The 72,089-nt window shown below is 38.2% G+C and overlaps 1 protein-coding gene across 4 annotated transcripts; it reads right to left on the bottom strand.

The window, feature by feature from the left end:
• Positions 1-25,585: 25,585 nt before the first annotated feature.
• On the bottom strand, positions 25,586-64,458 carry arhgap5 (Rho GTPase activating protein 5). 4 transcript variants are annotated; one of them, XM_042338030.1, is made up of 7 exons: positions 63,972-64,458; positions 58,266-62,176; positions 57,315-57,462; positions 35,672-35,749; positions 32,948-33,079; positions 31,336-31,441; positions 25,586-25,649 (listed from the first exon to the last, which is right to left on the bottom strand). In XM_042338030.1, the coding sequence occupies exons 2-7, from the start codon at positions 61,989-61,991 to the stop codon at positions 25,601-25,603; spliced, it is 4,239 nt and encodes a 1,412-aa protein (XP_042193964.1). In that variant the 5' UTR covers positions 61,992-62,176; positions 63,972-64,458; the 3' UTR covers positions 25,586-25,600. The 4 variants fall into 4 exon arrangements, with proteins under 4 accessions (XP_042193964.1, XP_042193962.1, XP_042193963.1 ...); XM_042338028.1 differs by lacking the exon at positions 25,586-25,649 and adding an exon at positions 25,774-27,881; XM_042338029.1 differs by lacking the exon at positions 25,586-25,649 and adding an exon at positions 25,774-27,881 and having other exon boundaries at positions 64,102-64,458.
• Positions 64,459-72,089: the final 7,631 nt, after the last annotated feature.

The following is a 72,089-nucleotide window of genomic DNA, read 5'->3' as shown; positions in this document are numbered from 1 at the left end:
AAAATGGACACTCATGACATACAGTAAACTTGTGTGTTTGCAGCAAGTGATGTAATTAATGGTAAGTTTCTGATGTTGCCTTGAGGGAAGGGGAAAATCCCACATATGACCTGTGCAACAGACATTTGCCTATGAAGCATGAGCCAGGAATAGCCTTAGATAATCTGCCTCATTTTCCTCTCTCAGCGAAGACTTTTTCTTCTCAAACAGAATTTCTATTTGTGGTCGGAGTATTCTGAATCTGGATAATTGTCAAATGCATCAACGTGTCAGGTAAACATCTGTCATGAAAATTAAAACAAAGAACTGTTTAAGATTGAGACATTATTGTAACCCAACTGTCCGAGACGACTGGTAAGTTCTGTAGAATAACTGGGGCACAGACAAGAGATAGAAAAGGTGAACGTGAGTTTCATGCTGCAGGTGAGAGCAGCACTCATTAGAATAGATTGCTCGTGTAATGTAAATATCCAAACTATGGTAAACTTCAGATGGTAATTGGGAATCAAAGCTCGTGAAGGGCCGCCTGTAATTGAAGGGACCAAAGAGAAATGAGACAAAGGACTTCTAGAAAAGAAAGCTGGTATAAACGGAAGAATTCTTCACTATTTCGGGCAGACTTTTTTTTCTTTTTACACAGTAAACTCTTACCGACTGTGTTTGATCAAAATATCACTGTGTTGCTTATAATTATGAGACTGTTTCAGTTTCAAAGGTTCCAATCAGCTGAGCGCTATATATAGAGGGAATTAAAAGCTGTTCAAAACAACAGCTACATAGCAGGCAAGTGAAATCAAACAGGAGCTGGCTCCAAACAAAGTAACATTACCCAAATAGGCCAAAAATGTAGTTGAATAGTTTACGTAGTGACAACATGCCTTTTCTTCACAATCTAGTCTTTAGCAAGACTGTCTCTAAGGCTGCATCAACTTACTTTCATTAAGCTTAAATTGTTTTACAATTAAAACATCTTGTAGGTATGTGCTATGATGGTGCAGTCCACAATTTTTTTTACATAGATATCAATTGTGTGTACATTTGCGAAGCCATTGAAATTGAGCTGCAATTACTGTATCAAACATACTTTCTATTTATACCAGTGGAATTTAAAAGTGTTTAGAGAGCTCAAAGCACAACGTCAGAGTTCAACAATGAACAGATTAGCATTTGAAGGAGCGACAGGAATTAGACAGTTAAACTGCATACTTTAAAGAAAATTTAAAGACATACAGTATAACTGTGCGTTATGTTACAGAAAATGATTCTGTGTACCTCAGTGTCCACTAAAAGGGGTTATTGACGACCAGGTATTCCACATTGTTTATTTGGGCTCATCCTGCTACCATTTATCTCACAATTTATTTAGCCAAAAATCTCGTTCAATCAAGATTTGTTCAAGCAGGCCAATGCTGCAAAGACTACAGGAATTCTTTTGTCCTTCCTTAAAAAATCATGTTGTATGAAAAATACTTATTAGTAAGCAGACTACTTTGTAAATATTTGATTTACTGCACAGCTCAACCTTTACCTAATACCATATCATCAGAGCTTTTCAGTGAGACTAATAATAGGATTAATTCCACCTGATTTGGAATAAGCACATTCTCTGTACTGCAGTCCCTCAATCTCCAGCTTTTACATATACAGCTTTCCATTCACTTTCAATTCAACTGCTCAATAGATACAAAAAGCAATCTACCACAGACGCAGTACATTAACCTGTTTGTAGTCTTATTGAAACACTAACACGAGGGAGATTGCTGTACAGGATGTGTACGGTACTGACCTTTACAACCTGCTGACCTGTCTCATCATTGGATCCCGGAAACTGCAGATATATCTCCAACAATGCAGATAAAAAACACACAGACCCTTCTGCTGCCTGTCTGAGCATTCACTTTGCATGTTCACTGTCAACACAGAACATAACAGGAGCACCGACACAATCTGCCGTTAAAGAGCAATCAAAATCACAAATTCATCAAACATTGCAAGACGTAGAAGAAAGCCACACCTACTGTGTACAGTGTTTTAAGCAAGCTGAATGATGCCCATCCTTTCGAGCACTGTTAGAGGTGTTATTTTGTAATCCGCAGTATAAAATCCTGGGAATTTACAATCCTATAACATTCCAACTCTGGCCTTCCAAATCTGCTCTCATTTTTCTTATGAACACAATTGTATGCGGAGGAAAAAAAATTCATCTGCAAATGGAAAAAGGTGGCTACTCCTCTTCCCCTGTGAGGAGATCTGCATCAGCATTCTGTGCCTGTGAGTGATGCCAGCCTGAGGAAGGTTAGACTCCTCCTCCCTCTTCATGCTCTCATCCCTTCCACCTTGCCCTTGTGGGCCTGTCTGTGTGTTTCTGTCTACACAAATCCGTCACATTCAGTGCTTAATTAATCTGTTATAAAAAGAACACAAATACAAAATGTGACATGGAAATGTACCAGAATAGAATAGACGTACAGTACAGCATGCAATAACATGATTACTAATAGTTCAAAATGGAATAGTCATTTTCTAGATAGTGTTCTTTAAACAGAATATTCAGTCTTATAACAACTCTAATGAGAATGTAGGCAATTGTAAACAGATGGCCTTATTGCATTCTTCATCATTGAAATTATTTTTTTTACCTAATTGGTGACGCGGTCCCTAAATTACTGATAATAACCATCCTTCCTCTTGTCATTTTCCTTTAATCTGTCAATTTTATCCAAATCGTCACAGATGCGACAGTCTCATTGCAGGAAGTTCTCTCAATAATCAGCTGATCTTCTTTACCAGCGCGCTTCTGACAGTCCAGTGCAGTGAAACACAGATCCCTTAAGCCACAGTAAATCTCACAGTGCCCCAGCTTTCCCCAGTGCTGTCGTATGAGTGATTGCTAATCGGATCTAATCCTTTCTGACTGGAAGGAGCAGAAATTTGGTGGAATCACACTCAGTATCATGCAGACAAATGTCCACCAACACAGGCTAGGTTTGTTTTGAAAAACCCAGTAAGAATATGGTCGACAACAATAGGATGAAATCTTCTAAAAGCTTTCATTTGTACAAAATGTCAGCTGCAACTTCAATTGCCACAAGGGCTCGGAAATTTCCCAGTACATTGAAGACAAGGAATCTAGCCATCAGGAGCCCTTCTAAAAATAAAGCCAATGCAAAGGATTTTGATCCGCTTCAAAGTGCTCTTTTATCTATCTCATTTTGGTTTGGATAACTTTAAGCATGGTGATGGGTTTCTGCATGTGTCAGACACCCGGCTGACCCCCAAAAATAAAGATTTTTTTAAAAATGTATTCTTCCCACAAGAAAGCAGATAACCTTGCCAGAAGAATGAGCCTGATGGAGTAAATGGTGTGAAGAAGCTAAAACAAACACAAGTGGAGATGGAGTCATTTAGCCAGAGGTTACAACACTCTTCTTCTTTATTGCTCTCTCCCATTGAGCATCACCTTACAAAGCACAATAATATAATTGGGAAGTGGTGGGTACAGCTCTTGAACTGAAACTTTCTTACCCACTTTGTCAGTTCTAGAGTTTCCCAATAAAATGGAAAATTGACAATATGCACAGAGATTTCCCAGAAGACAAACTGTCCTCCTGACAGCTGACCTGAAACTCATGCTCCTAATCTAATCGGATTCCACCTTTATGTTTCGGGGCCAAATCTCTGAAGTTATTGAATTGGTCAGACGCAAATGCTTATTCAAACCCTGTGCTGTTCCTACTGTAAAGAAAAGTAGGAAGAGATACATAGATTTGAGCAAATCAGTCTGCAGTGGCACAAGGCTTTATATATGATGAGTTTATCCTCAAGGTATTATTTCCTGCTTATCTGCTCAAATTGGAATAATTCATACAACAGCTCCACAGACATCTTGTGTTTCCTGATTTGCAAATTTCAATCCATGATGCAGCTTGAGCATCTGGAGGCAAAGCTCCCAGTACAGTATTCAAAGTTCAGCAACATACATCTATTTTAAAATCAGCAAATCTGGGAGTTCATATTTTAATTGGAGTTCATCTAATTATAATTTTTGATGCACCGCCTCTTGTAACTATCAGGATCCAATTTGCTGATAGGATATTTCTTAATAGGATTCTTTAACAAAAAATACTGCAAATGAGATCTAAACAGATAATCGCTGCAACACAGGTCCCATTTCTGAACCATTCATATCGCTATCTTAATTCTTTAAACACCTCCAGATAGAACTTTTCAGCTTGAAATCATCTATTCATAGCTTCATGACTGACAGCTTCCCTCCAACTCTCGAACGTGACAGGTACAACAGTAATCTTCTTGTTAGAATGGTTATTAGTCTTTTAACAATCACTTTTGCCCTTCCATCTAGAAATCATACTCCATACTCCCTAAATCCTTTCACCTCATCCCTCTCTAAAAGTTAATAAAAACCGCTTCTTCGACCCTGCCTCTGGTCACCTCCCTCCTCAGTAAAGCTCTTTTGAGATTTTAGCTTGTGTAAAAGGTGCTATATAAATTCAAACTGTTGTTAATACATGGAACTATTAGAATACATTATTCCTACATTCAAAGGTTGCAGTAAAAACACAAAATCGCACATTTATGTTATCTCGGCCTTTAACAAACAAAAGACTTTTCCCAACTGTGACTAAAAAAGCTTGTCGGGCAACTGCTCAGAGCATCAATTTTAACCTACATTAGGTGAAGTGACATTCAGGGTGGATTCGGTCAACTGTTTATGTGATAGTTGACTGCTCGCTATTGCTTGATGTTCATTGGGAATAATTGCCTAATCTTCTCCAACCCAGCAGTACCAGAAGTACACAAGCCCAGCCAGATGGTCCAATTACCGGCATGATAGCAGTAGAAATCATACTCCAATTGCACTTGGAGTAATGGAGTGGCTGCAGTTGGTTGATATTGGAAATTAGTGCAAGATTTATAGAAATCGCACTACTGCTGACCTTGGACTTCTCAACTTGTCACTTAGGAACAGAACAGGGAAACAAGTACAGTGACATCAAATCACTATGTTGTCCTTTATGCCACTGCTACCTTTAGACATTTAAAATCCCAGTTATATCTGTACCCAATGAAAATCCCAGGGATCCCAGGTAAACACACATTGGGATCTCATGCTCAGGAACATGAGGGGTTATATCAAACTAATCCCAACACCACAATAGGTACATTTCTTTACACTATGATAATACCAGCATTACTTTTGTATTATAAAGTGCTGACAACAATATAAATGAGCATTTATATATTCATATCTTACAAGTCAGGACTGATTCACCTTTCATCTCCCCGACAATCTATTCAGCCTTCTCACTCCCAATTGGAGTGTTGCAAAATCAAAGGTGCTGGTTTTCAGATGAAATATTGCTTGCTCATGTGGATATCAATTATCCCATGACATGAGTTGGAAAGGGAAGTTATATTCTCCCAGTGACTTGCCCAATAAGTCTCTTGATGAATTGACATCATCTCATGACTATTTGCAGGACCTTGCTGATACAAATGACTGTTTATTCGCTATGGTCGAGATATTCACTAATTGTGATAACAGTTACCTATGTGGTACTCTGAAATGTTTTAATGTCAAAAGAGTATAAAAATGTAAGTTCCGTCTTTCTTCATAACAACAGCCATTGATATTCCTTCAAACATGGCCAGTTCAATATACTTTATGTAGTTGAATGTATTTAATTATCTGACTGTGGAAAATGCCTCAACTACATTCAATCTTTAACTACTCCACATTTGTAGTTTCAAGCTTCATTGATTATCTTGATTACTGGCTTTAGTTCATTAATTATTCAATGTATTCATGTATTACAGATGTGAAGCTTATGTCCCTTTTCTTGGAATAAACTATTTAATTTGACCCCACAGAGAGTCTGGGGTGGTCATTTACCATTACCACATGGAACTCATCAAAGCTCTTCTGGCACTGACTGTGCAGTCTTCAGTGGAAACAAGCCAATATCACCCAGAGATCTATATATACTACAGATACAGGTCATTTGGCTCAACTAGTCTGTGTCAATGTTAAAACTCCACATGACTCTCCACCCACTCCTTACTTTCTCCCACACCCTTCTGTTCAACAGAAGGAGAAAGAAAGAAAAGTTATCTAAAGGGCAAGGTTTATTTCTGATTTTAAACATCTTCTGGGACAAATTAAGGTGCTTTCAGGCTTAGATTTTTTTTAAAGTCAACACCCAAACATGATGAATAACAGTATGAATCAGTGGAAAACAGAGGGATATCTGCTGTGCCACTCAGCCCAAGTCTAGGTTGTACAAGTACTATATGAACATCACTGAATGTCCCAGGTAAAGTTAGCAATGCAGACAATGCTACATCATCTGCTGCTCAATCTCCTGTAATTTTTAAAAAGCAAAACTCATATCTTTTTCTCATTTAATAATTAGCCAAAGCAGAATCTGTATTTATATTGTACAAAAATCCAAAGAACAAAACCTGTCACAGCTGCCAACACAGACTGCTTTGTAAACTTGCTATATATATAGGTCTTTAGGTTAAATTCCCATCAGACTGCTTATGACTACAGTATACTGAAATGTCTCACAGTGAATTCCTCATGAATATTCAATGCTACTTCCGTATCAGTATGGATGATTTTGTTCTTGAGTAGATCAGCAATTTTACTATGCTGCACGTGTCCATTTCAATCTTTCCCGTGCACGTTTCTACTGTGAGGTCGGTGTATCAGGGTGTTTCCTGTAACCGTTGCTACATGTTTTGCCTCAGCTTTACATTTAAGAGCAATGAAAATCTGTCAAACTGATTCTCTGCATTGTTGCTCTTCAAGTAGACATAAACTGACCAATAAAGCTTCTCCAATCTTCCAATCCCATATGATGTTATTCTCTCATTTTGGTTGTTATTTAATAGACCCAGATTGATTTTCTGAAGCACATGTGAATTATTGGACAATTATCACTGAAACGAATTGAATGCATCTGGTTAATTAGACTTTGGGCCCAATGTCTGGCCTCAGATCTACTGCCACATAAGCTTGTCTTATGCCAGACTTTCATCCGGAATGGAAGCAAACGCATGTTTGCCATATCAATATGTAAATTATGGAAGCCTGATGCACGCAGCACAGGTGGGAGCACGTTCTCCTGTCACCCTGCAGAATGAACGGTGAGCACAAGTTTTGGAATGGGCCACAAGCCTGTTTTGTTGTCTGCCTCCGCTTCACTGCAGCATAAAATCAAAGCGATTTCAGCGTTGTGGCTGTGCTTTTAGAAAAGTGAACATCTACAGTCCAGCACTTTTGTTGCGAGCTTGTGTAAACAAGACATCTTGCCAACTATACTATTGAAGAAACTCTTCCCAGAAGTATTTCAGAACACCAATAAGAAACAAGAGTTTAAATTAAATTCACAAGACTGCTCTCTGATGACCAGGAGACCAGCTCTGCAGCATTAGATTATCAGTAAATATACAGCTAACCTGCCCAACAAAATCTATTTCATTTTCTTATGCACCATATTTTTAATCATGCCAGTTTATTCTGGATTTACTGACATTATCCCCGTGAAAGAATAGAATAAAATGGGTCTTTAATTGATCTGAAATAAACACCTTACTGTACCTCCTTACACCCATCAACACAATTTGAAAATAAAATGGTTCAGCTGGAAATTGTTCAGGGGCAGGCAATGTGATGCTACAAGAATTGTGATGCACTTCGTTTCTGACGATTCAAGCTTGCCAGGGTAGATGGTACTTATGCTAATCAGTCCTTTCAAAACAGCACACAACTGCAAAAAAAAGCAATCGTATTGCACCTAATTAATACTCCCCATACATCAGTCATGAAAAGGTCTAAAAATAGGCTCTTTGTCTTTCTTGTATTTCTGGCAAAGATTTGAGCTGAAGCGCTGTTTCACATCATCCTGGGCTGGATTTAAAGGCATGTTTTGATTCTCTCTCCCCTGTAAACTGTAAGTATTGTAATGTCTTGTGTAGTGTGAAAATCATGTTCAATTTATGCATCCTTGTATATAAATTGGTGTCACTGTGTTGCTGATTCACGAAGCTGCAGTTTATCCTGTGGAATGAACCAAAAGGCAAGGGATATTTATGGCCATAACTTGGCTGACTGCTCCGACATTCCCACACAGTCTAACAATTTTCAACTCTATGGGTGGTTGGATTTTAAACTAATTCTGGAACAGTTTTCAATAAAATGTCATACTTGCAGATTTTACGGATGCAACCTTGAAACTCCCCCAAAAAAATATTCAGCACTCACACAGGGGTTAATTAATTACAGCTAACTAACAACAAAGAGCAAGCCAGGGAATCTCTTGGAAAAGTAAATGTCACCAACAAGACAACTGCATGATTCGACCCATGAATTCTTACCCATAATGATGATAATCCTGGCATTTTCTATAGAGCTTTTCACGTCTTCTAGACATCTCAAAGCGCTTCACACAATATTCTGTAAAGTGAATTGACTGTATATTTGTAGGCGAAATACGGCAGCCAATTGCGCACAGCAGTCGTGGATTGAAATGACCAATTTATTATTGTTTCTTTTCTTAAGGGATTATTATCAGGCACGTGGAGTAAGGAAACTTGCCCAAGGTTTCACCCTGCAAGAGAACCTTGGGCGCTGGGCTCCTAAGGTTGGGCTCGCCCAAGAAGCTAACTATTCTTTTTGCTGAGGAATACGTGGAACTTTTTTTAAAGGTGTTTGGGTGGCTACATTCAAATGCTGCATTTGTAAATCCTGTAATTAGATCTTGTTTTTTTTCTTAAGGAATTATTATCAGGCGTGTGGAGTAAGGAAACTTGCCCAAGGTTTCGCCCTGCCAGGAATCGAACCCAGGTCCCTCGTTTGCTAGGTGAGTGCTCTAACCACTGAGCTACAGGACTCCTTTCCAGACAGCCATTTGTGAGTGGCACTGTTGGGTGCTGTGATGAGTGAATCCTTGATTTCCTTATGCAACCGGAAGACTGGCCAGGTCAGATCACTGTCTTCATCTCCGAGTAATAATAAACTAATCCTTTCATTTGATATAGCACCTTATCACGTCTTCAAGATGTCTCAAAGCGCTTCACAGAATGTACAGTAAAGTGAATTGACTGTGTATTTTGTGGGCAAAACGCAGCAGCCAATTACGCACAGCAGTGTCCCACAAACAGTCATGGAGTGAGTGACCAAGTTATTATTATTATTTTATTTTTTGAAGGGATCCGCCAATTGACTAACAACCGGGTTCCTACTTACTGCTAGGTAAACAGAGCAAAACTACCTGAAGCAACAAACTGATGAATTATAGTGGCTGAAGAATGAGGAACAGCAAGGCGGGGGACTGGGGAGGAAGATCCTGTTCCATCCATCAGTAAATAGGAGAGATGTCTGGAGAGATCTAAATAGGGAATAAAACCTCCAAATAAAACTCATCTGGAATTTCTGATCATTAATGATTTTAACTCATCTTTCCATTCTCGCCTTGGTTTGTCTCTGCAGGTCAACACACATCTTATCTGAAGAATGTAGTCTTCTCTCGGATATGATATCATGAGAATCTCTGCAACAATACTGGGAATAAACAGTTTTTCCAGTGACAGGAAATGACATTGCAATCAAAGGGTGGGGCATATTGGTTCAGTCCAGATAAAAAAAAAATAACCTTGAGCTGTTGAAAGCTATTGAAAATCTATATAGCATCTTTCAGGGAGGATATTGTCTCTGAGCACAGCACAGTGGCAGGGTTGGATGTTTCAGCGCCTTGGGACGTCCTCCCGATGTGAAAGGCGCTATACAATTGTAATCTTTTTGTTGTTGTGACATAAAATTACTGTACCAAGACTGTATAGCACCGAACCAGGCCATTTGGCCCAACTAGCCTCAGAGGGACCAGTCCGAAGGAAAGAGGAAAGGATTACAGGTGGCATGTCTAAAAGGTATAGTCAACCTTTGGTTAGACATCCATTTATTCCGAGAATCATTTTTTGGAATTATTCAGAATACTGACAGTCAGAAGTGAATCCACATTTAAGATCCTCGTTTGAACCAAAATAAAATGTTTCTCTGAATTAAGATATTCACAGATTTATTTTCATGTTCTTTGACTAATATCTTCATCATAACACAGATTCTTTGTTGAGTGACTGGCCTCACCCTCTTTCAATCAAAATAATGATAATAATAATCCTTGCATTTGATATACTGCTTTTCACGTCTTCTAGACGTCTCAAAGTACTTTACAGAATAAACATGATCAATATTGGTGACAAAGCAAATGACATCTTCCAGACTCTGTGCTACAACTGCTGAATTCACTGTTCTCATAAACATGCTCCCCAGTGAGTGCCAACACTAGGAGAGAGACTCAGCTCTCAGTAAACATGCCTTTAGCTATTCAGTGGAAGACCGTGGCCTTTCAGAAAAAGCAAATCAAAGGGCTGACAAAGAAAAAGATGGGAGGCAAAAGCTTTTCTCACCACCTCATAATAAAGCATTTCCCAGGCACAGGACATCCCAGATCTCATTTGAGTCCTCTGCTTCTGCCTTATGTAGTCGTTGCTTTCACCTCTATCTAAACAGTGGCTTTTGCTGCAAAGGTTAGTAAAGTCATCAGGCAGAGAGAAACAGTCATACAGAATCGGAGGCTCCAGAATTAATCTTAGGTTACATTTGATTAATCAATCACACTATTATTTAGTCTGGAATCGACTGCATTTCTGACTGAACCATGCATTAATTCCGGTCTTTTTCCTGAATTTGTTTCATAACTGTGGCCATGTCCTGAGTTGGGCACAACCCACAGAAAACAAGCTTCACATGAATTGTAGGAACAGAAGCCTGGACCCACCCTTCTGTTGAATCATGGCTGATGTGTAACTCAATGCTATTTACCTACCTTTTCTCTATATCCTCTGATAACCTTACTATTTATCTATTGTATTTATATGTAGGGATTTATACTGACCTAATATCTGTTATAAATGAATAAAATGAAAGCTACACCGTAAAATCATCACGCAAGTGTGGCAGTGAAAGTTTACTATAAATGTACAAAAAAGGGCATTTCACATAAATTTAAAGTATCTAAATGTCTATAATTAGATTGCTGAAAACATGAAATAATTCTGATTCAACAAGCAATTTTCTTTTTAACAAGATGTATTAATTGTCATGAAACTCTGTAGGTTTCTCAATATCTCGCCTCAGCCTTGGCCCATCCCAAATGTGGCTGGTGAAGAAAACAACTTGATAAATGACCCAGTCCCAATCCAAGCACAGCATCGGGTCCCCAGTGGCCAACAAGCATGTTGTATTTGCCCAGTTGATGCAGGATGTTACCTCAGCTGCCTTTTCAGACATCTTACCCTTCCCAGCAAAGCCTTCCAGCCCCACCCCCAACCACTGTCTGGGGCTGTGGCCAGCTACCCTCAAATTACTAATGCTTATGAATTATTAACATCCAATTAAAATCGTAAGTAATGCATGCCTGTCAGCATAGAGAATCCATTTTAACCTTAAATGCTTTTTTTTGAAAAAATAAACAAGTTACATAATATATATATATATATGTATTTACACACACACACACAATATATAGGTGTAAAAATATACACATGCACGCTATAGCCTCAAGTGGATAACAAATGTGTGATGAAACTGATTGGAAATGTTACGATGGCAAACGAAGGAAGGATGAAAGAGCAAATAATTAGAGCTCTTAAGGTTCCTCTCCTGCCTTTGCCAGATGAGACTCACAGGCCAGGCTGTAATATTTCACTCATTTACTCTAATCCATTTACAAGCACCATCATACAAGACAATGAATTTCTTATTCTGCACAAACCAGGCAGATTTAATTTCAAGCCTAAGAGATCTCCCTTCAATCTCATATTAAATATTTATCCATTATGAGGTCCTGCTCACTATGACACAGCTCTCTATAACATTGCTCATTTATAAATGTTCTATCAACCAACCACCATCTTATTGTTACAAGACTGTTATTATGCATTTCTTATTTACTAAATAAAGTCCTGGAGGAAATATTACAATTTCTGTAAATGTAATCTGCTGATGAATATTGATGCCAGATAAACATTTCATTATTTTAACAGACTGTGACTTACAACTAAAATTGATCTAGCAATTACTCTGCACAATATTGCAATGGAAAGGCAGCTTGAGGCCAGGGCAGAATTGGAACTGTGCTGCTGGCTGCAAGATAATTGTACAGCTATTGACAACACTTGCATAAAATACTAGGCCTTTCGTCGGGTTTATGGTGTGTGGAAAGCTGTCATCTCGAGCACTGCTCCACCGACTGAACAATACACAATGGACTGCAAGGAAAAATTACAGCCACAATAATCTGTAAAAAGAAAAGGAAGCTTTGTACAATATCATTAATTGAAATCGTACCATCCGAGAACCAGCTTACGTGTATTTCCCATACTGTCTGGAGTCACTGCTTCAGATTACTAGGCCTTCATCTTATTCCAGTCTGCCCAGCACAGTATATTTATGCGGCAATGCCTCTCACAAGATATGAATAATGTCGAACACAAAGAAAGAAATCTGTGGAGGTGTCACCACAAACATTTTACAGTACGAAGCTACAGCCAAAGACAATCACACAAATTGTTATGAAATTTCTTTTAGATAGGATCAAGAAAAACTCACCATCTCTCTTTATGCCATGTTGCACAGATTTGTTCAGCACCTCTGTGGGATGCATTGGGAGGTGCCTGGTTTGACCTGCTGCATGCTGCGATGACATCAGTCAGATGATACAGCTCATTATGGGAAAGGCTGCTGTTGCCATAGAAATCAAGATGTGATGTGAATTCCTACTACAGGGCCAATTGGAGCTCAGAAGAAGGTGGTCCCCTTAGTTTACTGGAAGCTGTAGGTTTCTGTAATAAAGCAGAGCAGAGCGGGATCAGCTTCATACATAGTGCAATTCATCTATCAAGAATATTTCATTTGCAGCTCAGAGCATTTGCATAAGCAGAACACTGAAACCACAGTGCAGGCAGTCTGCCTCCTCAAAAGCACTGGAGAAAGACACCAACAGAAAAGGAAAACCTTTTTTTTTGCAAAGAAAAAGTCCGGTTAATTTAAAGATGTGTCAAACCCTGAACTCAAAAAGTCTTTTGCAGCAGAAATTCTCAGATTTCTTTTTTAAAATCGAGTCTGTTCACCGAGAGAGGAACACAATGATTTCTGGGTGGGCTGACTGAAACACTGGACTGTTTTTCCATTTTAAAAATGAGATTTTAGGACTTATGAATTTCTACAATAAAAGGAAAAGGTAACAACACCAAGCACAGAAATACTGGTTAAAGGGCATTACAGCAATTATTTTGGCGTTGGCTTCACATTTGCATTTTTGATGGAGAGAATCATCATTTATTTTTCTTTCATTCAATTGTTATTAAATTTATATCTGGTTTTACCTGTTATGTCTTAATACCCTACTTTATGGTTGCAAATCTGTTGAACATTGAAACATGCCTGTTGCAGGAAAAGTTGACTCATTCAATAACAACAAACAACTTGCATTCATATACTCCCCTTCACACAGGGTAGATTCTCAGAGCCTAAACTGTGATGGAGCTTGATAACAAGCCAGGGAGTGAGGGAAGGTAACCATAGGCACAGTTGAAGAGGAAGATTTTTAGGTGTGATTCAAGGATGGACAAGGAGGGGGCAAGATGGAGGGGGTGAGGCAGACAGTTCCAGAGTCTCGGGCGTTGTGGCTAAAAACTGATGGTGAAGCGGACGTAGAACCGGGAGGAGCAGGAGGCTGCAGCCAGCTGAGCAAACAACAACAACAACAAAATTACATTTATAGAGCGCCTTTCACATTGGGAGGACGTCCCACAGAGCTGAACAGTCAGATGTCGGGGCCCGAGCATGGGGGAGGGGTGGTGTAGGGGTGAGGGAAGGCAGAGAGGTGGGAGGGATACCAAAGGCACGGTCGAAGAGAAGGGTCTTGAGACCAGCCTTGAAGGATGTAAGGGAGGAAGCAAGGCGATGGGACCGTGGGATGGAGTTCCAGAGTGTGGGGGCAGAGAGGCTGAAACTCCGGCCACCGATGGTAGGGCGGGAGACATGGAGCAGGCCGGAGCCTGATGAACAGAGGTAGCGGGCAGGTTGGTAGGGAGTCAGCAGGTCAGAGAGGTAGGAGGGGGCAAGGCCATGGATGGCCTTCAAGGTGAGGACGAGGATCTTGAACTCGATTCTCTGGGGAATGGGGAGCCAGTGGATTCGGGTGAGGGTGGGAGTGATGGGGTCACAGAGCCTGGTGCGTGAGAGTACACGAGCTGCAGAGTTGTGTTAGGGGGCGAGCTGTGTTAGGTGTGAGGCATGGTCGGAGGCAGGTGATGTGGCAGAGTTACACAAAAATGGTGTCGGTCAGGAACACAATGTGGGGTAGGAAGGACAATTGGGAATCAAAACTGACTCTTGAGTCACACACATGCTTAGCAAGTCTGAGGGATAGACCGGGGAGGTCAAGGAGAAGCAGTCAACAGGAGCCAAGGAGTCTGAACAAGACATATCTCACCCTTAGAATACTTTTTCAGTTTATAAAATATTGATTTTCCTTTTTTGTTGTCAAGTATTTACTTGATATCTTGATTAATGACTGCATTACAAAAGAATAAGACCTAAGGCTTAGACAACAGTCACAGGTTATTGTTATACACCAAAATCATTCCTTCCCACAATTTTAATGAATAGGGTATATGTGCCTCTGAAATCCAGATTTCAAGCTTCAAAAAAGCATTCGTCTGTCAGCAGTTTCAAATGATAAGTGTCCCACTGGGATAACCAGGGCAAAACGTACTTATTTTATCACCCACTTGCACACGTCCCATTTTCACAAACAATGCCTTTTCTAAATTCTTCGGAAAGTGCAAAGTTCAAAATACGTCTCCACAGTGCTCACTCATGGGATGTTAAATCTAAACGTCACATAAACTAAAGCGAAAAAGTGGTTCAAGAAAGCTAAATAAGTGGGAAAAGGCAAACTCCTTAGATACCAGAAAACAGAGATTAATGATTACGAAAACAATTCTCAAAAAAATCTTTCAATGGAACTCAACTGAACTTCCCACACAACAACCTTGCCAATGGGATTTCATAAACAAAACTCTCTCACGCCAGTCTTCTAACCTACTTTGAGAGAAGGTCATACAAAGAAAGAACATTTTCTCCTACCATGATATCTAAAATCCTTTGGTTAAAAGCCACGTCCTACACAAACTGGATTATGCGACTGTAGTCTGATCCACCACTCGAAAATCCCTACAAAACAAACAAAGTCTGTGTGAAATATTTCCCATAACATTTATACTTGGCAGAAAAATGATGGTCCTATCAGCCCTATAAACAGCTCAGTTGGTGATACATAAACATGAACACAACAGCAAGAAAGAACTATAATCAACAATGTCAAGAATAAGTGCACAATTTCAAAAATACCAATCCTGCAATGTGTTCCTGGAGCAATGTTTCGATCTAAGTACATGGTTTTCCTGCTGAATTAAAAAAAAGTTTAGTTATGAAATAACATTTTAACCAGAAGCTTACTACATGTCTATTAAGTAGATGCTTGTTGCTTGAAGGGTGACAATTTAGTGAAATTACTTTCTTTATACTTTCCCAGAAGTACATCAAGAAAACATCCCATCATTGGAAACAATTGTTTAAAATGTAGTTTTACTTTTAAAGTTTCTTTACTATCTGACAGGCATGTACTCGCTCATTCACGAAGTGTAACCTTTACCTCTATGATAAAGATTTGTTACCGAGTTGCTTCATATGAACTCTTCTGCTCTCAGCACTTACTCTTCAACAGGAGAGGGCAGCAGAGTGAAACAGCACAATTTATGTAACAAAATTTATACAACAACATCTCATTTACATGCCGCAGATAAATTTTATGCATTATGCTAGTGTGTATCCAATGGTTTACAAAGTGTTTTTTTAAACACCATAATCAAGAATTTACTGTACTTCTTGGGGGAGGTCAGTGGGATCTCCTTGGAGCTGAACTGGCTCTGAGGTGATGTGCTTGGCAATGGAATGTTGGAACCCAGTCAACCCTCCGTGGTGGTCTCGGTAGTCCAGTTCTTGAGTGGGATGGATCCGTAGTTCTCCAGCGCACTGCCATCCTGGCTCATCAGCAGGACTTGGAGAGGACAGAGCAGGGAATCTTCTCTCTTGGCTACTGTTTACCTTTCAAGCCAAAGCTTTAATGGATAGATTGGTTCTATGAACAAGCAGTGCCAAATTTGCAAGGCAGTCCTACAAAGAAGGTCAAAGAAGGTACAGTGAATTGACTGTATATTTTTGTGGGAGTAACAAGGCAGCCAATTACCCACAGCGTGTGCCACAAGTGTCGTGGATTGAGAGACCAAATTATTATTTTTTTTCAAAAAATTTTTGCAGACGATATTATCCTCAGAAAAGCGAACCGCCAATCGACTAAATTAAATCCACATAAGAAATTTTCCAGCAATTAACTTCACAGAAAGTTTGATAAGGTTATTTTCTATTTATTCTCTTGAACATCATTCTCGAGGAATGCATTAACCACGTGATACAATATGAAGGATGGCATTAGCATTCCTCGGTTGTTGCAACTATTAAAATGTCATTTCTATTCCAGCCACTTTATCTCGCCCCCATTCTGCTCCCTTTTCCAGACAAGTAAGCAGAAGGCAACTTGTTCTAGGAACTGTGCCAAAACTTTTTTTTAGCTTGTCTCTTCTTTAGCATTACTTACCCATGTATCCGTCGCTTGTACCTCCCTGTCGTAATCACATTGTCTCCATTGGATACCTCTCTCTCTGATGACACAGGACCGCACCCTTTTTCAATGATTTTTGAAAGATGGAGAAACAAGACTTGAATGTTTGCCTTATTTCTGCGCGCTAATTTGTTTTATTATATTTCAAAGGAGTTTTTTTTATTTGTTACAGGAGCTTCTGTATAACTTTTGACTGGCAAAAACAGCTGCAAAATGCTCATTTTAAGGGCAAAATTTGCTTGACAATTTTGTATCCCTCTAACTAGAATGTTGCGCAATTTTTAAACACCGTTTTACAAAGTACAACAACAACAACAAGATTCCATTTATAAAGCGCCTTTCACGTCAGGAGGACGTCCCAAGTAACCCAGTTACAATTAAAACTCATTTTAAAGTTAGGTGAATTTAAGAAACTGTACCCGGGATTCCCTGGGGTCAGAGATAAGTGTGATGTTCCTGAGTTATAAATCTTTAACTAACTCCAAATATGGAGACATTCCTTCGTGTGTGCTCACTGGACTCAGTTTAATTGCTGGGAGCCTCTCTCACCTGGGTATTATTTATCTGATTGCAGCATTCTCTCTGCCCACCTGGGTTGCAATTACCTCATTTTTGATAATATAACTCTCTGAACATACAGCCAGGTATGTACCTGTATTAATGTCCATCCTCACATCAGTTTCCTAATTAAAACATGTCATCAGGGACATTTTACCTAGAAACTGAGTTTACACGATTGTTTGCCTGAAATTCTCAACAGAAAATAGTTGTTTTTAAAACTAATGTAGTCGGCTCAAAGTGAATGAACAGAGAAGGTCTCAACAATAACAACTTGCATTTATACAGTATCTCAGAGCGCTAAACAATGGATTAGATGGACATCGAGCTGGGGGGGAAACGGTTGAAAAGTCTTCAGGTGCAATCTGAAGACAGGCAAAGATGTGGCAAATATGAGCAGGAACAACAGCAGAAGAGGTTTATAGCACTTGAAAAAAAATGAGCAATGCAGCAAAGAAATGAACAGGTCTCCTTCACCTGGAATTTAGCTTTCCTTTCGTGACAATACTTTCACCTCAATAAGAATGTTACAGTGGGGAAAAACAGGCTCACGTTATATAGTAATAATACTTGCAATCATTTTGACGAGGGCTTGGGTTGGAATTGCTTTAGGTATGTACAGATCAAAGTAAATTATCACCTATTTAGAAACAGAGCAGCAATATAACCAGCAAGCGAGGGTAAATTTGAGTACGAGTGGTTTACTGAAAATAAGTTTATTAATGGTGCCAGCTAAAAAGAAAGCTGAGTTATGTAGACTGTGAAATTGATTTCCGTTCCAAAGACCAACAGCCTCCAAAACCATGTTTTGTTCATACGACAGGTTTGACCTGCTCGGGTCATGACCCAACTGTGCAGCGCCTTGGGACGTCCTCCTGACGTGAAAGGCGCTCTATAAATGGAATCTTGTTGTTGTTGTTGTTGTTGAGTTTCAGAATCTTTTCATTATAGTCGCAATTAATTCAGTTAGTATTTTGCCTATTTTGGACTGGCAAATGCAGATGAAACAAGAAATGATGAGGTAATGTGTTACACTGAAAGCACCAAAAAAATTCACACTCTCATAATCACCAGAGCTATAATAAACACCAACCTCAGGCATTGGATTGAACTATTCATTCATCATTAATTTATCAAAATAAGTCTAGTTTACATCCTTCTGACATAAACCTTAGGTGTTTTTAAAATGCCGGTCTGTTAGTCTTGGCAATGACGTGAGTTCATGAACTTTATTGGAATCCATGGAAACCAGGGGTATGGTTGCTACATTAAATGTGCTGTTGTTTGCAGAGCCTTGAGTGGCTTTTCCAGTGAAAGATATATCTGATAAAGAGCAAGGACAGGATGTGTTCTTCATGCTATTGTTAACCTCTGGGTGGCAGTGGCAGCACATCATGAAACCCAAATGCATCTCAACTCAGTTGGTTTCATTTCAGGTTGTTCAAGTCATTGATTTTCGGTAGAAAAAACTCCCTGCGTAGATTTCAGCTAAAAGAAAAGGATGAAAAATAAGATAGAATTTGTGAAAATGTAACAAAAGGATGTGTAATTATTTCTCTTCATGGCTTTCAATTTCACATCCACACCAGGAGAGGACTTTGGGACTGTAGATTTAGAGGAGCTCCTATTTTTCTGTTGCTCGCTCTCTCTCTCATATTGGTTTGAGTGTGACAGTGGTAAATTCAATAATTCCTAGACTAGCCCAGATGTATCTCTTCCAGTCTGATTGCATCAAACATTTTGAAGAACATATCCAAGTGTAAAATTAAGGGGGATTTTTAACAAAATAATGAAAACTATAAGGCAATGTATGATGAAATGAAACATCTCCCTAACAAGCAGCATTTATACAATTGTTTCTGTCTTTGTAGGAAGTAATGTACAGAAAAACTATCGCATCCTGTGCAGATTTACAAATAAAACTTCACCCCAGAAACACACAACCATTTTTCATACATTTTATGATGACAAGCTCAATGACCCAGATTATACCCCCAGCTGTTCCTTGCAACTCCACATTTTTCACTTTCAACACATGATTTCTTTTTAAGAAAAAGATAATTTCACTTCTGCTTTTAAAAAAAATGAAAACGTGTTCAAATAATTACTTGCCACGATGTTTCCTTTTTTTCATATCAATATATAAAAAAGAACACTCACTATATAACTTGCTAAAAATAAATGTCATCCATTCCTGATATGAGCAATGATCATTCTCTCCACCCTCTTGTTAACAATGTGGGGGAGGAGGTGTGCCGTTACTATGGAGATCCTTGGTTGCTATGAAATGATGAGCAACGATATTAGAAATTGACACCATAATCAATATCATATTCAACATTTTCACGGACAAATTTTGCTGCTGCATTTTTTTTGTATAAAGTTGGACCTCTATCAGTATGGTCGGTAGCACTTTGAAAAGAGGAAAGGCATTCTTTACCATCCGAAGGACAATTCATTTCACCAAACAGTGTAAACCCTAGGGTTATTGTAAGCAACAGAAGAACAATCATACTTGGTTGCTGCATCATAGGGCCTCATCTTTCAAAGAGTTGACAAAGCTACAGCCAAACATGAAGTTTCAATATCTCCTGGCGTTTCTAAATTCCAAATTACAGAGGCCACAGCAACAATAGACGAGTTCAATGGATTCACTTCACATCTATCTTCTTTGACAGATAAGATGCCTGAAAAATGGTGCATGCTTCAAGCAATCAGCCCCATTAGGATCCAACAAGCCTCTGACTCGCTCCAGTACAATGGTCACCTTCCTCTCATTGATAGGTAATAAGCTGTGTTGGAGGAGACAAATTCATCAGACACATTTCAAAATAAAACATAGTAGGTGATTTTCCCTGTTCCAGAAATAGGGGGAGAATTCTCTCCAGAAACATTGCAAGGATGTCAGAGACATCCAAGGCAGCGAAAGAGGCAGTCTTATCAGTGCCGGAGTGCAAATAAATGAAGATCAATGCAGAAGCAGATCAGATAAATTCATTCTGGTGTACTGAGTGGAGGATGCAGGAAATCCCAGCCTGTGGAAAGAAAAGAAGGAAAATCTAATGGACAGTCCCCAGCATCTCTCAAGGAGCAATATTGGTCATTGTGGTCAACAAGTCTTCCAGCCAACCTACCTTTCTCACCTCCACATATACAAAATTGTATTTTTTCCAAAATACTAATGTAATGTGAAGCAAGTACTAATTGGTAACAAAGAATTCCACCTCCTTTTCATGGCTGCTACTGTCAATTGCCTTTGGTATTCTCAACCAGCAGTGAAAACTCATTATAACATAGCATGTCTTTATTCATTCTTTTCATCTGCATTCAGACAAAGTAGTCTAAGTATCCTGTTGCTTAAATTAAATCATTCAAGTGTTTCTTTGTTGTACTTGTCTGCAAAATGCAATGAAGTTCTGTAAATCGTGTAATTTTATGCACATCATTTGTACATTTACATTAAAATTAGTTGGTTTTGTTTCATATTGCATATTCAATAACATGAGGGTAATGGTTTCTTCTTGGCTTTCCTTCCCCAAAAGATTGTTGCATGACATCCAATCCAAAGGTACCTCTGGCCTCTGTTGCCAAGAAGGTGCTTAACTGAATTGTGAAAAGTTTTCACAATTTGTTTTCTTCCCTGCCCCACATAACCCAGCTGAGATTGGCAAATGCACAAGATTAAGTGCAAAAATCAATCCATTTGAAAGTCAACTCAAACTTTCCAACAACTTGTATTTATATAGCACACACGGATAGTGTTTTGGAGCATTTAACAGTGGCGGAGTTTGACACTGAATCAGGGAGAGAGGGGAGCTGACTGTAGGCACGGTCCAAGAGGTCTATAGATGTGTTCTGAAGATGGGCAAGGAGGGAGCAAGGTGGTGGAATTGAGGCAGAGTTACACAGTCTCATGGGGCAATGGACGGCTGCTGATGGGGGAGCAGAGGGGACAAGGGACGTACAGGAGGCCGGAGCCAGCAGAGCGAAAGTTGCAAGTATGTGTGGGTGTAATCAGAAAGGTAAGGAGCTGCCAGGACATGAAGTGATTTGTACGTGAGTGTGAATATCTTAAAATCAATCTCTTCTGAAATAGGGAGCCAGTGGAATTTGGCAAGGATGGGGTGATGGGGGTACGGAGTTTAATACAAGTGAAGATACAAGCAGTGAAGTTGTGAATTAATTGGATTTTATGAATGGTGGAGTTGGGGAGGCCAGCGAGGAAAGCAATGGAAAAATCAAAGCAGGAGGTGATGAATGTGTGGATAGAGGTTTCAGCCTCATTGGGTGCAAGGTATAGTTGGAGACGGGCGATATGGCAAAGGTGGAGGAAAGTGTTCCTGGTCAGGGACCAGATGAGGGATAGGAAGTTCAGCTGTGTTCAAATCTGGAGCTAAGGTTGCGCACAAGTTAAGTGAGTCTGATCAATGATAATAAATTCTTGCATTTGATATAGCACCTTGTCAGGTCTTCAAGAAGTCTCAAAGGACAGGTGGGGGAGGTTAGAGTCCAAAGCCAAACTATTGCAACTTATTTTAAATAAAATTCCATTGATTTAACGGTAGAAACAATTAATGATGAAAGAGACTGTTGCATAAAAGCTTACCATGACGATTCTCAAGTAAATCTCTTATATTGAACCTTAAAACTGGAGAATAACCTGAAGGAATCTTTAAAGCTGCATGCAAAATCTTTTGCCTCATATTACACAAGAGAAAACAACAACAAAATTATATTTATATAGCGTCTTTCACATCAGATGTCCCAAGGCAGTCAGCTTTTCGGACCCGAGCTGGGGGTTGGGGAGGGTGGAGGGCAGGCGCGGAAGGAGGGTGATCGAAGGCACGATCGAAGAGGAGGGTCTTGAGATGGGTCTTGAAGGAGGCAAGGGAGGTGGAGGGACTGCGGGATGGAGTTCCAGAGGGTGGGGGTAGAGTGCCTGAAGGCCTGCCTGCCAAAGGTGGGGCGGGCAAGGCGGGGGACGTGAAGCACGCTGAAGGAGGGAGCGGGCAGGTTGGGGGAGATAAAGGTTGAGGGGGTTAAGAAGTTGTAGAGATAGGGGGGAGCAAGGCCATGCAGGACTTTGAAGGTGAGGACCAGGTTCTTGAACTGTATCTTCTTTGTGATGGGAAACCAGTGTAGTCGGGGGAGGATGGGGGTGATAGGGTCGCAGAGCCTGGTGCGGGAAAGGACATGGGCCTCAGAGTTCTGGATGATCTGCAGCCTATGAAGGGACGAGTTGGGGAAGCTGACAAGCAGGGAGTTTGCGAAGTCAAGCCTGGATGTTATGAAAGAATGTAATGTATGAGGGTCTTGGCAGCCTGCGGTGTGGGACAGTGGCAGAGCCGGGTGATGTAGCAGAGAGCACAAATACAAGAATTGATAAATTTAAATTTGTTTCAAGCAGAACGCAATTCTGAGTTTATTGCCTGAGTCTGCCCGTCTGTCAATTACATCAAACTGAAACTGACAGAACATCAGAAATAAAGCATAACTGACATTATCCCAGCTGGCAGAGTAAGCAGAAATAATTTGCTGTTGGGAGTACAAATTCTGTTTAATAAAACTAACTGAACTGATATCGTCTGTGAGAGAAGGCAGTCAAATACATCAGTGAAAGTTTTACTACTGCCATTCTTATAAAATCTTTGTGAAAACAAGCTGCTTATTATTTGTCAATAATGAGATGAAAAAGTATTAGAAGAACTGCCTATGGAAAATGGATTACAGGACCTTTTGTTCATGCTTAAGGCAGTGCCATAGAATAGTAAATATGTATTTAAAATGTTACAATATCTGTACTTGATTTATTTTGCAAACATTTCTAAAGATGGATATGAACATTATATTCTGATTTTACAATGGCTCCTCAACCGTGGGAAACTAAGCAAAGTTGCCCTTTTCTTGTGATTTGTTGCATTAGAAACACCCAGAAGCACACATTAAGATAATGAGAGAATCTGCACTGGCAAAGTGATTCTTAGCATCTCCATCTAGAAAAACAAAGCAAGATTTCATACTATCTTTTCTCACTAATTACCAAAATTTTAAAATAAAATAAGTCAAAATCTTATTTCCACATCAAGCTGCCTCACAGAAGGCATTACGCAAGACTAGAATTCCAGTATTCCATTTCAGCTGCATTTCCTCTGTACACCCGCATTTTTCCTTAGGACAGCTTTCATCCTGGGTTCATCAGTATAAAGGCTTCAGTTCTTTTCATATTCATGTCAAGTTAATTAAATGAAAGGTATGGTTTAATGCAAACTTGCTCCAGTCAAAATAAGAAAGATACATGCAGAGAAGCACTGGAGAGCAACTGTCTTTACATGGCCACAAAGATTGCTTTAAACTAAGGTGTGTGCTAATATTCATCATGGCAGAGATAATCAGCCCTAATACTGTAGTTGATTTGTACCTTCATGCCTACCATGAACATTGACTTTGCTTTCCTTTTATGAGGACACTTTTTACATGTGTTGATCAACTGACACTTGAAACCTAGAAATGAATCTCTCTGTGACTATCACCCCGAACAACTAACTTAACTTTCCTTTTGTATATTTCACAATTTGTCATCTCTCTCAATGTTTTGCAAACTTCCTATCCTGGAGAAACAAAGTATCTTTATTTTGAACCTACTCATTTGAAAAATCAACTCCAGATTTAAATACATAGGTAGATTTAGTTATAACATTTCAACATAAATAACTATAACTGATGTTCTTGTTCAGCTTTTAGAGTGAGCAATGTAACATATGAATGTGTGTTCTCAATATTGCCACTTCCAGCTCAAGGGGGGAGGGGGAAGGAAGTGTAACAAGATACAGGGTCTTTTATAAATAATTCATTTGAGATGCGAAATCACGTACATTCTTTCACCCCGGCTCCATAAACCTTGGTAGGAAGAGACTTTGCTTTACTCAGGAAATTTCTTGCTTTGAAAATGAAACCACATTCAGACTCCAGGGTAGCTGTTAATTAAAAAGTCAGGATTATAGGATTGTTATGGCCTATATTTTGTTCCATTTGGATAAAAATCCATGTTAACTGGAGAATGAAATGCAATTAAATGTCAGTCACATTAATGTGCACTGCTGTACAGAAAGATAATAGAACCAAGATAATTTTCTTCCATATCAGTAATTTAATTGTAACATTTGTTTAAGAGAACATCAGGCCTACACAGGTAGAATTTAACACATAGAACAACATGCAACTTAATTCATCTGTCATTCTTATTTTATCAACTAACTTTTGAAAATAGAGCTTTTCCACTTGAGAATAATGTTTCATTAGCAAAGTTTTTGTTTGAAACTTGTTTTCTCCATATGGATTGGATTTGAGGCTGATCTTAAAGAAGCGGCAGCTGATCCTACTTATTCCACATTGTGATACCATCCCCCGCATTCCTTCATTCCTCCCACTGACCATCAGCTCAGTTGTATCTTCCACAATGTTCCTGATCATTCTCAAAGCATGTTTTCTATCAGATCCTCATTTCAGCCATCTGTCCAAATTAGTTTATGCTTCTGTTAAATATGAAAAAACTAGTGTTTCCTGGGGAACGGCTGACACTTTGACACATTCACAAACAAAAACAGTCTTATACATCGTTTAAATCCTATTCACTTTAACTGCATCTTCTCATCTGAACACTACTCAGTTTTCTATTCATGCATCAGAAGTAGTTAGAGATTGTTATCAAAAATACTGAAGTTCAACATTGCTCCATTGCACTGACGTACAGCCCAATGCGCAATAAAAAAATGTTTTCCCTCAATGCAGCACAAGAATTAGGACATCAGAGTTAGGCAACTTCATTCAATATATGGAATTCTGATTTTCTTTTGTTGGAAGTGGAAAAATAGCAGCAATCACTGATTAAATATGTAATGGGAGCATTAACTTCTGGTTACACCTTACATGCCTAAATTAATTTGCCTCATCTTACACAACCCCTGGCCACTGTTTCACTCAAAGGCAACAATAATCCCATTGACACTAAATTATCATATCACAATAATAAAAATGAAACATTTCTTGTTTCTATTGTTACTGTACATACCAATATTCTGAATTATCAAATTCTGTACAATTTCCAATAGATGTCAGGATTTGGAACAATTCAGTGCAAATACTTCATATGCTTCACACAGCATGTACCTGGGAATGTAATAATGCTCAGTCGTGAGGATAGCTGTTCCTTAGACTGTGTTTTTCTCCTTAGTCTGTATTTTGTGGGCGTGATGGGTACTATATCAAATGCAAAGATTACTATTATTAGTGTTATCTGCAAAACTATCTTAAGCTTTTTAAAAAACAGAAATGATGTCAGAGTGTATACACACACACACACTTCAGTCAGTACAAACACAGGTTCATAGAAAAAAAGCAGTTTTATTAAGGAAAATGGAGTACATGAAACTCTTAAGATTTGATTCTCAAAATCATTTATTTACTATAATACACTGCAGATGATGTCAAAATCTTAAGAGTTTTCACACCAGTCCCACTGAGGCAGATTACAACATTTAGCAAACAAATTTGTTTTCATACATAATCACCACCCAAACCTACACAAAACGTATACTAGCAGCAGAATGTGTACCAAATGATTAACAATTCTCTTAAAGGAAAAATAGTATTTTGACAAAATCATGAAATAAATGCAAACGTTAACAGAAAGTTTACGAATTGAAGCACAATCAATGCTATTCATACAGCCAGCTTCCCCCATCAAGCACTGAGTACATCTACCATCCAGCTCACCAAATTATTTTACAGTAATTTTCAGCCAAACTACAGCGCTTAAAAAAATCTACTGAAAGCAGCATCATTTTACAGCAAAATGGGTACCGGCATTAAAAGAAAAATTTGAAAACTTTTAAAAATAAAATGGTGCCACATACATGGATTAGCACAAAAAAAACTAAAAGAATAACCTAAATAAATGTTAGTTCAAGATACCACAGAAGTAACATGATTACAAGCTTTACATAATCATACATAAATTGTTAAGTGTGTAATTGTCAATACCCAAAATATTTATTGCTATGTCAGCAATATTTCAGTCATAAACAAATTACTTGTTAGTGTAACATTAAAATGAGTTAACAGAAACAAGTTGTACTTATAGCCATTTAATACACCATCTTTATTGCAAACACAGGTGAAAGCAGTACAGCTGTCGAACATGGAAAGATTTACAATCTTTTAAGAAAAAAATGACATCTTTCCAATACACCCAACATTCTCCCCCTTCTGCCAAAGAGGAAACAATATCTAAAAATGTATTAGGATAAGTTACAAGACCAACCAGGAATTAAACACATGCATTATTTTTCCAACAATTAACGTTACTATAAAATGCCTACATTTTATCCTTTAATTAAATGAAACAAATGCAATAAGACATATAGGATAAAACTTGGAATTTTTAAGATCAGTTTTGTTTCATGAGCTGATCCCTATTGTGCTGTTGGTCATTAAAATTAGTGGATTCTTCCCCCAAAATAAACAGGACTACCACAGGTCTAATACCAGTAAAGAGAAGGTGCAATAGAAATCAACAGTCTATGACAGTGCACCTGGCATTTTATTCAAAACCACATTTTCAGAAGCAGTGCAAATGTTGGGAGGCTGCTATATTGACAGCATATTCATCTCCCCATCCACGCAAACGTATGTCAGGACACAAAACACAATGACTCCCAAAACAGCACAAAATAAAAGGTCAAATCCAGTCAAACAGGTTGTGAGTTCTTATACATTTTATCGTTGGTTGAGAAATATAGTTGACTCCATTTTGTACAATTTAGTTTATAGATAAACTGTTATTCACAACTGTCAAAAAGGGCTCTGAAGAAAACCACAAAAAAACCACAGAAATTGTCAAGATTGCTTTCATGCAGTAGGTGGAATGTATTTATTGCAGCCAGTTTTATTTATTTTTTTAACATAGTAATTTAAAAAAAATCCATTAACACCCACACTTACAAATGTCTCCTTTGGAAAATGATCAGGAAAGGAATGCTAAGTTGTTTGAAATTAACGTTGCTATTAAAGTTTGCAAATGCCTCGCCTTTATAGGGTCTTCCATACCTTAGCAACTGTCTGCAACTTGGGTCAATTCTTCTTATAATGAGGTCAGTTCCTACTCAATGTTCATATGATACCAAGTTATCTGTCTGCATCTGTGGTTGGAACTGTTGAGATGTCGGCGGAGGCAGTAATGGTAGCAGTGGTAATAATGGTTCTACCAATTGTCCTGTGCTAGGCGCCCCAGAGGGCATAGCCATTTCTACAATCTCTCCATTGTAAAAGAAGAAATGGCATTGCTGAATGAATGTCTCAATGATAGACTGATTGACTGTGGTGGTGGTAAGAGCATCTCGGTTTTCAAAGTCTGGCCTCATGAGGGTAGGCCAGAAGCAAATGGAGAGATTATCTGCAGTCATACGATTTGTTTTGCTTTGCTGACTAACCCTGTAATAAAATGCATAACATGTGAGAAAAAATGTTTTGTTCCCAATTATACATTTGAACTTGTTCTCATTATTCACATGTTTCTACCTGGATTATAATGGCTTCAAAACCCAAGGTATCATAATTGAAAATTCAGCTTCACAGCTATGGTTTTGGATTGCCATCAGAACACAAATTGTATTCTGTAATAATCAATACTTTAGTTCATACCAATTTTTTTTCATTGTATAACTAAAAATGCAAAAACATGCAAATGCTATCACTCTACACAAAGTATTACTTTGTATACAAAACTGGACATTCATTAATACTGTAATTTAGGACACCAGATACAGGAAAATAGTTAACCTAGAAAAAGATAGTAAGTGTCTTATTTTCTACAATTAGAATTCATTACAACAGACCATCATCAGCTTGCTTTAGGCATTTTTTATTTTTTAGAAATGAGCTCTAAATGGATTATGAAGAGGGGGATCTTAACAGTAAATCACAGATGTTTCTAAACCATAAGCAAGACAAGATAATTTCCTGTGAATATGAAGATCAAACGACAGACTGGGTTTGCACAAAATGGAATTGAGGTGCCTCCAATTGTTCTGCAGAAGTGTTTAAATGATGGTTAACACTGAAAAAGCACCTCTGGACAATGTGATACATTAGCATTGAAGCACACACCTGTCTTGAAACTACTCCCACGATCCATTTGTACAAAGTACAAAATAAAAAGTTTGCACGTGGAATGCTTGTGCATACAAATCAATTCACATTACAGTATATTGAAACGCTTTGAGATGCCTGACATGATAAAGCGCTATATCAGATGAAAGGATTAATTTTAACTATTATACTTTTTTGAGAACTAATGTGAGGACAATTTGTACCATTAAAATTATTCCTCATCGAACATTATTTGTTGCACATCCATTTCAGTAAAGTAAAAATTGTAAAATTACTTCAGCACAAAATGATATATACAATGGACTTGATTTTTTATGGTTAGATGGCCACAAATGGCGATGTAACAAATGTCAAATTTGTTCTTTATCAGGTGAACTCAGTGATGATCTTAATGGGAGGAGAGAAGACGAAAAAACTACAATTGCCTCAGGTGCTGGCACAACAAATATCAGTCTGATTTTCTTTTCTTATTAACTATCCAACTATTTTCCTCCACCTTGCATCCTGAAAACTGCTTGCTTTTGAATGCCAAGGGAGAACGAGGCAGTGTTAGTTGTGATTAAGTCTCTCTCCCTCAGTTCAAAAGCCATTCAATAATCTAAGATCACATATGAAGATTGGGCACAATTTACCAATTATAAGAGGGGGGGGGGGAGGGAGAGAAAAGAAACTGAGGCAAAAATAATTTTTAATCTCAACCGGCCTCCTGAGAGGCATCAGTGAAGGCTGGATTTCTGAAAGACACAATTTGGCACCCAGAGTTGAATCTGGGTTGACGTGCCGAAATATGACGTTTTGAAACTCAGCACTCCCCAAGGCTGAGCAGCAAATTTTCATGCTCCAGTGCTCTGGTCTCAAATAGCACAACTATGGGTTGCTGCAATTGAAAGACCAGCCATTGCAAAAAAAAATATTTATTTTTCAAAATTAAATATAGTTTGGCAGAATGTTAAGGAGGTGGCCAAGCTCTACCCATTTTTTCAATGTTTGAACATTTTTACCCATTCTAAACAAGCTTAACTTGATGCATGCACATTTAACTGGGAGAATGGAACAGGTCACCCTCCAGTTCTCAGGCTTATGCCTGTAATATCAGCAATTTGAGGCAAATTTGCCTGTGGTTGAACAGTCAAATTACTATGGGATTTAGCAGCAATTATCACTTTTAAGTCAAATCAGATAGTGGCACAGTTGATGAAGATTCCTGTAAAATCAGTTTGACAGACAGATCATTGGATCAAACTCAAGGGCAAATGTTTCTTGTCAGCAGAAATTAACTGTGAATGAATAGTGAAGACACTGGTCTGATTTGTAAGTCATTTGGACCGGATTCAGTAATACGTTTAATGCAAGCTATAAATTCAGGAGCAAGCCATGGATCCCTATCTTACGAGTGCAAAACTCTCACTCCCACACTCTACAAGTATTCAATGTACATGTATTCAGTTCTTTTCTATTACATTTCTGTTGCGGTTTTAAAGACTATTCTTTTGGATGGAACTGCAGTGTGGTGAGCAAACTATGTGTTGGTGATTCATCTGCCATTATAAGGGATGCACAATGGTTCTTTGTGATGGCAAGATCCTCGTAGGGGATAACAGAGTTTTTTTTTAAAAAATCAGATGACTTGGAAGCTGAAGCAACATAACAGTTAGAATGCTGACACACAGCTTCAGTTGCAACTTCTCATTCTCTCCAAAGGTGAGAGCACAAAGGTGACATCCATCTACAATATTTTGTATCACACACGCATACAAGAGAAAATGCTTATTCTGCTGATAATACTTCAAAGCAAGTGGAATAAATCATCGTATTCGACCTGCAATTCTAGCAATTATTGCATGAAACATGCAGATGCTTTTGGAGCACATTTTTCAGAAACATGCACAATATTCAATGTATTTAAACTGTGTATCCATCGTTGTTTTTTTTATGTGTAGAATTGCAGAAGGAAGAGCATTAATCTCGCATTTGCAAATGTTTGTAATCCTTTAATTTTTCTTCAAGTCTAATAGCCTTAGGCTTATTATTCGTACTGTACCTCAGAACTATCTGTGTGTCCATACTTTACACAGTGAACATATGAAACAGACCACTCAAGGAGACGGTGGAGGTAGGCAGTGTCAGTAATTGTAAAGGAAATTAGAAACTGGTTTGGTGAAGGAGGTAGCAGATAGATTACTGTAGGTTTATTCTCTTTTTTAAAAATTTCTGCAGGTCTGCCTTAGGATCGGACAGATTGACTACAATGACCATTTCCGATCCCGTACATTCCAATGTTCGTACAGGCGTAAGATTCCTCAAAACATACAGAAGAAAAGCACATTATCTGCATTTCTTTTCCTGGAGAGAAGGAGGGACAGAAAAGCTGGATTTTGATTTAGAAATCAGTTGCACGGTGTTTAAACCTCATATCCCCAGGGGAATAATTCAAGTAACTTATGTATTAACATCTTAAAGGGATACTGCATCTATGATTTCCCACTTTTAAAGACTGGATTAATATTTTTTAGGTAGAATGGAATTCATAATGAAGCTCTTACAGATGCAATTCACCATAAGTATCCACAGATTATTATGCTTGATTGACAGCTTGGATATCACCCAATACAAAAATGCACAGCAATTTTAAAATCAGGATTACAAATTAAACCACCTCCAACAATGGCATTTGATTCTAACTGGCAAAGCCACAAAGCTTGAATACCTTTAAAACTACACAATGCAAGAATTATTATTACACAATAAATGTATTTTTAGAAAGCTTCCAACCTACCTATTTAAATGAGTAATAATGTATTTGAAAACATCATAGTTTTCCACAGGAAACTTCTTCACCAAATCCTGAAGAACATTCAGCTTTTCTGACCTGTTGGGATATTCTGAGAGACAGAAAGAAAACAATTACTATCAACTGTACTCTTATTACCTTACTGCATTGCATGTTTGTCATTTAACAGCAGTTGCTATTTGTAGATTATACTGATAAACACAATGACATTTCCATTTGTCTCAGAATAACTGGTCGTAAGTGTTATCAGTACAGTTAAAGCATGCACTTATGTTACATGAATATGACCAACGTGTTCCTTGATATCTATTTTTTGCAGTGCCTTCAGTGTTTGAACAATATTTTCTGAACTTAGGAGAAGTAAGTCCCACAAGCCAATGGGAACAATATCCCTTCAAACCACTGGAAAAATCAAACCTGTGACCCCCTTTCCCTCGACTTATTTAACATCACTACTTTGTCCATTCACTTGCCTGGAGAAGCAAACAGCAAAGTGAAATTTCAATTTGATCGATTTACCAATCAAGAAAGGAAGGGCGGTATAAGTTGTTGTATTTAAATCGTTTCTAACTAGTATATTTCACTTACATTTCTTCTTCTGTTTCTGCTTCTATTCTGCAAGTGGGCATAATTAGTTTTAAATTGCTTTTTCTGGGCCTGAAACACATTTACAAATGCACCAGACACATTTGGGTCAACCTCTGAGAATCAACTGAACTCAGAGCAACTTAGTCACAACACTGAGAATTTTGTTCAGCAAAAAATACCAAGAAAATATCAAGGGCCTGGGATCTTTCTGTGGATATTCTAGAATATAAAATGTATTACCGAGTAATTCCAAATTGGAATTGATTTTAATAAATGATAATTGTTTGCAATACAGTACATACAGACCATATAGGCATTCTTAATGGCAGAAATGCAAGAATACAATACAAAATTATATTTATAAAGCGCCTTTCACATAAGGAGGACATCCCAAAGTGCTGAACAGTGAGGGATGAGGACTCGAGGGGGGTTGAGGGGAGGGGGTGGGGGAGGTCGGGGGGTAAGAAGGTGGCCGAAAGCTCAGTTGACGTTCTCAAATATCTGTTTTCATGTCTGTCTACATCCAAATATCTGCCAGGCAGAAAGGTCCACATTGTGCACGGTACCAAACCCAACTTCTGTTGGAATGGAAAATCTAAATGTATTTGTAACTACAATGAATTCTAGTTGTGATTCTATTGCCTGGGCCCAATATAACAAGGCTGCATTGTAAGTGAGGAATGAGAAAATGTCCAACTTCTAGGTCTATACGGCATTGCACATAAGAATTTACATCAGCAGCAACCTGCAGAATTGCAGCCGCTATTTCCAGCTTGTTTGTTGGTGCTGCAAGCTGGGTGCACTGTGCTTCCGGTTAGTGCAGGTCCAGGGTAGACCCCTGTTATTGGCGAGACGAGTGTTATTTTAAATCATGCTAAAGCAGGGTTCTTCTGTATTAACTGTAGTAGTGCTCATTCGAGAACATAATAACATTAATATTCAGGTTGAGAGAATGTATCTACATAAATGTACTGAAGAAAGAATCAAAACTGGTTACTGTGTTACTTACTCGCTGCTTCCACCAGCTCGGAATGTAGATTGTAAGGGATAAGCGGATCCGGCAGGTCAGAAAAAAAAGCCTTAAGAGCTCCTGCCACTGCATTTACTGTTACATCCATTGCAACAAGATCAATGTTATGGTCTGCAACACAGAATGAAAGAATGAAAAAGTAATTGCTGCCACTGTACACGTGCCTTACTTGAGGGTAAGGAATACAAGGAATACTTGTAACCGAAATGTTTCTATAATTCTGTTACATGACGAAACATTGTAATGCACCAAAACCTTAATTGGAACTCCTAACTATACCAGATGTATCTGTCAAACCATCCTTGCTACAAGGAAACAACCATGAACAGAAAACGCACCAAATCAAATGCAAGATGCCGTACAAGCAAGTTGGAGGAAACCCTGCGGAGTTATCACTTGGAGTTTTGGAGGCAAATATACAAGACAGCATTGCAATGTTTTCATATACAAATGTGTTTTCTTACATCAACAAAATCAGCAGGTAGCCAGTTAAGTGTCAAACAGCCAAAGCTGGATACGACTCCTGTTTAAATCTAAAATCGAATTTAGATGTTGATTCTTTCTGAACTGAAACTCAGGATTTCAATTCTGCATTGACATCCTATATGTACATAATACATACACATATTNAAAAAACAGAATTATTCAATTCCATACCTGTGGCATTATACAAAAGTAACTGAGAACTAAACTCCATGTACTGGTTAGAAAAGAAAACTGGAAGTAAGCCAATGAAAACTCAAATTCCTATTTGTCACAATAAGGACTATAAATGTAGCAGTCTGATCAAATGGTCCAACAAAACTTACATGCTTGGTAGGAGAAAATTGATTATGCTGAATCTCTTGAAGTCACAATAAACCTGAAGTCTTCACATTCTAGTTTGCGATTGTAAATTAACATTAGTATTGCCAGCCTGCCTCCTCTTGTATAATGCTCACATTCTCAGTAAACACTATAACACTAAAGGGTGATATTAACTGAATTCAAAAAGGTGGTTGATCTCTATCTTCAACTTCTTGTTGAGGTCATCCTTTTTTCCCCTCTGAACAATAAAACCTGCAGAATAATTGAATTGTTTCTTCCAAAAAGGGTCTATTTATTATTGCATTATAATTTATTATTGCAGAACACTTGACTGGATCAAATAAAACAATTTCTGAAGTAGCCTGAGGCTGCTTATGTTACCATGCAAATCACTGCAGATATACAAAATGCCAAATCCCACCACACAGCAATCTCTAAATCACAATTTAATTTTCTGACTGAGTTTTGCCCATTTTTGCACAGCTGACCTGAGAAACAGATTGAAATCTCACCCAAACCAACATAATGGTCTCCAGTAGACCACAAAGCGGCAGAGTGAGACGAGACATTCACCCTGCTGTGCTGCATATTGTTGCCATCAAGGGCAGCATCAAGTCTCACCTCAGAAAAACGTGGCAAGTTTCCAGAGGTAAAATTACAGCACAGCCACCAATCACAGAACCGCAATGTAATGGGAACTGAATGTTTGGAAACACTTTTCAATGTGTGCCTTTAATATAGACATGCCAATGGAGAAAAGCTGTTTTCTATGAATTATTTCAATCGCCATTTTCAATTTTTTAAATCAAATGTACATTTGTAAAGGCAGATTAGAATAAATGGAACTAAAGCCGAGTACAAAGTGCAATTGTGTCATGTCCAGTTATACACCACCTCAGCATAGAATTCTGCCCGCTGTTTACATTTCTGCATTTTTCTGCCACAGTGTAGAAATATATTGGTATTCAAACTTTAAATTATTTTACTCCTAACAATAACATATTCAAATTCAAGCAGCAAAGTGCATTTATGTGAACATTAACACCAATTAAAGTATCAATGTCTTCATTAGCTCAGCTGCCTCCATCAGGAAAGGTTACACCAAGACCTTGTGTCATATTACATTTATTCTCTTTGACTGACCTGCGTTAGGTGTTCCTACACAGTTGGGTTAATCAATAAGCAGATACAGCAAATCCAACAGAATACAATTAAATGGAACAGCCCACAATAGATAAAAGTTCAATGTTAATGTTTCCTTTACCAGTACTAATCAGCAGTCAGTTTAGCATTGTATTACTGTACTACAATGTACAGAATAAAACTTTATGCAGAAGCAACACAATACACTTCTCTCTGTAAAAGGGTTCTCATTTCATTAATGTAATCCTTATGTCATAATGATCGAGGACCTGGATGTCAGAGTGAGCTGACTGACCTTTTCTCATTCTTAATCTACTTGCAAATTAGAACTGCACAATTGTTCTCATTTTAACGAGACCTGTAAAGTTAGTAGGCAGGCTGGCTGTACCAATAATTGCAAGAATACATCACTTGCCTTGATGAAATTTGATAGCTGTCAACAAGAAATGCCAGTAAAGTGAAGGTCAGGCAACTGGGAGACTTAAAATATACAACCACACTTCACTAAAATAGAAATCGGAAATTCTGGTGGGGTAATAGATTTTAAAATTGAAATACTTAACAAAAATGAGTATAATTAGATAAACAATAAAATAGCCTTTACAATAGCCTAGCATTCAAGAATAATTTTATGGAAACCAAATGGCTATGCTTTTGGGTACACAAAAGTTGGCACAGGCAATTTCCTACAAGAGAGTTCTCAATCTTAGCTATATTGTTGAGAAGGCACAGAAAAAGACTATTAAATATTACCTTGATCAAATTGCCTTTGAATGTTGTCTTGATCAGTCTTGTTTCCACTCACACGATATAATCCTTCACTGTTCAAACCTATTATGAACATAAAATTGCATTACTAAATGGAAAAGTAAATTGGTTTAGAACTTAAAATTCTCTGGACTGATCCCATTATTTTGGATAAAATCCCCATCATAAAATATTCCAAATAATTGAAAAACAATCAGGTATTCTGAGAAAATGCCATTGCAGTGAAAATTTTGCAGTGTAAAATGTGCGCCACCATTTTACAAATTAGAGTTGAAACTAAAATGTCACTATATGCTCCTAGCAACATGGGAGTTGATAGCAGAAATCAACTTTTCCTAGGAAGAAAGAGAAACAAACAGTAGAACCAGGAGGGAAACTCATTATATTGCTATTCAAAAGTTTTTTAAAAAAATGAAAATTGCACAGAAAAACAGTTCTGGCCATGTTGGTCATACGTCAACACGTTTTTCCAGCTTTGCTGGGCCCAAAAAATTCTTCTGCGTTTTATGAGATATTGTTATTGGAAATTATGCATTTTATTAAACCGAAATTTTTCAAAAATGCCGGTTGGTACCAGCATTGTAATTTTTTGAATCCCGCAAGTAGAAGTGCATGAATAACTTATCTTCTGCTGACTAGATTCAAACTATCTGAGCCAAAGTTGGTATCCCTAGCCACTGAAGGCCAGCAAGGACAGTGAGGCTGCTCAGCTCAGTGATGGTACGCACGAGGAGAGTTAGGAGTTGGGTGTCCATGGAATGCCAGAATGGCACCTCCAACAATGCATCATTTTCAATCAGTTTGGAGAGAACTTTAGGCCATATAAACAAACTGTGCTCCTTGGATTGCTTTACTGATCTTGGATTGCATTATTAATGGCACAAACAAGAGATTTCCTTCCAGTTCCAATATCACAAGACAAGATCAAAATTTGCAAAAAAAAGTCTTATTTATAATAACAATAATAATAATCCTTGCACTTGATATTGCACTTTTCACATCTTCTAGATGTCTCAAAGTGCTTCACAGAACAGACTGTAAAGTGAATTGATTGTATATTTGTGGGCGAAATGCGGCAGCCAATTGCGCACAGGGGTGTCCAACAAACAATTGTGGATTGAAATGATCAATTTATTATTGGTTTTTTTAGGGATTATTATCAGGCATGTGGAGTAAGGAAACTTGCCCAAGGTTTCACCCTGCCGGGAATCGAACCCAGGTCTCTCGCTTGCAAAGCGAGTGCTCTAACCACTGAGCTACACAGGACTTCATGTAGTTGAGCATGAAGGAAAGAAAGCTCAAGTCACTTGATCTTATTGAGTTAGAAAATGGTAATAGCTAGTCTACTGTACTGAACAACAATTTCCAGGAGAAGATTTAAGAATGGATCTAAAAACAAGAAGCTAGCATGTAAAAGACTGGAAACAATGTCCAGGAAAAATACAACAGTAGACAATGGCTATTTAAAATTATATTAAGCGCAGTCATGGCATTTGTTGATTTACAGTAGATGTCACAAACTAAATTGGTCAGTGACACCAAACTCTCTTGAGCTTGGAAAAACAAAACTGTATCAAATCTGATTTATGCTATGAAAACAGTCACTGTGTGATACTCCAGAAATATTTTCAGTATTTGTAAACTACTACAGAGCGATATGATGCACAGTAACATATTTACTTGAGATATGGTAACATTATTGCTATAAGTACTTTTGCCATGCACTCATCAACATTTCACCGTAGCGCAACCTGAATTAAATCTAATAAATTCACAAAATTATTCAATACTTTAAACACCTCTCAAGAACAAACAAAACATGATCTCAGTAAATGCTGACCAGGTAGGGCTTCAACATCCATTCAAAATAAATCAGTTGAGTTCTGCATAAATATATTGTGGCAATGCTCAATCGAGAACTCGCTCAGTATATATAATAGCCCCCAGACATGATTTAAATAACTACACTATAAATTCACCAGCCAGCAGTGCAACAAATGTGGTATTGGTCTGAGTGACCTAGAAAAACAAGTGGGATCGCTTTTCAAATCAAACAGGACATGGTCAAGGATAGACATCTGTTAGTACGGATGGTGGTGTTCCTAAATTAGTATGTTGAGATGGGAGTTATGACTGTATAGGAAGCAACACATCAATGCCTGAAACTAACTAAGAAATAGGTTTGCATGATATCACGTTAAAAGCTTTGACACAATACAGCCAGGCATTTCTAAAAATAACCAGCTCTTTTCCTTTGACAAAGAGATGCACAAGAAACCCTGGAGAGGATTTTCCTGCCTATCTTCACACCCCATGGGGACTCCCACTCTGCATCTCTCCACAGCGACGAGGTTGAGACCAGGAACTAATCCGAAAGAGGAAACAAACCTGTGCATATCGGCTCCTTTGAAAGTGCTGTGCTGCTGAGCAATTATTTCTCAGTACAATAAACTCAAACTGCTTATTAAATTATACACAAACCTAGTTTAGCAGTTCTGCAATATTTCCTGTACTAGGAATTAATTGCCATAAATCCCTAATAAAGTTAAAAGCTTAAATTTTGGGGCAATTTATAGAATAAGATATTTACCAAATCATCTCTCAAAAACAATCAGAATTAATTCAAACACTGCAATAGATTCGTGAATATACATACAAACCACAATTTTTCTATTAAAATTATGGAAGTGCAAAACTATTTTCAAAACTAGTTATTGTTCATAACCCTAAGACAATTCTAAATTCTACAGCAGAAACTCAGCAAATCACCAAGATATAAAACCATATTTTTTTTTAAAAAATGTTTTGCATTCTTCTCATTTAGCAGAAGGTAGCTGTAATTTTTAACTCTCTCAGGACAACTTGAAAGTATGTCTTAATTTCCTTATATAAGCAACTCTGACCACACCAGACTGCTTTACGTTCAATTGTCAAATTAGAGGTGAATTTAGGCTGAAGACTAGAATTCCTGTTAAGACTGTCCATACATACTAAAGACTATTAAACAACTGTTGAAGATTTCTAGTACATCTGTCTGGGTAACAGTAGTGTAGTAATTGAAAGTATATTGCTCTTTTGTTGAGTAAATTCCCTCCTTTCCATCCCCTCACTATTTCCCCCTTTGCTCGGGTCCTGACCCAACTGTCCAGCGCCTTGGGACGTCCTCCCGACATGAAAGGAGCTCTATAAATGGAATCTTGTTGTTGTTGTAAATGTCCACCCAAATGTAAGGGGTAGGGTGCCATTATTGGAAATTGGAAATTATTTCTAATTTCTGCCATTCAATGTTAGCCTTAAGCATATTCAAATCAAACAAAGCATTGTAAGATGCAGATCAAAGTACCCTGTGCTCTGTTCTCAATAATCTGCCTCAGTACAAAACTTAGAAATGTTGAGAACCATTTCTTCTTCCCACACCAGTTGTTGTATGAACTCCGAGAATAGATTATTGCTGAATTGAGATCAGTTATGTGATTCGACATAAACTAGGAAAGCAGGTTCAGATATCGGCATTTCATAGTGGATCTTTGAAGCCTAAAGGCAAACAAGAAAAGCCCTTCAAAGCCATCCGTCTGAGATGAATAACCACTGTGGTAAACCACTTTCAACCACTCAGTCATCAGTAATATTATCATCCAATAATTTTTAACAGCACTGGTAGGCATAGGTTGGCTGCTACGATTCATTATACAATTTGTCAAAAGCCCTGCAAACTCATCTTGATAGTTTGTATTCCACTTGTATAGAGGCCTAAAAGCAGACCAGCAGCCTGTTTCCTTGTGTTTTGGTGCTGACGTAAGGAATTTAAAAATGAATCACGATATAAAGTGAATGGTTTACTGACCAACCACAGAGATCTCAGAGATTAAATAGTAATTTAGAGGCAAAAGACATGCATATGCTGGAAATCAAACCGAACAATATGCTGGCAATACACAGCAGTCAAATCAGCATTTGAAAAGGTAAGACAAGGTAATATTTGGGTGGGACTCTTAACAGAACTGAGCAGGTTTGATAGATGTCACATGATTTCTATCACTCCATTATAACACTGTCCTTAAAATATCCAGCATGCTTGAAATATTTTAACAAGTTAAAACTAAATTATTAAATAACTTCCCAGTGCAGTACATCTGAGGTAGCATCAGATAACCAAGGTCATTTCACCATGGGTGATATTGAACAATTGCAGACATGAATGCTGTTTGGAGATTTTACTATTAGATAGTCAAGTCTTCATTCTATTACCAATTAGATGATTACATAAATATGGATTATCACCAGAATGATACCATTAGTAATTCAGCTGGCAATAAAGGCTGCCACACAATTATACAACTTGATTGCACAACAACCCCCACAAAACTAACACAGAATTTTCAGGGGTACAAAAGGGCTCCATCAGGTTATAACCAAAAAGTATCATGAGTAAAAACTATCCCCATTATTCAGATGCAGAAATCTTAAGTCTTTGTCAAATACAAAGTATGAAAGTGGTATCTACTTTTAAAATGTATAACAGATTTTTGTCAATCTTCTGGCCACATTTGAAAAATTACGGGCCCAAAAATACCTGTGTGCATACATGCTAGTGAGGTTGCAATAAAACTCCAAAGCATTACTTACAAAATCCTATCACAGGAAAAACAAGCAACTCTGTGTCAAGGCTGTTTTCTGGCTACAATTTTAAACAATAGGCACCAAAGTGGATTATAAATCATGACAGCAAATGGTGAGAATCACCCAGGATTTTGCTTCAAGACAGGTTTCCTTTTTGCTGCACTTTGTTTTTGCCTTGCATGACTTGTCTCGGAAGTACATTAATGGACATTAAATGTATGAGTTCTGTTCAGCCATCAGGCAGTACTTAATATTGCCAACACAAGCAAATTAAGAATTTTAAAAACTGCAATGTATAATAGCTAAAATTTTTAGCATGTACTGACTGATCTGATATGGCCAGTCTAAAAACAAAATGGAATAATAAAAAGGAGCTTTCCAAGATCCCCCAGATATTTTAATTTTTAAACATTGTTGTCTTTTTTTCAAAAGTGTGATCTATTTCTAGTAGCATTTACTACGATTACACCAATTTTGCTGGAAATGATTAAAATCAAAATGGCTGTCTCATGGTACTCCTTGCAATCACTTCTTCATCTTCCATTAATAATGCCTGGTGGGAATTCTGCATTTCAGTGTGCACCCTTTGAAATTCACTGGCACATCACCAGAGTTATTTTGAGCAAAATCACTCAGGCAAGCTATACCTAAATGGCTTAACATAAGAATTTTTAGAATGACAGTAACCACTTTAGGCCCAATGCACACATAACAGATCTAACGGAATAACTTAAAATGGAATTTCATTCAATACATACATTTGTGGAACGAGGGGGAAGGGAAGAGGTACAACGACAATATTTAAAGATATTTAAATTTAAAAATTCTTGACGAAACAAGCAGCAGAGTGTATTTCTTTAAGAAATTCATTTCAACAGATTCAAAAAAATATAAACTACCCTTTGATGCAGTGCATGTAGTTTATTGGGGATGAGGAGAATAAAAGCATATACTCTTAACTCCAGCCCATAGCACGACGTGAAGCATTTGTGCAGTGGTATTGTTTCAAACAGCTCTAGAGCTTGGATCAATTGTACATAGAGGTAGTCATCAGTTTAAAATTGCATGACAGCAGTTGTCTTTTTCTAAAAAACAAGCTCGACTATTGTTTATATTCGAGAGAACACTGTACTTAATGATGTTTTGCAGTATATCAACTGTGAACTACATCTATTGTATATATTCACATTATTCTGTATTTGTATATACATTTGCTAGAAAGAGAACTTTGGCGTGACCTCATCTTCAATATCAAGTTCATATCTGACCTGGATGAACATCTGTTATTACATACTATTCAGAAACCTTCAATAAGAATTCTAAGCTTTGTGGAGTCCTGTAGCTCAGTGGTTAGAGCACTCGCTTTGCAAGTGAGAGACCTGAGTTCAATTCCAGGCAGAGGGCGAAACCTTGGGCAAGTTTCCTTACTCCACACGCCAAATAATAATCCTTACAAAACAAAACAATAATAAATTTGTCATTTCAATCCACGACTGTTTGTGGGACATTGCTGTGCGCAATTGGCTGCCTCGTTTCGCCCACAAATATACAGTCAATTCACTTTACAGTGTGTTCTGTGAAGCGCTTTGGGACGTCCTCCCGACGTGAAAAGCGCTATATCAAATGCAAGGATTATTATTATTATTAAGCTTGAAAACTTTTAAAAAGGTAGTTTATTTAAATAGCTTTGTGTGCCTCCAGAGTACACACAGACAATTCAAGAACATCACCAATTTCCAATCTGCTTTTTGTGTGTTGGGGATCAACTTAGGTACTGTTGCATGATTTCCCACAAAGGCTTGGGACAGTGGTGATCATAGCAAAGTTGTTTTTAAAAAAAAAACATTTTTGGCTCTGAATCCCATTTTGTCTCCACATCATCTGGTCACAGTGACCAAGCCATTTATAACACAAAAAGCAGCAGGTGAGAATTAGAATTAAAACTTTTAACTCCACTAGCCAAAGGATCCCACATTGCATCACAAGCTATAAGCACATACCTGTGGCCTGTGTTATATTCCAGTTTCTCTTCTTCCACTCTCCACCCCTCATTATGGTTTTAAATCACAGCACTTTTACAGTACAACAGTTGTGCAAATTTAACTTGGAAGTACTTTATTTCCTTAACAATATTGTAAGATGGTATAAAAATGTCATTGTAAACATGAAGACAATTCTTCAGCTTTTGGTCATGGAAAATGTTAGGTCACTTTCAGACTGTATGGGCTGGAAAGAGATCATATGCCTACAACTAATGCCTTAACCCATTACTGTTTCAAACTTAAAGAATTCAAAACAGTAAATTGCTTTCACTCAACAAACCTACATAATGAAACTCTTGCTGAAAACGGTAGTACATTGAATCTGCACAAAGACAGAAATTAAGTATTAACATTTATTTTGACAATTTATGAATGCAGCCAAGAACAGGAAGAGGCCATTCAGCCTGTGGAATCTGCTCTACCAGTTTATTAAAACATTGCAGATCTTTTAATCCCATTTCCTCACCTTTCTCCATTCCCTTTAATCCCTTAATATTCTTACTTCCCAAATATATATCCATATCCCTTATAAAAATCCTAATTGATTCTGTTTCTACAGCCTTCTGGGGCAGTTCATTCCACATTCTGACAACTCACTGTGTGAAGAGCTGTGTCTTTTTGATCTTAGTTCTGAATGTCACATGAAAGAAATTTTAAACATCTTTCTTAAACTAAAAAGCATTTCTGCAGTCAACTCTCACACAGCAACTGCAAAATCAAGACAATTTTAAATGCAACAAAGACTTCATCCATTACTGATGTCGTCAGATATAATACATTTTCACCATCTAAATCAAATCAGTTTGTGAAGCAGGAATTTGCGAACTTGCACTTGATTGTTCTTGAATATGTAGTATGCACCACCAGGGAAATATCTCAAACTGAGTCATCAGTTTGTGATTCTCATTATTCATTTTCAGTTACAGCTGCAGATCGGCCTCCTATAGAAGACATTAAGCATTCCTTCACCTCCAGACAAATTAGATCAAATATTTAGCCCCTTTTCTAGTTTATAACTCTTCCAAAATCAGCATGTTTCACACATTTAAGTGGTAAGACATGATTTATGGGCAGTTTGTCAACCTGCAGGTCATACTGTTGCAAAAGGATAACTTACACACAACTTCCTGATCCTCAATTTTTAACTATGTGTGACAAGAGTCTTCTCCACCCAGGACCTGTTACAAGGGACTTATCGTGTAAATGTGGGAATGACCCCACGTATCCAAAACTCTACCAATTCATCAGCACAACAATCTACAATGAGTAAAGTTTCTAACATTTATTAATGCACTTCTGCAATAAATAAGGGCATATTATTTAGATCCATTGAAATTCAGTAACTTAACATCAAATAAGGGAAAAGGTTTTAAAAGAAATTAAGGTGGTATAGCACATGGAAAATTGAACACACAATGTTATGCAAAGACAAACGTACAGCTCGTTGTACATCTGGGATGAAATTGGAAATGAGGTCGGTGGTCACCAAGCTATCTGCTCAGACTGGCACTGACAGTCTTATAGCAGGTCATCAACTCGTCCCATCAGACTCCAGATTGTTGAAAACTCATGGGAATTTGTACCTCTCCAACATTAAGAAAAAGGTGGGAAACAATTAAATCATTTTTAGAGTCATTTTAAGGGTAGTTCTACATAATTTGTTTGCTAGTAATTCCATATACAACCCTCTCAAAATAGGATGCCTATTTAGCTCTTTTCTGATACTTAAGAATTAATTATTTGAAAGTGGTCAAATATCTGAAATTACATTTTAGAAAAACAGCCATATCCTGGCCACTCCCTGCCTGCTTCCAACACTGCTATGATCAGTACTGTGATCTGAATTCCTGGCACAACAAATTTATCAAGGGACATTGCAAAATCTCTCTGCCTAACAGCCCTGCCCACACATATATACTTACTTTCAAGCAATGGAAAGCAACATCAGGTCAGTCCTACCTCTACAAAGTGTGGATCCTAGCTTAAAGATAAAGCTGTTTTAAAAATATTTATTGACTATCATAATATTAAGATAAAACATAAGGCCCAACACAGGTTATGATGCCTAATTACAAACCATAGAATACAAATGTATTTCACATGTAATGTCACAACAGTGGTACATGATAAGGGATGTGTTTTCTAAAAAAACTGCCTTCACTATCGCCATCAGCCAGCTCCAGCTGCAACTTTGTCAACCTCCTGGCCTGCCCCAAGCATTCCAGAGTCACAGGATTGTAACCACAGGATTAAACAAAGTCACACAAACATGCATAACCACAAACATCTAAATAGAAACAAACCTGCTCATAAATAAAAATTAAAACAAGGTCACATCCTCATAACCAACAAGCAAATGTGTATTTTTGACCAATTGGAAAACGGTATCTCCAAGTACCATTAGTGATACAATTGACCCTATCAGTCCAAAACTTTATTCACAACCATTGAACAAAACCACAAAAGCAACAACATAAATAGAACCCTGCACAGGAAATGTAACATCTATTCGACTCGTAAAGATGACCCACACAGCTGTATCTTTATAGTAACCATGGCTCACCATCAAGTAAATTTAACATCAAAAGACGTGTGACAACATACATACCTCAGTGTGTCAAGACACATACCTCAAGAAGTGCTAATTTCTCAAGGTTTTGTTTTCAACACACATTTGCAGATTTTCCCTTTGCTCCTTGGAGGCAAATTCATCCAATTGCATCTCCACCAGGGAAGGAAACTCAATTCATGGCGCAACCCATTAGTATTTTATGCACTTCTAACATTGATGGGCTATATGGGTGAATACGTTTTGAAACAATGTTTTTTTAAAAAAAAGAAGCTAACCTGATGGCCTAGGGGGTAAAGGCCTAAAGTAGCACAAAATCATGAACCGGAACTTCACTGGAGCATTGCTTCAGTGCACCTGAGCTAGGAATAGGAAAAAAGGCGTTCTGCTGCTCATCACTATCAAGTGACTTTTGCTGGAAAGTGCATATGTGCACATTGGGTAACAATTTGATCAGCTCAATTGTGATTCCCTCAGCATTCAAACAGCCTGTCAACAGTGTCACATGAAGAAAAACGACTTGAAACCTGAGGGTTAATGATCCCTGTGGAACTATATTGAAGCAAGAATCAGCGATCTCAGAGAAGAATGGGGTGGGGGGGGTGCAGAGAGAAGAAAGAGGAATAGATTTATGAAAGGGATAACACTGGTAGCAGTAATGATTTTAATTAAAAAGATCTTCATTAAAAAGGCAAAAGCACAACAACTGCTGAAGAAAACATTATATATGTAAGAACAATATCTTTCAAAAGCATTTAAAGAATAAAATATCTGTTGCATCGGCATAATATCTTTGTCTATTCTTGAGTTCAAATAAATTGCAGAGGTTTGGTCTTAAAAGAGAATCACTTACAGTTTGGTCAATGTAATGTTGGAAATTATATTGTGTAGACTGTTTTAGGAGTGTGAGAGAACTGGAAAAATGGTTCCCAAAAGGAAAGATGTGTAGAAACCTTTAAATATTTACACAATTTTTTTTAAAATGCAGTTTTCCTTGTCAACATCGGCAATAAGTTGCTACATGGACATATAGGAGGACAGATGCCCTTTCGGCCCTTTAACACCCACACACTTCCAAATCTTTTGTCGTTCAGTGTGTTCGCATGGCTGACACTAATATTACATCTCTTCCTAATGTAAAGTGGCATGCAACAAGCCACAGTCCTTACAGTGACTGACAGAGCTGGATCTCCAAGCTAGCAGTAACGTTGAGTGACTTGGCCTGAAGATCATTATCAAGAAAACACATCTGTATGTAGCTGAATGTGGTGTAAAGCTGCCACTGTGTACAATGCCTCCAGTTCCTACAAAACAAATTTCCATGGACAATATTATTTGGAATAAATTTAGCTGCTTTTTCTATATCAATTATAGGCTGTTGCACTCTGGACACCAGTTGTGACACTGCCTGGAGTAAGTTATGCTGAATCACTGATCGTAATTTTTAGTATTTATATACTTGTATTTGATATAGTGCTTTATCACATCTTTGAAACGTCTCAAAGTGCTTCACATAATATATTGTAAAGTGAATTGACTGTATGTCTCGTGAGCAAAACACAGCAGCTAATTGCGCACAGCAGTGTCCCGCAAACAGTCATGCATTTAATTTATTATTTTTGAAGGAATTATTAGCCTAAACTGATTCATCAAGCGACTAAGAACTGGGTTCCTACTTACTGCTAGGTAAAATGAGGCGTGTGGAGTAAGGAAACTTGCCCAACATTTCGCCCTGCCGGGAATCGAGCCCATGTCTCTCGCTTGCGAGGCAAGTGCTCTACCCACTGAGCTACAGGATATCAATGATGTCGACTTTGGATAATACTCAAATATCTCCTTTAGTAACTCTCTTTACCAAAGTGTTGAATGTAATGTCAATCAATAATAAACTTGAACCCCCACATAGGAAATTTAGATATTCTGCCTGCTCCACCCATGAGCAGCATGCATCCCTGCCGTCACACTCAGAGGGAACAGGGCTCTGGTATACACAACCGACAGTCCATAACCTGAGCAGTTAGCCAGTGGAGAAACAATTTTTACATAAAGCGTATGACAAAGATACTCTGGTTCTATTTCCTAAATGAGCTTATCACACATTTCCCTGTAAAAATGTTTGCATATCAAACACCCAAGAATCTCCCCTAAACTGATGTTACTGAATCCAGAAAGCTTCATAAACAGTCAAGTGTGCCAATTTATAGATTATTTTGCTGCTGATTGAAAGCAGATAAAATGAACACACCCCTCATACAATTGCAGCTTGCGCCAAAAAGCCAAAGAATATGTATCCGCTTCTTCCTCCGTCCGGGATCAAAAATCATCTAACTGATCTGCAACTGCTCCGTAATCATTCCTCATGTTTATTTATTAAGAACGTGCGTTTGTGTGTGAAAACAGCCAGAATACGGTTTCTACTATTTTCCCACTCAGTCTCAGCTCAATTACTTATCAGATGGGCAATATGATCACTGCAATCTTACATTGTTTTCTGGTCAGCGCACAACACTATCAGTCAGCCAAGTCCTTCCTGAGCCTGCAGCATTTCTGGCAGCCTCTTCAACCCACACAATTTATCATTGCCACTAGAAAGGGTGATGTTCACCCAATTTAAGGATTGCAAATGCTTGAACACAGTAAAGCAGAAAGCTTGTATGAAATTTAGTTCAATCTTTGTACAATATACAAATTTGCAGTCTTCCCTTTTTGGAAAGCTCAATTGTTATTTATGTGATCAAAAGACCTACAGCTCGTATTTTCTATACATGTCAAAATAAATCAAGTAAGATTTTTTTAAAAATGGAATGCATTTTAGAAGCGTCACCTCAGAGCACGATAAGATCCATTACATCAGACTTGGGGTTTTAGACAATGTATATAAAAAAGATGATTTACAAATATTAGCATTTTAAAAGAAAAGTTGGCTTTTCAAACTATATTATTCAGCAAGTCCAAAAAATGTCAGTCTTGAAATTCTAGAAGCAGAAAGAGCAGTATAAATCAATGAACAAACAGCCCACAAAGAGGTTTTCCTTTCCTCTACAGCTTTAGGCCATTTAAAGCCCAAGAACAAAACAGCAATAGTATAAAATGGAAAAATTAAGGAAGCCAACACACACAAAATAGAATATCATGGAATAGTGATCTATGACAAAGGGCATCTTGTATAATGATTTAGTGCCGTAGAAATGACCTGTACAAGCATATCAAACATTGATTTAACATGGAGTTCATAGTATTCATCTCCATTTTACTGTCACAATCAATACCAAATGAAAAAAAGTCTACCCACAGGGTCGGATGAATAGCCTACAATGTTTTTCTCATGTTCCAAATATGCCATTGCATGCGAGTTTCCTGCTCCCTCAAAACTCAGCTTGATGAAAAGAATAAATCAACGTCTTTCTTCCATTTGCTCATTCTCTCTCAGGACCTCAAGACTCGCCCATCTCTGTAGTACAAACTACAAACCCAAGCTTGTCATCACTTTATCATAACTGCTTCATTTACCAACTCTTCACTCCTTTTTTTTCAACCTTAATAGCATTTTGCATTAAGGGCTTTGGCCTTAACCAAGGTTCCTCAATAAAAAATGTCCCTGGGGTTGTTGTCACAACCTTGGACAGTGCAAGTAAATGATAGATCTGTGACCAGGAGTTGAACATTTAATTTGTCCAAGGTCTGGAAATTGTGTTTTGATTAGGACAAGAGGTATTTTCCTTTTGAGAAAATGCTGTTTTGAAATCTAACAGACGTGTGGAAAATAAGTCAGTGAAGTAATGCGTTACCAGACACAAATAAGATTCAGCTCTTTTGAAGCAATTAATCTGTGATGGCCTACATACCAGCAGTAGAATACCAGATATACTTGCCTACAGTAAGAGGAGTCTGCCCCATGCCATATTTGTAAAGCTCAAACATTTTACACAATGTCTTCCATATCTTATGGATTTGTTCTCCTTTTGCATTCAGGATCAAGTCCATCACTGGAAATATTTGAACCTCTGATCATCTGGAATACCCTGTTTAAATTTCCTACAATTTCACATTCTTCTCACATTACCTTATCTCATGGTGTGCGCCATATTGAAACAATGGCAGGTCCAACCTATCCCAGCTGTATCACAACCTGCACTGACTGAGACTTTCCTCCTTCCTCCAATAACCTCCAGAATGTCACCGTACCATCTGCAGTCTCCTGCACATACCTTGCACTATTTGCCCTAATTTCTGGATTCAATCAACTCGAAAGTAAACAAAATTAAGATTTCTTTACTCATGAATAATCAAGCAGCAGAGCAAAATATACTGCTATGAACTGTCCAGCAGAGCAAGTCCACCCAATTCACCCAGAGAGATTAGATTAATTGCTCCGGAATACCACTTTTCAGTAAAAGTAAGATTACTGTAAATATACACAGACACTTTATATAAACAAATAACATATACTTTTAACTCTCTTAACACAAGCTGCATCAATAAACACAACTCTACAAAACAGAAACATTTTCAAACGTGGAGAAACACGACAAGCTGAATCAGGAATTTTTTAAAGAATCTGGGTAATGGGAACTTATAAGTACACATGTATCCTATAAGAATATGAATTCTCCTCTCATCGGGCACACTTTCATCTGACATAAAAAGTTCTTTTATCCTCCCGTTTGGAAAAGCTTGTAGCGTCAGAACAGTTACGGCAAATAACTTTCCACTTTATCTACCATTATAGTCCACGTCAAATGTGAAGTGCATGTGTTAATTATACAATGGAGAAGATAAACAAAGTAGCATTAGAGTAAAAATTACAATTGATCCTGAGTACAATGAATTGCTTTGTCACAATGTTATTTTCAGTTTCTACAGGTTAAAATAACCATTAAACACCACATGGGGAAAACATTACCAATTATGCAAATTAAGCACAAGCATAAATGCTCTCATATCTCCCCAACAAATACTGTTAGTTCTTGTTGAAACTTTCCCTTAAAGGAATATACAAAAAAAGACTAATCCTATCACTGCTCCCAACTTCTGTCAGGTGAGAAAGCCTAGGAGCTAAGACAGGCTTAAAGATTTCTAATATTCATGGCCCATTATTAATATAAAAAATTTCCGCTCCAGATATAAACAAGCAGGCTTACATCCCAGGCATTCATGTAGCCCAGTTATTTTTTATTGCCCATAATAGACTTATTATTTCATCATGGGTAAGGTGCAGGTTCCATTTCAAGATTCAACATAAAGGGTTATTTGATTACACAGTCGAAGAGCTTATATGATGTGCAAAATTATAAGTAGTGGTTATGTGGCTCCATAAGTGAAAAAGTAAATCTCTGTAGCGCTCCTACCACAATTCATGTACCTGGATTAGTTTTTTCTGCTATAGGGAATGAATTTTTTTTGATCTTTTATTTGTTAAAGAAGTTAGCATCAGTTATCCTTTGAATACTAATCAAACACTGTAAATGGACAAAATCGACTCCTGTGAACTATACAGAAGTGACTGAATGAATTGGAAGAATACATTACTGGAATATCAATAACATAAAGAGAAAAATATTAACAGTAAGAACACAAGTATGGAATAAGAAAACGCTATTCTGCCAATCAAACACAGTGCTTCCAACACATTCTACCAATTCATACTGGGTCTTTGCCAGCTTTGTGGGCTTTAAAAAACCAGATGAGTAGTCTCATTTGATGCAAAATGAAACCATGTCTTATTTGAAAAGATGAATGCAATGACCACACTTGGAGAGCACTGCCATATTGCCACTTTGGTAACTTTTGCTCCAGAAGAGTGATTGTTGAACTCTCAGCTACAAAATCTTAATGATGGAACAGCAAGAGATTGTGCAGTGTCAAAGTATTCTACCATTAACTTGTACTGCCTTTAGACCTATCCTGACATTTGTGGAGGATAAACAAATGAGGAAGAATGCTTTTATGGTCCAGAATCTAAAACTGGCCGCATTTACAATTAGGTTGTTTTTTTGGTTTACATGTCATATGCCACAAACATTGCTGCACAACGTCTCCAACTGAAATAATCACTGCAATGCCTACGCTAAGTATTTCCAGCAACAAATATATTTTTGTTCCACACAAATGGCTTATAATTCAATATATAGGCTATTGTGATCCAATACACAATGACTGATATAGGGTAAGGTTCCTGAGCGTTCGGTTTTTCAAAAGGGTCACCCTGCTAATGTCTTGTAGAATATAAACTTTTTAAAGCAACGAGCACTCAGCTATGGTCTACACATTAAATTACCAAAGAATTGTGATTTAATTATAGTTCCTAGACTCTTTAAAATGAAATCACAGCAGCATATAAACCTCCTTACTAGGTCTCTTTGAACAGTATTTTTACAGTATAGTTTTAAATTTTGCCACACAAATAAATCAATGAGAAAACACCCATTACAAATGAACTAAAAAAAACTATTCTTCTGACATGCAAGCTGTGCTCACAATACTGTTTGCACTTTCTTCACTTAAACCTTGCTGGATTCCATGACCCAAGGATAACAATGCTGCCTCTGTTGAACGGTAGATCTCATAAAATCCAAATCCTCATACCATCAATTCTGTTAACAGCTTAATCCAATTAAATTAGGTCAATTGAAACAGTAAAAATTGCTTGCACCTACAGAAAGGGCAGCGCCTATAATGTGTAATAAACAGCATTTTTCACATATTATAGTGTCTTCACAACGTGGTGTGTTCTGCAGGCACTAGCAGCACTGCTTGTTATAAGGTAGTTAAGCATAAAAATTAAATGTGCTCCATAATTTATAAACACTTATCAACGTGAAGGAAAACCCCACGATAATGAGTTTGGCCGGGGTGTCAGACCACTGCTGATAAGATTTCCTCCACAAAGTGCAGATATGCTGCACACAGGAAGTGACATCAGCGATGCATATCGCACAATATGTACCAAGTGCCGTCTGCCCTAACCTGACAAAGGAGAAATTGGCCATGTTTTAGTGCAGGAAGCCAGCTCGTCAATGTCAGAAGCAGTATCCTGGCTAGCAGTTTCATAGGGGACCTGACCTGTGCTATAAGCAAGAAAGAACAATTTCAAATAGCACTATGATAGATTGTCCTGTAATGTATTAAAGTCCTCCATATATTATATATATTTATATAATGTGTAATAATTATATTTGTGACTATTTAATATATATATACATATATAAAAAATTTAAACATAAATTCAATTCTGGAGGATCTACTATGAAACTAGTCCTATACATATTTTACCATCTGCTCTGGAAACTAAAACACTAACATAAGATCACATATCAATATTGTGCATGTACCAGAGTTGAAAACAAGAGCAAAACATTTCAAGCAATCATGTTAATCTTTCTGACCGACTGACTAACTTTGCTTTAATCCTGAAATAATCAATTTTTGCTTCACATACTTTTCTAAGATTACAGAAGCATAAATGTTGCAAAGCAAAAATGTTTTAATAAGTATTATAAAACTCAATGAGAAAATAGCACAGAGTATTATTATGCCCTACAGCCAGGCTTGCTGGTTTCCAATTTTCTCAACATCAAGGAAAAAATGAATTCCCAACACTAAATTTTTTTTTAAACATATTGATGATGTATTGAACTACACAAATTGGCAATTTCTATGTCATAAGGTCATCAAAGACATCAGTTCAGGCACGCTGTGAATGCAGAGGCAGAACCTTTGACATTAAAAGCGCTGCCTGCCTACTTCTCATGCACATTACATAAGAACAGATGACCAACTGGGAAGTCGGCCAGTTATGTGGTTAAAAAAGGTAAAATAAATATTGGCATCTGTCCAAATTCAAAACTAAAATTGGAATCAAGAAAATGTATCTATAAGCACACTAAGAGAAAGAAAAGCAAATGGAAATATATTAACTTCAAATAAATAATAGCAGTTGAGAAGTTAACTCCCAATGAAAAGTCAAAGTTAAAAATGATATTACAAGTGGGATTCCCCTCAGAAAGTAAAGTTGACTAAACCTCAACCAGATAAGCCCCCACCTTGGAAACCTACAACATGCTCGCCAGTTACAAAGCAGGACCGGAAAAGAACAAGTTATTGTTGTAAAAGTAACATTGTCACAAAGACTTCCTCTTTGATTTTGGTTTATTCACACCTGTGATGTGTGCGCATGATAATAATACAATAGGGCATAAAGTGAATTATTTTTAAACTTTAATAATCCAAAAGCTCATTTGATATGTCCACAAAGTGGGCAATCAACGCACTTTACAGTATATTCAGTGAAACACTTTTTGAGACGTCTCAACGACCTAATAAGATGCTAAAATAAATGCAAGGGTTATTACTTATTATCTATCCTGCCATTGTTGACGAGTATTATCATCAGATAATCCCACCTCCTTACAAATTTACTTATAGTTCACCACTGTAGCTTTAGAAATCAAACAATAAAATAATAAAAATGTAATAAAAAAATTATGAAGCCGAGTTATAAAGTCAACTCTTGCCCCATATTTAATAAAGACCATTTTATTCACCACTTCCATGGTGACAACCCTCATGTACTTCATCTGAATGACCATTTTTGTATGCAAGCCCAGGCATTTAGTGTTAACAGACTAAAAACAACAGCAGAGGGCATCCTGTTCTGTCACACACATAATTCTAGCGGGGTTACTAATCAGAAACTAGAAGCAGTAATACCGACGAGTTCCCTCCAAACCTCCTTGACAAGGCAAAGTCAATCACAACATCCCAACACAACCTCAGAGAAATAGTCTATCTCTGCACAGACAAGATATTGATCCGGGTCTGTTAAGCTCAGTGTCACACTACACAGAGCATTTATCCAGCGAACCATTAAGGGAGCCAATTGCTTGAGATTTATATTAAATGTTTAATTTCAGCTTTCAACAAATTGAATTATGTTTTGATTAGAATGCATTTTTCAGTAAGAACACCTATATTATTATATAAAAAGTACTTGTTTAGACACCACGCTGGAAGCTAATGTGTGATATTTGTAAAAGGATTTGTAAATAGCAAAGCTGCAACTCTGCTGGGATGTCAATTTCCAGTTGGATGTCAGGAATCTCGATTGGCCACAATCCAAAACCAAACCAGAGCTCGGTGACCGAGCGCAGAGCGATATCAATACCCACAGAGATTTGCAGTTTACAAACGCTTTTACAAATATTACAAATTAAATCCCACTGTTTGACATTCTGAAGTCAACTCTCTTTGTTCACCATAGAGGGATTTTCCCAAAAAGTTCAAATCAACAGAAATGTAGGGAGTTCAGTAAGATCACTGCTGATTTATTGCATTCAATTTGCAACACAATGCTTACCAGTTTTGAAATCTAACTTTACCATTTCAAAATCACTGTAATTTTCTACAATACCTCTAGCATAATTTTGATGCTGGTTACTGTCCAGCTTATAGTAAATTTGAGTCATTAAATTAAATTTTGAGCCCAATTCGTAAAACAATGCACCTATAATAACTTGTTTTACTGCAAAAGATTAAAAATTAACATTTAAAGACAAAAAAATTGAGTTTAAAATGTCTTAGTTATTTCATATTATTTAATATTATTATTATAATATTTACTGTCATTCTGCATCAGTTATCAAAGTTCTTTAATAACACCATGCAAGAGTGATTCAGAGGAGGTAATATAATTCTAGTTTCCCATATCAACAAAAACAACAAAGTTAGAAGGAGCGTCTGGGTTGGTAACAGCATAAAAGGGATATTAAGCAGCAATGAAGCAAAATACATTCACATAATTTTTATGAGCATATCTACTATTAATCATAAAATTACACAAATTACAACCAGAAATAGCATTCTCACTATTCTGCAAAATATCTTTCCAGCAATAAAGTCCATTGCAACACTTGATTAACAAACTGCTTCCTGCCCAAATTGCACAGGATAAGGTCAAGAGTCCTTTTTTTAATATTGATAATTAGTACAGATATCAGATAAGCAGACAGTAAGAAGTATTGATTTTAAAATAATTTTCAATGGGCATTCTAATTTGTTGAAATAAAATCTGGCCTTCTCTCATCTATGATGTAACCATCTCAAGTAAGTCATGTCAAGAAGGCTTTAAAAAAAAGTGATTATGAGAGTTTTCAAATTTTCAATGGAATCTCACTGCCAAAATAGACAATGGGACCTGGAGTTGTGTAGTTGGTAATAATAAGAATAAAAAGAGCATATTTTTTTAAAAAAGTTTTGTTCCAAGTTGAATAGGATTACTAATGCAATAATAAAGCTACTCCTGTATTAGCTGAAAATTGCAAAAAAAAAACTATGGCCCAATAAGCATACATATCCCTGAAGCTACAAGTGGTCTAACGATTACAATATTGCTCATCACAATTAAGAACTAGGAACAATTCTGCACTCTTCTCCCCCACTGTATGTGGCTTGTGTCAAGCAGAAAGTAAAATGAATTCTGGGCTAAAATAAAACTGAATACATGGATTTCCTTTTCACCTCAACTTTTGAAGCAATTAAGAGTCTTTCAACCTGATGCCATCCATCAAAACAGACAGATAGGACCTTGGTTTAGCATCTCATTTAAAGGACGGCACCTCCAGCAATGCAGCTCAATCTCTGCATTAGATTATACCCATCCTCAGAGAAGTTGCCCACAGACATTCATTGTCTATCCTCATCCGTTAAGGATGCTTACTGTATCTCAGGATGAAATTAAATCAACAAATGTTGCACTGTTCTTTCATAAGAACAGACATTGTGAATCTCTGGTTAAAAAAACTAAAAACCTCAATACTTTCCATGGATTTACAAAAAAAAAGCAAAGAGAAATGCAAGCAATGCATTAACTTTCTATTCTTTCTGCATAAAGCAATGATAAAAATTGTTACAACAACAAATTATACTTCTAGAGTGTCCATCACGTCGGAAAGATGTCCCAGACACTATACAGGACATTACATTCTTTTAATCCATGAAAAATTAAAAATTCAGAAACAATATTTTTGAAATTCTGCTTTATCTCATTAAAACGGTGTGGACTTCCTATTACTCTAACCAGGATGTTTTAGAATCAAGTGAAACTGTATAAAGCTTCCAGAACTGGCATCTTAACACTAAACTGATTCAAAAGAAGCTTCACCATTACAAACTCCACAATGCAGTTTCCTGCCACGCTTGGGCAGCATTCCCATGCAGGAATGAAACTTCCTGGACATCAGACTTGCACAGTTTACTATCATCACCTGCTCTTCCAGACAGAAAAATAAAGAAACACATGCTGACACTACCTGACAATAGGTTTTTCTTGCATCTTGTCAAACCACGGTTTATATCAAAAGGCACACATTTTAAACCAATTAAACTAAAATAAACCACCGAAGAACAAGCCTTTCACCTAGTAAGCGTTTAGAAGTGCTTCACTGAAATGTAGTAGAAATCAAAGTGGGTAATAAGGGAAGATACATCACTGGATATAGTCCTGGAGTTGAGGGTGGAGACAAAGAGGTAGAGTTGGGCAACATCAGTATACATGTGAAAGATGATCCCATGGCTGTGAATGATGTCACCAAGGAACAGCATATAGATGAGAAAGAGGGGAACAAGGATAGAGCACCGAGCAATGTGAAATGAGGTACATAAGAGAGAAATCATTACAATACAGTGCATTAGAGATAGAACAAGGAGGAAAGGCGGTGAAGGGAGGATGCGGTGGTCAAAGATTGTGAATGTAGCAGAAAGGATGAGAAGAAGACAAAGAGTTTTTCTGGCCCCAAAATGAAATACAGTGAACTTTCAGGTATCCGGAATTCAAGCCTTGCCAAATCAGACCTGAAACATTTTTGTTTTGTTTAATTTCCACGAATGTAAACTCCTGTCAGTCACCTCTCCTGACACACCAATGCCTCACTGAGCAGCCTCACTGCACTTGCTGGTCTTCACAGTGGCCAGGGATAGACTGAATCACAATTTGAATCCCACTTATGCGCTATCTTCTGCTCACAGGATTCAAACAATTACATTGTCACTACGGGCATTATAATTTCACGAGCACAAAATTCCGGCTCACCTGACTAGATCTCCCTCCCATTAGTCCAGTTAGCCGGAGTTTTAGTGTCGTGCCATTTGTGACTTTGACCATAGCGGTTTTTGTGCTATGTCCGGCCAGAACAAAAAACGGACTGGAGGATGGTGGGAGAACATTTTCTCACAGAAAAGTGGTGGGAGCATAACTGAGAAATAACTCTACATTTCAGTACTTTAGAGAGGAAGGGCAGTTTGAAATTGGGACAGAGACTGGAGAGTTTGGATGAAAAAGAGAATTTTGCATATGGTGAATACTAATAAATACCAGCAATAAGTATTTACATAAATGTCATACCTGTAGATTCTATATACTCCACACATTTTTCAATAAATAATGGCACAGGTTTATCAGGAGTTACTATGTCTTGAAGGGGCACCCCAAAGTAAGTGCTGTCCCAATTTCTTCTAGGTGGTGGTATTTGCTTCTGCACCTTTGATTTATCCTGTTGAAAAATATGTACAAAAAGCAAAATTGTCAATTGATTTAGCTTTCCAATAGACAATGTTCATAACAATCTGAATCTGAAACCACAAGGTGAACTAAAACATTACCTTATTTAAGGATTCCAAACAATGCTTTGTAATCTTATTTGCAACCCTTGAAGGGGTATGACAGTATTCATTAACTTTCTGAAAAGTATCTACAAATGCAACTCTCTTCACTACACCTTAAATATGGAACATTTAACATGTTGTAGACACTGGTCTGGACTGACTCTAATCAGCAGGGGAAGGGAGAGGCTTGTCAGTAAGAACAATAGTTGGTGAGTATTTGCAATGATTTCTATGCATAACACATTCTAATTGTTGCTCTAAAATCTCTCTTTAAATGTTGATGGATAATCTAAATTAGATCATGTGTAGAAATAAGCAGTTTGTTGATTCCAAACCTGATGCATGAAAATGAAAAGCAGATACACAAAACCTGATACTCCAGCTTTAACTAAGGTCAGTCTATTTCTCGTGCACACATCTGGAATAGTTGGGCGAGGGACTTCACCTAAAACGTGTTTTGAAGCTAGTCGACAAATCACATACTGTATTTAATTACAGACAATATTTTCTGAATACCAATTCAAACATTCCCTTTAGTAATGTGCATCTGATAATGTTGAGGAAAAATTTTGCTGTAACAATTTCAAATTATTTCCAACAAAATAGCACTGCATATTATGCAAGATATAGAATTTATAATGAAATTACCATCTGCAAGCAATATAAAATGTAAACTATAAAACAAACTCACCTTTTTGTTTACCTTTCTTTTTGCTGGTTTCTTATCTTTTCGATTTCTCTTGGATTCTTCAACTTCTGGATCAGATGCAATAGCGGGATTATCAATCCCCGCTTTCCCACAATTTTCAGGGGACAGTAAAGGATCTTCCTCACTTCCACGGTTAGGTTTTCCCTTCTTTGGTTTCCATGAGGAAGCCACCGATTCCTCATCACTCATATCAGACCGTTCTCTCCTTCCATAATAGGATCGGGCCTTACTAATGAGCGTCTTAGACCTGTACTTATACTTTGAAGGCTTCCGTATCATTGGCTGCTTTGATAAACGATCAATCAAGCCATTTTCTCCATCACCTTGAGAATGACTTCCTCCTGGTACATTTGGCTTTCTTGCAATCTTTGTTTGCTTGGAATCCTGGGGGGTAGAGTATATGTCATCGTCCTCAGCTTTGGGTTTTATTAGAGCATCTCTTGGGATGGAATAATTGTCAGAAGGATCCATATCATCCAAAAGGCCAAAAGGTCCACGATTGTGTTTCTTTGGGTTCTTACTAATGCCTTGTTCAATGGTTTTTACAAGATTTGGATCAAGTTTTCTCACATCGTGCTTCAAAATAATAGGTTTGGGTTTAATGGGAGGAGGCACTTTGTGGTTGTCATGATTAACAATTGGACTGCTAGGCATTGGATATTCATTTCCTTCAAAATCTGATCGATGCTTAGAGCGATCACTGGAGGATGGAAGCAATTGGACCTCGTCACCAATAGGGCTGTAAGGTGGAGGTGCTTCACTATCGTCCTCCGAATCCGGATAATAATTGAAAGCTGGAGAACTTGCCCGAGGAGACAAGGAGAAGTCTTCACTGGTGTTTGCAAACTCTCTGGTGCTGTCACACATGTATGAATTTTCAATACTATTTTTCTTCTCCAAAGCTTCACTGAAGAATGGTGTGAAGACCTCGGTCTGTCGATGATACTGTGATAAAGAATATATAGCAGTGAACTTTGCAGATATCTCAGTTGCTATGTGCTCACCCTCAGTCATCAGCTCCTTGATTGCTTCATTTTCAAAAAAGTCAGCCTGACTGTCGGTGACTGCCACCAGCTGAACGGGAATAACATCTTGAACTTCTGCCAAGAAGGCCCGGAGCATTGCCATAGATGCTTTTCTCTTTGCTGAATAGACCAGAATATATCCATGTACTAACTCATCCTTCCTCACACAAATGGAAGAGTGGTACGAAAGGATTGTAATCTGGATTCTTTTGCGTTTTTCGCCGATAATCTTTTCAAGTAATAGTGAATTAGTGTGGCCAGGTTGAGCAGCACTACAGAAATGCGATTCCAGGAATGGCGAAAGGATTAAGTCAACATTGAACGGATCACCGCACATGGCACACATCACAATTCTCAAGTCAGCTTCTGAGAGATCCTTAATACTGGGCACAGGGCTCACCATGTTCAAATTATGTTTCAACGATTCAAGCAGACCTCGAAGAGCTTGTTTGATTTGGAATTCGTGAAATTTGCGGGTATGGGTTCCAGGGGGCACGTCAACAAAAGGACACTGCAGCTTATTTGCGAGCTGTTGTCCCTGTAGCTTTAGAATGGGTAAGTTTTTGCCAATGTCTCTCTGATTTGCCAATATAAGTGTAAATGGAAAATTGGCTATAAATCTACCCTTCCTGTTCACGTTGGTTTCATTTCTTATTCGCTCAATGCATTCTGATACACAATTAAGCGACTCAGACGAGTTATACACACAGAAACACCCGTGAGGTTGACCTGCAGTAGTCAGCCCACCCAAAGCAGGAGTATTTGGATCTAATGGCTGAAGATCCAGTTCATAGATCTTGCCATCCAATGTGTACTCATCATCGGTACATTGTGCTCGAATCTCATTGGCTAACTCTTGTGCAAGCCCATCCCTGCCGAGGAGGACAAGACTCAGCTTGTCGATATTGGCACTATCCTGATACATATTTGGGCGGCTGTGGTCAAACTGTATGAGGTTGGTAGAAAGCAGTTGCTCCACTTTAAGGTCCATACAATTTTGGCCACTAAGACAAGTTTCTTTTGTGGGATGATACACGAATCCAATGTGTTTTAACAAAAGTGATTCACGATCTGGTGCAAGTTTATTTAAAGCCCCGTATCTAGGTTCTTCATTCAGAACATTGTTGATTTCACTCATCTTGTCCACTGTGGGTGTTGCATTTAGATCCAAATCATAAAAAAGCTCAGAGTGCTCAAAAAGCATTTCTTGAAATTCCTCTTTTGCTTTCTCAACCATTTCTCTTTGATATTTACCATAAACCTCTCTCCGATCAGAATCAGTTATAAACTTGTACGCTTCATTGTCCATGGCAAAACACAAAACTTCTTCCCAGGGTTTACCAGGTGTTATGAACTGTATTTTCTCAAGATGTTTCTTAAATTTCTCCTTCATTTCAAGCCTTCGCCTCTCAGCAATCAAATGCTGCACGTGATTGTGATAAATCTTTTCTGACTCTGATGTGCTGAGCAGATCAAAAGGAAGTCTCTTATCATTTATATTATCTATGTGGTTGGTTTCATCCCATGGCGTTTTTTCTAGCACAACAAACCAAAGAGGAAAGTCTGGACTTTGTTCCAACATACTCTGGGCCCCTGACCAGTTCAAGTGTTCAATTTCATCAAGGTCAGAGAGAAGCTCACTGAGGGCTTTTGGTAACAAAGCAATATATTCTTCTCGTCGTCTTCTGATATGTTCCTGTTTAAGTTGCTCTATATGCTTAGCAAATGTATTTTTTGCTTTCTTTGTCCCCTCCAGGGTTATGTACTCTTCATAATCATTGTGGTTTTTCAATTTATTACTAACAGTTTTCCACTGTGCATGATAATCTTTTACTGTATGAACAATCAGCCTTTCAAACTTGTCTGCCGATGCAGCAACAAGCTGCCTTTGCTGCTTATAAGCATCCAAATATGGAATAATCTTCGTCTTGCCCCGCGCTTTATCCAGTATCTGGATTAAAGCAGCAAAACATAAGTCAACATTCACGTGAAAACGTGCTGAAGTTTCTACAACAGGCATGTTTTTTTTGTTTGTAGCAAAAGCTTGTACCTCCCGCAAGTAATGATCCACACATTCATCGCATTTTGTTGCAGCAATTACAACTGGCTTTTTAGTTTTAGCTAGCTGAGCAGCAAGGTTATTTATAAACTTCAGCTGATCATCAAACTTCCTATTACAACCTTTGCTCACATCAATGCATAGGAGGAAACCATCAATGGTCACCTTTCCATCTGGCATCTGTTTCTGCTCAAAGTCTTGCTCTAAGCCTAGCTGATCAGTGCAGATGTACATGAGCTTTTCAGCTGACTGCAATTTTGACATTGCTGCTCGTTTAATATAAGGTTGTAAGTTTGTACTTCGATGAGGCAGAAAGGTTTGGTCATCAATAAATTCAGTTTGTTCAATCAGTTGTACTTTATATTCAGATCCTTCCTCACTTGTGTGGTTTACATCACCCCAGTACAAAAAGTGGTCATTGTTGACAACACGTCCTCCAAAGTCAATTGTACTAAGCACAGAGGTATGCTCTGGGTAATAATCATCAGCTTTTGGATGCACATATCTATTGCACAGACATGACTTTCCAACACCGCTTGTCCCCTTCTCCTTCTCTGTCCCTGATAATCCCACCACACTAATATTGTAGGTTGGGGGACGTAGTTCTTTGTTTTTTGCCATCATATTGTTCCACTCATCCCATTACATTTGAAGATGGTACTGGGAAGGATTCCTTATTTTTCAATAGTCCCCACACATATTTGGTAACTGCATCTGCACAAGGTCAGTTCAACTTAAATTCCATTTCCACTGGAAATGCACTTTTCTGCTCCGATCATTTATTTCCATAGTTTCTCAAAATATCACTTCTGTTTAAAATAGGAAAAAAAAGTCAAGTCAAAAATATATGAATTGCTTTAAAAACTGTATGAGATTCATCATGTTATTCATTTTATACAGGACAACTTTATTAGATAAATAACTGATGCATCATGTTTAAGAATTCATTATTATAAATGTTGACAAACGAATACTCAAAAATGGGGATTATTTTCAGTCAACTCAGTACTAACTGTAGCACTTCACCACTGGCAAACCTATGCTGTGTATCTCACTTCCATGTTTTAAACTGGGGAATTGGGAGGAACATGTTTTAACTTTAAAAGCTTACAAACTACCTGGCAATAATAACCAAGTGGAAATCTCATCTACACAGCATCAGAAAATATAAACTCGGAACAAACTAAAATAATAAACAGAGCATTACAAGTGAAGTGTTGGTTATGACAACACGAACATGCAGTATTCTGTTTATTATTTGTGAGGCTGAATTATGCAGTGCCCCCTCCGCCAGATTTGTTTTAACAAATAAGGTTTCATTCTATGTCACCAAGCATCTTGCTTTGGCATACGTCATTCAACATTTCGAGCAGAACTTCAAAATTGTTCTACATCAAGTATGTAAAGTTGTGTAACATTTAAAAATTCACACGTTCCTGGAAGTGTTAAATCCCTGGGCACATTTTCACACGCAGACAACCGAGCATTACCCCTAACCTTTGAATTGACACGAAATAAAATCAGTTGGAACAAAACTTACTGAATGCAGCGAGTTCACCTTTTCGAATTTCACTGCGCTTAAACAGATCTCGATTTTGCAGCGTGTCCCATATACTATAAAAATAGGACTGTATCATCTAACGAACCGCATTTAGTAAATTACACGCATAGCTGCGGCAATTTCACCGCAGAAAGGACGTGTAAATTCCCTCTGCTTCTCTCACCACAATCACGATGTGTGGTAAAAGACCCGAATAGGCTGCAAATGCTTTAAAAGCAAACATTTTATGCGTGGAGACTGCACAGCTGATATTCAAGGGCATACATTTTCTAGATCCACAAATATTTTAGTTTCCCCCCCCCCCCCCTCTCCCCCCCCCCAAAAAAAAACAACAAACCGATAAATTAATCGTAATCGTTCGATGTATTTTTCACGCTCGGGGTACTTTTTAAGGAATACACTTTCGGGAAATTAAACATCGCAATCCACCAAGTGCACAAGATTTATCACTTCATCACTACTGGGCATTTTCATAGAGGGCCCTCACGACCATCCAACTCTCTTTTCTTTTTTTTTAAAAAAAGAGAGATATCCAGGATCGACTTTTTTTTAAAAAATAAAATAATAATAATAAAAAAAATTGAAATAGAAAAAAAAGAAAGGGCGAATCGAAAAAGAAACAAAAGCGAAATGATTTGATTTATTTTTTTTGCCCCCCCCCCCCCGACACCGACAGGCGTTCAACATCGTTAGGGAAGGATTTCGTTAGGTACAGTAGTCGGTTGATTCCCATTTCGGGCCTTACTGGTCTGGACAGGTCAACGGAGCATCCTACCGGCCTGGAAAAAAAGAGAGGGCGGGAGAGAGGGAGAGACACAGAACAGGGAGAGAGAGAGAGAGAGAGAGAGAAAAAAGCAGATGAGCTGAAACATGCCCGACACACACAGAGAGAGAGAGAGAGTTACAGACTAAAAGAGGGGGTAAGAGAAGGGCGGCCCGGGCTGCTGTTGGCGTTTGCACTGTCTGATCCCAATTCCCCTCGGATCACTCCCTATTGTATCCGACATAACGATCCCTGAGGGGAGAAAAAAATCCCCCTTTACCCAACATGGTCGCTGCCAGGCTTTCGCTTCCCGGCCCGGCCCGGCCCGGCCCGGCTCGCCTCGCACTCCCCCCGCTTCGGCTCACAGCAGACAAGACCAGCACCTCGGCACCAGCCAGACACCAACATACGTGGACAACCGCCGCTCCGCCTCGCGAGGTCTCCCCTCCACCTCCTCCTTTTCGCCTCCCCGAACTCTCTTCACTTGAACATTTCTCTCCTTCTCTCCATCGAATAATATGATAAATAAATAAAAAAAGTCCACGGCCGTTGGGACGACGTCTCCACCAAGTTTTTTTTTCTTCCAATCCTCCTCTCGCTGAGTGAGTGAGTGAGTGAGGAGAGAGAGAGAGAGGAGGAAAAATCAAAAGCTGCCGACGGGTCTGAAATGGCGGATACCGTCTGCCTAACTTTTCCTGCTATTTGTCTTTGCCGAAGCAACAACTCGACTCCCAGCGCACACACTCCCTCCCCCGCAGAGAGCGACAGTGAGGGAAAAAAAAACGAACCGCGGCGGCGTCGATCGAGAGAGAGAGAGCAGCAGCAGCAGCAGCTCCCGCAGAGGAGGCAAGGCAGCCCGGCTGACTGACCGCGCATGCGCGAGCGAGCGAGCCGCTCCAGAGGAGCCAGGCTGACCGCGCACGCGCGAGCGAGCGAGCGAGCGAGCCGCGTCCCAGCGACTCGGGAGCCGGCAGGCAGCCTGGATCACTGCGCGTGCGCCAACGTCGCTCCAGCGAGAGAGAGAAAAGACAGGGGACGGGGGCGGGGCAGCCCAGCCGGCTCACTGCGCGTGCGTGCGCGTGCGTGCGTGCGTGCGTTCGTTCGTCATCACGCAGGAGCTGGAGCCGGCCCCGTCGCAGCGGGAGGAGGCGACGTTCTTTTGGGCGTCGCTGATGGTCGATGTTGTCAGGTTCGGGGCGGGTTCTCGCCCGATTCTGGGCGGTGTTTTTTGTTGCACTGAAACTGCGTGGAAACCCCCCCCCCCTCCCCCCCCATCACACCCCCACCGCCCGGGAAGGAGGAGGAGGAGGGGGGAGGGAGGCGCATATAGCGAAGCCGCGGCTCGCGCTCCTCTCTGCCTTTGCCCGTGACTTCCCGGGGCTCTGAGAGCCGCTGGAGAATTGCAAGGAATGTCTTCCGACGAGGAGGAGGAGGAGGAGGAGGAGGGGGGGAGCGAGGCTGTGGGGGAGACAGAGAGACTCTGGAAGTTGCACAGCACAGCATCGCCCTGCAGCACCTTTCCAGACATGTCCTTGACACATGTGGCAGAGATTGAGAGAGACAGACAGACAGACTGTCTATAAATAAAAGTCTCTCTTTCCCCCTTCTCTTTCATCTGCAAAAATAGCCCGTGGCGAGGGTACGAAAATGGGAAGATATTGCACACCGTGAAGAGCAGACAGAAAATCAGGGTCGGAATGTGGCTAATTCTGAGCTCAGCTTAGTTTCGCTTAGCAAACGCGCAGGATTAATGTGTAAAGTGCTCCTGGTTAAAGGTGTTTGTTTTCATCGCTGCAAGGATACCAGTTTCATAAGCAGTCTCCAGGTCACAAAGTTACACAGTCACTCCACTCCACAGTATATCCTGCGAAGCACTTTTTGAGACGTCCTGCGGAGGAGAAAACAACAATTTGCATTTGCACGGCGCCCGACGTGTAGAATAATGTCTCACTCGGGAGCAATGAGAAAGAAGGTGCTATGTCGAATGCGTACAAGGATTCTTAGTACAGTATCTAAGTACAGGATTTCTAAGTACAGTATCAGGAGATCAATTACAATTTTATAGAGCGAATAGTATTTTAAATAGAAAGGTGGGAGGATTATGCATGCGTATTATTTGCATCATTCTGTACTGTACTGGTTTGCATAATAATTTAGCACTCGAGGCAACACCAGAGTTTGTAACTGCAAAGAAGTCTATTGGTCCTTATACTTTTAATTATATCACCTTCTAACACAATTGTTCTGCTGGTTCAATGGTGTGTGGGGTTAAAGCAATGATGTTAAGCCTGCACTTCAGCCATCTTTTGAAACAAAATAGCTCAGCAGTATTGTTAGCATAGCAATTTGCCTAAATTTGCAAAGTATAGGTTGACCACAAGGCCATTTACAATGCACAGTTTTGTAAAATGGCCTCGAGATGTTTTACAGCAAATATTTGCTAACTATGCATTGTCACCTCACAATGATTTTGTAAAATGATCCCACGTTGTAAAATAATGTTTTTGAACTTCGACACCCGTAGTACTGCTATAGCACTGTAATATGATAAAAGTCCTATCATTTAACATAGTGGCTTATCATGTCTTTGAAACATTTCAAAGCCCTTCACAGGATTTACTGTAAAGTATAGTGTTTGTATATTTGCAGGCAAACACAAACAATGTTCCATAAACAGCCATGAATGTCTAATTTTATCTGAAGGATTGTCGGCCAGAATACTGTGAGAAATTCCCTTTGATTAGTACTTGGAATCTTGAACGTATACATGAACAACTTCTGTTTAATGTTTCATCCAAAGGATAGCACCTCAGACAATGTAACTGCATTGGAATGTCAGCCTAGTCTATGACATGGACATACAACCTTCTGGCTCAGAGGCAAGAGTCCAAACCAACTGAGCCAGGCGCCTGTCGAATTATTAACAAAATATAATGTAATTTTCTCATTCACTTAGTGCACATAATTCTGAGAAACACCTGCTCATTTACTCGTCAAAATTGGAATAAACTTGAGGTGTTTCAATACGGTAAGGCAATATACCAAATTAAAAGATTATTATTATGTACTGCGGGCTCTTATGACATACCGTACACATTTACCTTGAACATTTCCATTTGTACAAGAATAAAAATACAAAAATCTGACATGAGATTGAAGTTTATTGCGCAACCTGTTCATTGTCCAGTGTTGTTAGTCATTTTACAACATTTTTTTTGTAAGATTGCCCCTGCTGTGTACAATGTATTTTAGTAAAACTAAATGAGATTGTATTTTAAAAATGAAAAAAATCCTGGTTGGATTTAATTCAATGAATAGCTGAGCAATACAGGGCAGGAAAGTACTATGTTCGAACCTTAGTCTGTGCAATTAGCTGATCCTAATGTAAGACAGATGAGGAGCCCTGCAACTATCTTCAGCACCCATAGAACAGGGAGGGGGAAAAGCAGCTCGACCTTTTGCTTCTGTTGACAATCCAGTGGTTATGTAGATAAGTGCACATGTAAATCTTAGGGAAGAAAGGATCAAGTTCAGTTGTGACGTGAATTTTGAAGAGCCTGGCAACACCTTAGGCTTATTATCAATAATGGGCACTTAGTCGAGATACCAGAGGGCACAAGGGAATAGAAATAGAGAAGGGAGGGGAAAAAAATGAGTTAACATTACTTTAGAGAAAGGAAAGGATGGAAATTGATACAAAAAATTACATTTAAAAAGAGCAATAATCACTGTCTTCTGTCCCACGAAATGAAATGCACGAAATAACGTTTACTCTACAAAGATTTGAAAACATGGGAAGATACTAGTAAGGATCCCAATGTCATAAAATATTTAAATAAAGTGGACAAAACACAAAGTCATGTGTCTGTTGCATCGAGCTGAGTGCACGAGTAGTTTAAATGTTGCATGACATTTTGTCTTCCGAATGACTAACCAATACATCTTTAAAGTTAGAAAATATAAATTTAAAAAAATTCGGCACATTTATAGTTACAATAGAGCATTAAGAAGGAATATCAAATGTGCATCTGGTGACTCGGTTGTCGGGGTTAGGTATTTATCATCTCTTCAATTTTTATAGGCTCCAGATTTTATTTGTGATATTACATATAATAATTTAATATTTTAACATTTTAAATATGTTAGGATAGTTGCATTTTCTATTTTATCTGGAGGTGAACGACAGCAGCAGTGATTCATGCTGGACAGCTCTCAGCCTACCGAAGTACTATAGTCTTGGAAGAAAATGATTATAACCCAGGATCTATCACAATGTTCAAAGGAAACAGCCAATGGATAACTCACACTGACAGTGTCTCAGCCCCCATTGTTGTATGGTAGTTCAGAAAGATCAGCACTTGTAGTTTCAAATGCTTCTTTGAGTGCTTTTGCTATATGACAGTCTGATTTAATAATATCATGGCGATGTAAACTGTAGTATACCATACATACACAACAGGAAATAACTAAACCAAGTGTAATCACATTACTTATAGTTCATTTGCACTGTCCTTTGAGATGCTTAAATCGGGCAGGAAAACTGATCACTGAATTAGAGGAGCTAAACTCTATGTCCCCTACCAGAGTCTACTGGAGAGAAGGAAGACTGACTTGCCTGGGTTTAGAACTCAAGAACTTGAAAACAATCTCCTGAAATTGCTGGAAAAATATTGAGACAGTCCAGGGAAAACTCAGACCATAATCAGAGAAGAGGCAGATGGACAGGGTCATGGTTCAGTGAGTCATTGTGCCAAATAGCCTGGCGTTAAGCTTCACTGTCTATGAAGCTCTCAGGTTCAGTGCAGGGTAGGGGCAGCACTCCAATTGGGTCTCAGTATTTCTGGTGTAGGGAAGTGGCACTCCAGCCCCCCACCCCCAAGGAATATGATATCCTGTGGATATCAGGACTGAACTCTGTTGTGGTCGCTCCCCCTCTGCAATGGAACAGTGTGGGACAAAAAAAATCACTGTCCATGTTCACATCTGAAGAAAAGCTACAAAGACAAAGGACCAAAGAGTCATTTGCGGAACCGAGCCCCCTACGTTAAGTCAGCTCCTTCAGAGGAGATAGTGTGCTAGATTGAGAGAAGGAGAGGGGGTGCAGGATGATAGTACTTTCAATCTTCGAGATGTTGTGTTGAAACATTTTAATTAAAAATCTTAGGAGAGAATCCTGGGGGAGCTTGATTAATATGTGGAAGGTTTACAAGACCCAACTGAGACCTTGACATTTCAACATCATGTCAGAAAAAAATCTCAAAATTAAACCAATATTTCCAGATCAGCTTGTGTCACAATTAAGAAAAACGCAAAATACTACAGATGCTGGAAATCTGAAACAAAAACAGAAGTGGGAACACTCAGTTAAGTAATGTTCATATTTTCAATGGCTGAATAAACTCAGGTTTTACTGGTGTAATTCCTTTGAAATCCTTCACAACGTAGAGCAATGGTATTTTGCTCTCCCCCTCCCATCCCCATGAACTCAGCGGTTCAAAAATATGGCAGCTGAACTACTTAACTAATTGTATAGCACCTTGTAAATTAATTACTGTATCACAGTTCTATTGAAATGCCATTTTGATGAGCCCCGGTTATTTCCTTCCATTCGAACCATATGTTCCAAAACAGTACAGAAATATGATACATAACATGACAAAACATCCATGCAACACAATCCAGGCATTTATAGAACATTTAAACAATTCCTGCAAACAGCGAATAGGTAGCGCAGCAATTTGTACGAACTAAACACGGAGATTGTGATATATGTCTCCAGGTATTGTTCGAGGTGTTTCAACATTCTATTTCCATTGGGCCAATTCATTGTTGAGGTATGGGCGTGTTCATTGACATGAAGCTTAATGAGCAGTGCTTTGTGTTTCGGTCAGTTTTGAAATCAATGAAAAGGGGCTTTAATGGGAATAGAATAGAAGTGGAAATTGAGTAACCGCAGATGGAAACACTTTTGAATAAATTACACTCATTCATGCAAGAACGCGTGTCAGGTGTCTATGGAAGCTAAACAGAAATGGGCTCCCAAACGTAATGTTTGCTGGACATCCCTTTTTGTGGTTATTTTTCAAATTTTGCAATGTTTTATTCAAAATACTCAAGATAAACTGTCAAAAGATGTTAGACAAGTTGATCCAGAAATAACACAGTTATTTGCAGGACAGTCGTACAAAGTCACTATGAATATAATAATTTCTGATGTTTTAAAAATATAAAACTGTTGACATATCAGTTGACCTGTTATTGATTTGAGACTTAGAAATTGGATCTTGTTTAGTACAATTATACAATAATTAGGAAGAGAATGCTTTATAATTACTTTGTTGCAGATGTGGAACCATTCCCAACAGATTATTGCAATATCTCCTCCTTGTAAACCTTTATCAAATTCTCTTCAGAGCTGATGGGTTTAACAAGCATTACAATTGAAACAAATTGTGCTTGTAAACTAATGTTTACTAATTAAAACTTTGTGCTTTTTTNAAAAAAAATCTAGGTTCACAAACTGTCCCTAATGCGAATGAGGAATGAGCAGGCATGACTGTACATCGTGAGTTTTACTGTGCTGACAATTGCTTTGACATCAGACGATCTTTTGCAAATGATCAATTGATACATCACAAGAGACATCCAACAACAACATCACATTACATTTGTATGGCGCCTTTCATGTTGGGTGCAAATCCTTGACCGTCCAAGGTGTTCGACAGTCAAGGATTTGGGTTCAGATAAAAAAGACCTTCCACCAATTTGATTTCAAACTTGCCCCCTTCAAATCTTTGCATCACAGCATCAAACTGTTTCTTAAATCAATCTTGCATCCCAGCTTCAACCACCTTTCCTAGTAACCTGTTACAGTTATTAATTACCCTCTAGGGAAAAAAGTAGGATTGCAAAACTGAATGTATGCTGCCTTATTCTGATGCCTTAGTTTTTCCTGAAAGTATTGCTCTGGGTTTACTTCCCAACCCTGTTTAAAATTTTATATACTTTCATAAGGTCCCCTCTAAGATATACCTTTCCAAGACGATATAACTAAGACTTATCTGATCACAGCTCATAGCTCATTCCTCTAACACTGGTTAATCATCCGTGTTGCTCTCCTCTGCACTGCTTCCAGGGCCTGGATAGCCCTCTAATTTTGCAGAGACCACAATTATATGCGATACTTGAGGTGTAGGCTGACCAGAATATTGTACAGCTTGAGTTTGACTGAGGGATTTTATTTCTGTACTTTACTGTACCTTAACCCGAAGATGGGTAATCAGAAATTCATTTTGCATGCTGATGTTTTTCATAGCATCACTGTTTGTCCTGTTCTAGTTAAGCTAAATGATTACAATCATCGAAACCTGTACAACATTAATGTTTCTGTGAGGAACTTCATATGAAAAATATTTCCATGACTGTATTCATTTAATAGTTCAGTTGAACCAAGGCCAGGTTTAGTGAGTCATCAACAGCATCCCTGTAGAGATTGATCATATTCTGTTTAGATTACAAGTTTTCCAATTTAATCTTTTTTTAAAAAATCAAAAGCAGAGCTCTTTGAAATGTCCATGTAAATCACGTTTCTCCTCTGTCTGAAGAAAGCCAGCCTCTATCTTGGAATATTCCTCAGTCGAGATGGCGTGAAAAATGAAAGGAAAGGCATCTCACACCCCAAAAAAACACATATTACTGATTTGTTACACGCCAACTTTAATTTTTTAGTTCTGTGACATTGCTCTTAATTCTTAATAAATAACGAATTACAAAATTGATTGGTTACAAGCACAAATTCTTATGAACTGCCCACACATTAATTCAGTGAAGACTGCCTTGTGCATATACACCTCTAATTACTTATGGAGTAAGGATGCAGTGAACTTTGAGAGAGAGAGAAGTGAAGTGGGAGGTGATAGCAAGAAAACCATTACCTTTCACAATATTAAGTTAAGAATAATTATAACAGCTGGTGAGTCATGAAGCTATAAATTCTAAATCATCTCTGTGAAAAGTGCAGGATGTCTAATATGATGGAGGAGGGAAACTGGTTACTGCTGGACTGAGAGATAACACTCAGTTACCGCAGCTGATGATACAATAACAGTAGAAATGTTTTTCATATTTCCAAATATGCTAAGATATTGCTATGGGTTTACTGCTCACCCAGTGAAATAAATTTTAGCATCATATTTGGCTGATGATATTATTCCAAGAATTAGTATTCATTTCAGTTAATGTCTTTTCATAATTTTTTTAATTAGACCTCTCAAATATCTTGTAACAGCGATACATTGTGAATTGTGGTTTCTGCTGACCCACAAGCATCTCAGAGGTATCTCAACCCACAAACAACAGAGGTAATGAATAGTCAGTCCTATGGAGCTTCTAACCCACA

This window comes from Callorhinchus milii, unplaced genomic scaffold (assembly GCF_018977255.1).
Source record: "Callorhinchus milii isolate IMCB2004 unplaced genomic scaffold, IMCB_Cmil_1.0 Scaffold9, whole genome shotgun sequence".
Taxonomy (NCBI): Eukaryota; Metazoa; Chordata; class Chondrichthyes; order Chimaeriformes; family Callorhinchidae; genus Callorhinchus; species Callorhinchus milii.
Note: the sequence above shows the minus strand (reverse complement) of the source record. Positions and strands in the feature narration are given on the sequence as shown.

What these genes read in the sequence shown, in the direction of transcription:
- arhgap5 (XM_042338028.1), bottom strand. Translation starts at nt 61,991, where the DNA reads ATGATGGCAAAAAACAAAGAACTACGTCCCCCAACCTACAATATTAGT. An exon ending in AAAGAAAGGTAAACAAAAAG is followed by an intron (nt 57,463 to 58,265) that starts GTGAGTTTGTTT and finishes ATTTTTCAACAG; the next exon opens with GATAAATCAAAGGTGCAGAA. An exon ending in GGAGTATATAGAATCTACAG is followed by an intron (nt 35,750 to 57,314) that starts GTATGACATTTA and finishes TGTTCATAATAG; the next exon opens with GTTTGAACAGTGAAGGATTA.